Source organism: Megascapheus bottae, chromosome 22 (genome assembly GCF_031878675.1).
Source record: "Megascapheus bottae isolate mThoBot1 chromosome 22, mThoBot2.hap1, whole genome shotgun sequence".
Classification (NCBI taxonomy): Eukaryota; Metazoa; Chordata; class Mammalia; order Rodentia; family Geomyidae; genus Megascapheus; species Megascapheus bottae.
The window spans coordinates 35,049,279-35,121,367 of record NC_143530.1 but is presented as its reverse complement, the minus strand read 5'-3'; the positions used below and the strand labels follow the sequence as shown (position 1 = coordinate 35,121,367).

At 41.9% G+C, this 72,089-nt stretch overlaps 1 protein-coding gene across 1 annotated transcript; it reads left to right on the top strand.

Moving 5' to 3' along the window:
* The first annotated feature begins 26,375 nt into the window (after positions 1-26,375).
* Positions 26,376-51,640, top strand: Mcur1 (mitochondrial calcium uniporter regulator 1). The gene is made up of 9 exons (XM_090356502.1): positions 26,376-26,778; positions 38,299-38,418; positions 41,614-41,717; positions 43,004-43,105; positions 44,141-44,182; positions 45,469-45,540; positions 47,867-47,920; positions 49,394-49,508; positions 51,041-51,640. Exons 1-9 carry the CDS (start codon positions 26,391-26,393, stop codon positions 51,094-51,096), a joined length of 1,053 nt encoding a protein of 350 aa, XP_090212628.1. The 5' UTR covers positions 26,376-26,390; the 3' UTR covers positions 51,097-51,640.
* The last annotated feature ends 20,449 nt before the right edge of the window (positions 51,641-72,089 follow it).

Here is a 72,089-nt window from a genome sequence, read left to right as displayed (position 1 = left end):
GACCAGGAGCTTACTCAGTTTCCATTCCTACCAGCTCCATCCCATTTCCATGCTAACTAACTCTTCCATTCTAATGCCTTCCGAGGATTCCAGTGATGGTCACTGGAGTTTTCTCAAATTCCATTGCCTTGATATCTTTTTTTTAAAATTATGTAGGTATCTCATTATAGTCTTCAAGAATCTGGAGCATTTATAACGTGTAATGCATATGGCCTTCATCAGACATGCTAGCTGAAGAAACACATATCCCCGCTGTCCTAAACAAAGAGTCCCTTTAAACTAACCAAGCATTTTAAACTGGATTTGGGGCTTTAGTCAACGTAGTTTATTTCTATTTCCTCAATAGTCAAATGTGATTCATAATATACAATTCATATTGTATATGAATCACATACAAATTACAATGCATAGCGAATGAGATTGTGTGTACGTAGTTGGCATAGTTCTTGACAAATAGCCAGCACAGAACAAATATATGTGTGTATATATACACATACAACTAATGCCTGCTTTAAATTGTGCAGGTTGACACTCCAAACTACAGAGGGCTTGTCATGGTCAGCAGAAATCAAGGTGTGGGTTGGCCGAGGGTTCAGTCTGCTGGGAGGTCAGATGGGGCTGTGTTTTTGGAATGCTCAGAGGCGAAGATCAAGGTCTAAGAGTGCTGGGGAATCCAGAGGAGGAAGGCCTGAGCTTAGGGCCTGCTCTGCCCTGTCCTCCTTTGGGTATGTGAGAATTCTTCTCTTATGACTCTGAAAAACAAAGAAGAAAGTCCTTCAGACATGAAGAAATAAGCTGCAACTCGGACAAAGAAATGAATCATTCCCAGAGAGGTGATTTATTCTCTTTTAGGTCTTCTGCTTGCCAGAGTTTGACAACAGATCCACTATAGGCACTGGCTGGAACGTCGGGAGATTTAGCAGACTGGTCACTTACTGCCATCTATAGGTAGCACCTTAAAAGTGACCTAAGGAGGAAAAGATTTCAGTATGTTTGTTATGGCATATTTCAGTGTAGTGGTGTAAAAAGCATCAGAAAAGCCTTTTGATTTAGTTGCTGTTCCTGAAATGACCAGACACATCAGAAGGAAAATTTAGGTTATCTAGCAACTCTGCAATAAATACCACACATCTGCCGAAGAAGAGTGATTTTAGATTAGGCTACTGACTTGGAAAAATAGATTCTGATCTGCGTAGACAACCACAACTTTTTTTGCTGCCTTTAAATGGCAGAAAGAAAATTAAAGATCAAATAAAGCTAAATGATCTTTAATAGCAAAATATGTCATAATTTTACCCAAAATTAAGTTCATCAAACCTATAAGAGCAGATAAAAGCCACTTTTCAGAATCACCAAGAAATGGAAGTCTTTACAGTAAATTATTATGTGTCTCTGTCTGTGTCTGAGTGTTTATGTGTTTCAGGGCTTGAACTCAAGGTTTTGCATTCTGTCAGCTTACCTGTGGCTGGAGCTCTGCCACTTGTACCATACCACCAGTCTAGCATTTTGTTAGTTAACTTGAGATTGAGTCTTGTGGGGTCCTCCTACATAGCTAGCTACAAGCATGAGCCACCAGTGCCTGGCTCTTCATAATTATTTTTAATAATGCTTATGTCCCACTGATGTACTCCTACATACAGAGACCAGAGAGTGGATTATAATGACACTAGCTCATTTGTGTCCTGAATTATTTATGCCAACCTTGCAAAGAAAAATAAAGCATTTGTCAATACTTCCTCCAAGCACACACTTAAAAGGATTAGAAAAGTAATTTTCTGATTCATCACACACACACAGACACACAGACACAGACACACACACACACAGACACACACACACACACACACACACACACATTGTTTTGCCTTCTCTGGTCTGTTACTTTTATATAAATTTGAAGTCCAAAGTCAGTTGATAGAAAAAGAGAATGGGAATGAAAAGTTTATATAGAAAGATGCTCTCTATATATAATTCTTAAGGCAATTGTTAAGGTTTGTGCCTCTCTCTCTTTCCCTCCTTCCCTCCCTCCCTCCCTTCCTCCCTCCTTTTCTCTGTGTGTGTGTGTGTGTGTGTGTGTGTGTGTGTGTGTGTGTGTGTGTGTGTGTTCGTTCTGAAGCTAGAACACAGGGCCTGGGCACTATCCCTGAGCCTTGTTGCCCAAGGCTAGAACTATACCACTTGAGCCACAGCTCAAATCAGAAGCTTAAATTAAATGTTTTTGTGATACTTAATTGGAGATGAGAGTCATAAAAGTCTTACAGACTTTCCTAACCAAGCAAACTTTGAACAAGCGTCCTCAGATCTCAGTCTCTTTAGTAGCTAGGGTGGCAGGCATGAGCCACCAGTGTCCAACTTGTTATCCCTATCTCTTAACTAGATAGATCTTAGAAAGTAAAAATCGCATTTTATTCAAAAAATCTCTCCTAGAGTTTGAAATCTTGGCCATAAATATTTGTAGACATTTAACCAATAAAATGTTATTTGGTGCTGAGTATTATTAGATTGCTGTTTTAGATGCTTTCTGTAGGTATTACTATAGGATAAAGAAAAAATGGGGAGGAAGGAAGAGAGGAAAGGAAGGAAGGGAGGGTAGGAGAGAAGAAGGGAAGAAGAGAAGGAGAAAGGGAAAGAGGGAGGGAGTAGAAACAAGAAAAGGAAAGAAGGAAGAGATGAAGGCAAGTTGACTTCAGTGTCCTTTCATTTCTGACATGCCATTTCTGACACATGCGTAATTTCTGACACATATGTCGTTTCTGACACATGAGTACTTTCTGACATGCATTCCATTTCTGACATGTGTGTCATTTTGTCATGTGTGACATTCTGTCATGTACATCAATTCTGACATGAGTATCATTTTGGCAGGAATATCATTTTTGCCATTTCTGAAATGTAGAACATTTCTGACACATGTCATTTCTGGCATTTATGTCATTTCTGACACATGTGTCATTTGACATGCGCAGGTGTCATTTTTACCGTGTGTGTCATTCTCTGACATGTGTGTGATTTCTGACATGTGTCCTAACACTGCCAAATTTCAGGCAGGAGAAATGGTGGATAAGCTCAGAGTAGATTTGGTTAACATATATGCCATGGTGTCGGCTTGCAATGCTAAGAAGATACAATGCAGAAATGCCGAATTTTTCCCAGATGTGAGGTAATTCAAGTGATGAGCTGGGTAACAGCATCACAATTGAAAGAGCTGAAAACATTTTCTCATCTGTTTTATATAAAATGGATCCCTGGTTCTTGGAATCATTCTTGGCACATAATATTCAGTAAGGAGCTATTGAATGAATATCCCAGACCTTCTGCTTGAGGAATTGTCTCACCTACTTGTGAAAATGAGGCTTGCAGAGAGATGGAAGCACCCCCTCCAAAAGTCCCTTAGAAGAACATTTTGAATTACAAGAGGCACCCAAATGTTTGATTTCCAAGATTCCGTGGTTAGCCATTAAATCAGACAACACAGTACTGCCTGGATCTCAGACAGAGCCTCTTGAGGCTAACAAGTGTGTGAACGCAGCTTGTTCACCTGCCTTGCCCACAGAGCCTTCCCTGTCCATCTTCTGCCTGTTGTTACTGATGGGCTCCAAGATAATCACTGAATTACATAACCATCCAATGAGATTGTTCTTCCATCTGTTAGGGGCCATGGAAGCCCCCATGCTATGAATTTCAATTTAAAGAGCTTTATACCCCATCTGGAGCAAGAGGATTCATTCCTATATAAGAGGAAAAGATCATTGTGATTGTAACCTGCTTTTAATGGAAATGACTCAATTCAAGTTTAAAAATGTAAGTGGTGCTTAAATATTGTATGTTTCAGCACACTGAGAATCATCTTGCCAGCAATTATTTTCAAAGCCACATTTTCACAGCAGTAAAGGCTCATTTGACATAAACCATCAATACAGGAACTCTCATTACGACAGTGTTTGTAACAGGGAGAAAGTTGGAACTAACTCAAATGTCCATCAAAGGAAATGGGATACTGAAATTGTGTTATGCACATAGTATGCGGCCATTATAAAGATGAAATGGAGGTACATGTGCCAGTGTGACAAGATGTCACTAAATGAAAGAGCAATCAATGAGAGAGCAAGATGTGAAATGTTGCGAATGTTTTAATACTGTCAATGACTGCAATAAATGTCAGCGTATGTATATCAGAAATTTGGAAGAATATACGGCCAACAATAAAACAGTAATTACGCTAGGAAATAGCACGATGGGGTAATTTTGCTCTTAACTTTATGCATCTGTATTGTGTAAAGTGTTTACAATGATTGCGTATTACTTCTGTAATTTAAAAAGTGCTTGTCTTACTCCATTTTACTATAAATGAGCATGATAAATTTAAATAAAATAAATAAACTGAACATTTGACTATGATCCTTTTGGAGAATAACCATGTATTGCCAGCATGACAACTTTCTATGTTCTGTAGTCTAATAATCTATTTTTTTATTTTTGGTTCATAAAACTACTTGTCACATCTCTATTATAACAAAGAGAAATTGAGATCAGCTTAAGATTAAGTTGTTGTCAATTAAATATTATGTCATCACTTAATATTGTGTTAAGAAAGTTGCTGGCTGACTACAGTGAAATAAGTAAATAAAAACTTAAGTCCATAAAAAAAAAAAAGAAAATTGCAGCTGGGCTTGGTAGCTCACACCTGTAATCCTAGCTACCTTTGGACTTTCTCAAGGCTAGCACTCTACCACTTGAGCCACAGCACCACTTTCAGCTTTTCCTGTGTATGCTGTACAGAGGAATTGAATCTAGAGCTTCGTGCATGCTAGGCAAGCATTCTACTACTGGGCCATGCTGCTGGCCCTCTTTTTTTTATGGGTCATGGTGCTTGAACTCAGCCTGGGCACTGTCCCTGAGCTCTTCAGCTCAAGGCTACCACCCTACCCTTGAGCCAAACCCTACTTCCCGTTTTCTGGGGGTTAATTTGAGATAAGAGTCTCAGGTCCTTTTGTGCTGGGCTGGCTTTGAACTGTGATCTTCAGATCTCAGTCTCCTGAATAGCTAGGTCTTTTTTTTTTAAGAAAAGGTTATGGGGGGCTTCATGGCTCACACCTGTAATCCTATCTACTCAGGAGGCTGAGTGTAGTAGTGATCCCTTTTGGCCACACCCCTGCTAGCATCTGTTATTGTTAGTTTTCTTGATAAAAGCCATTCTAACTCGGGTGAGGAAGAATCTCAGTGTTGTTTTGATTTGCATTTCTTTTATAACCAGACAGGTTGAACATTTCCTCATGTGTCTATTGGCCATTCTTATTTTTTCTTCTGAGAAATCTTTCTTTAAGTCTTTAGCCCATTTATTAATTGTCTACTGACCCTTTGAGGACTTATTTTGGGGGAGACTTAATTTTTTGAGCTCTTAAGTAAATTTTAGATGTAAGGTCCCTGTCGAATACATAGCTAGTAAAGATTTTCTCCCCTTTTGTGGGCTTTCTATTTATCTTGTTAGCTATGTCCTTTGTCATGCAGAAACTCTTCAGTTTCATGCGATCCCATTTATCTAATCTTTCTTTGATTTGTTGTGATTCTGTACTTTTACTTTGGAAGTTTTGACCCATGCCTAGGAGCCCAAGTGTTTCCTCAATCCCTTACTGCGAAATTTTCATGGTATCTGATATTACATTGAGGTCTTTCATAGAGCTTCTCTATGACCCAGAAATTCCACTCCTGGGCATTTATCCAATAGGGAAAAAAAAAAAAAAAAACAACCATGCGCCACACCAAAGCTACCAATACAACCATGTCACCATGTCACTGAAGAATTACCATAACTAAGATATGGAGTCATCATACCTGTCAACAACCCCATAGTGGACTCATGGATCAAGAAAATGTACACACACACACACACACACACACACACACACCATGGAATTCTACTCTTCCATCGGAAAAAATGATACTGTACCAATGGAAGACTTGAAAAAAATTATATTAAGTGAAGTAAGCCAGAACCAAAGAAAATGCATGGTTTCCCTCCGGTGTGGTAACTAGAATGTGCCTAAAAATCTACAGGTAACCATAATGGATGTTTAAAAAAATATATACTTGGACATGATAAATTGGGAGTCCAAAGGAGGATATTTTTAGGAGCAGATCACAAAGGCTCAATTGCAATTTGCATATTATCATATAAAATAATACTTTGGGGCCGGAAATTTGGCCTAGTAGTAGAGTGCTTGCCTAGCATGCACGAAGACCCGGGTTCGATTCCTCGGTACCACATAGTTAGAAAAAACCAGAGTGGTGCTGAGGCTCAAGTGGTAGAGTTCTAGCCTTGAGAAAAATCCAAGGATAGTGCTCAGGCCCTGAGCTTAAGCCCAGGACTGGCAAAAATAATAATAATAATAATAATAATAATAATAATAATACTTACTAGAACTAACCCCAAGAAATGAAAAAAAAAGGATTTTGTTGTGTATTGTAGCTGGTTTTTGTTATCCTTTCCTCTTGTCTTGTTTGTTAGTTTATTTGTCTTTGTGAGATTAATGGGGGCCACAGAAAGGGTAAGACAAAGAATAAAGAAATACTGCAGCATATAGAGATTCCCTTCTTGAATACTTGTTTGTTAAATACATCATTTGAAATATGATGTAAAAATCAATGTTAATAAATTCTTTAATAAAAAAATACTGCAGTGATACTCACCAGACACTATGTTGAAAATGAACTAACAAGTTGTGGGTAAGGACTCCAGGGAAAAGGTGGAGGGGAAGAAAGAAGGGGTTACACTGTTCCAAAAGAAATAAACTCGGGGCCGGGAGTTTGGCCTAGTGGAAGCGTGCTTGCCTAGCATGCACGAAGACCCGGGTTCGATTCCTCGGTACCACATACATAGAAAAAAGCTGGAAATGGTGCTGAAGCTCAAGTGGTAGAGCTCTAGCCTTGAGAAAGTCCAAGGACAGTGCTCAGGCCCTGAGCTCAAGCCCAGGACTGGAAAAATAAAAAATAAAAAAAAAGAAATGAACTCAAGCTGGGCACCCGTGGTTCAAGCTACTCAGGAGGCTGACATCTGAAGATCACAGTTCAAAGCCAGCTGGGGCAGAAAAGTCCATGAGACTCTTATATCCAATTAACCACCAAAAACTAGAAGTGGAGCTGCGGCTCAAAGTGCTAGCCTTAAGCAAAAGATCTCAGGAACAGCAGCCAGGCTCTGAATTCAAGCCTCATGACTAAATTGGACACTGGTTGCTCACACCTCTAATCCTAGCTACTTAGAAGGCTGAGATCTGAGGACTGCAGTGCAAAGCCAGCCCAGGCAGGAAAGACCATGAAACTTTTTTTTTTGCCAGTCCTGGGCTTGAGCTCAGGGCCTGAGCCCTGTCCTTGGACTTTCTCAAGGCTGGAGCTCTACCACTTGGGCCTCAGCACCACTTCCAGCTTTTTTGTATGTATGTGGTATCAAGGAATTGAACCAGGGTCTTCATGCATGCTAGGCAAGCACTCTACCACTAGGCCAAACTCCCAACCCTTGACCATGAAACTTTTATCTCCAATTAATAACAGAAAAACCAGAAATGGCACTGTGGCATTGGTAGAATGCTACCATAGAGCAAAGGAGCTCAGGGACAATGCCCCCCCACACCGGAAAGGAAGAAAGAAAGAGAGGGGGGGAGGAAGGGAAGGAGAGAAGGAGGGGGGGAGGAAGGGAGGGAGAGAGGGATGGAGGAAGGGAAGGAGAGAAGGAGGGGGGAGGAAGGGAGGGAGAGAGGGAGGGAGGAAGGAAGGAAGGAAGGAAGGAAGGAAGGAAGGAAGGAAGGAAGGAAGGGAAAGAAGGAAGGAAGGAAGAGGAAAAAATAAGAGATTAAGAGTACATTTTAGTTTACTTCAACAAAGTATAAATTTTGTTTATAGGATTCCATGCCTGTAATCTTAGCACTGAAGAGGTTGAGGCAAGAGGATAGCGACAGTGAGACCCTGTCAAAAAGAAAAGAAGTGGGGAGAAAGAAAGTAAGGGAGGGAGGGGAGGAAGGAAAAGAGAGAGGAGGGAGGGAGAAAGAAAATAAAAGGCTCTAGAATGAAACATAAAATGAAAAACCTAAATCTCTATTTATAGGAATAAATAATTATCTGCTCAAACTATACAGTCTTAGCAAATTAAATGAACAAACTAGTACTACATGTATCAATGTGCAAAACTAAAAGCATGCTATTAAATGAAATAAGCAACTTGCAGAAAATAGAAAAAGTGATATATATATATATATACACACATACACACATACATACACTCAAGTATGTGTAAATAGAATCTAGGTATGTGCAAAAAAAAAAATAGAAAAGGACAAAGATGCTTGAGACATAAATTACAAATTCCGGAAAGCAACTACCTCTGGAAAACGGAGTTAGGAAAAGACATCAGAAAAATAGCAGTGGTCTTCAACTGACTTTTTAATGCTATTTCTGAAATTACTTTAAACACCTGATATTTTTTAGGGTTTTTTTTTAATGCGTATGAATTTGTATTACAAGAATGCTTTCACCTGCCGGGCACAGTGGCTCATGCCTGTAATCCTTGCTACTCAGGAGGCTGAGATCTGAGGATCACGGTTCAAAGCCAGCCTGGGTACTCAAGACCCTGAGACTCTTATCTCCAATTAACCACTAGAAAACTGGAAGTGGTGCTGTGGCTCAAGGGGGAGGGCGGTAGCCTTGAGCTAAAAAAGCTCAGGGACAGCACCCAAAAACAGAGTGCAGCCTCACTACCAAAAAATAAAGAATGCTTTCACATGGGATGCGGAGTCAGGCTCTGTGCCCTGACACCAAACCTAATCCACTGGCTTTCAAGTCTCATTCTTCATCCCACCAAGACTCCATCCCGCCGCATTATATTCCATGACACACTATATTCTACGCTCCAGCTGCTCTAAGCGGTCCAATATATCTTACAGTTTCCTTCCTCCCACTCTGGTGTCTTGCTGGGCTGAAAGGTCCTCCCCGGGCTTCTCTTTGACAACCTCCTCTCCTCTGTCACCACCTGTGACACTTCTGTGACACCTGGGAGTAGTATTTATGGCCCCTCCACAGTACTCCTTTCACATAGTCTTAGGCTACTGGCAACTTATAAGTCATATGGCAATTAGCAATGTATACATCCATCCATCCTCACAAAAAGATCGAAAATCAATTCTTCAAGCCAGAGGTCTGAAAGACAAATTCTGCTCACTGCCAGGCTGTGAAAAGTCCATAATCTAAAAATGATTTTTACATTTTCAAATGAAAATAAATAATACTTAGGGCATATTGAACATTATGAGAAATTCAGACTTCAAAATCCATAATGTGTTGCTATGTTATTACAACACAATGGTTATTCATCTAGTTGCCCTTATGTTTCTACCAGGAATCAGTTTCAGAACCCCATCAAGTTTGGTGGAAGGCTGTGAACTGACAGCCTACAGACAGATACGGAAGCTTACCAAGAACTAGTTGTCATTAGCTCTGCTGCCCAACAGTGGCAAAACGGGACAAATTGACAGTGATCGCATGACCCACAAAGCCTAAATATTTTTCTTCTGGCTCTTTACAGAAAAAATATATATATATATACATATATATATGTATATATATATATAAACAGCATCCTAAAAGTTAGAAACTTTTGTCGTATTGATGTTTAGTCCTAGAATTGGTTCAGTGCCTGACATAGGCTGAGTACATGTTTAATGAATGAATAATAAGTTGTTCAATATAATGCTGACTTACTTAATGAAGAAAATGTCTTGCTTTCCAGGACCATGTGTTTTGGAGTACATGACCCTTGGTAATTCCTGGATTTTCACACTAACTTACTTCAGTAAGTATACTTTGGCTAATATTACATCTGGCACAGTCTGTCAACGGAAATTTGATTCATAATTTAAATGAGTTCAAGGCCATTCAAATTCCTGGCACAGTTAGCAAATGCATCATCACACAACAATTGGCAGCCGTGTAAGAACATAAGGATCCCCCAGAGGGTAACAGGGGCAGGCAGCCAGATGCCAGAGGAGCTAGAATCTTCTATCACTACCTGAACAGGTTTTTCATGGCTACTCAAACAACAATGGATCCAGTGCCCATCTAGAAATATGGTAAGGACTTAATTTCATTCTTTCAAATTTACTAATCTGCATTCTTCACATCCTTTTCAGGAAAACCTAATTAAATTATCCTGAACACACTGAGCTCTTCTCCCGTTTGCCATACAAGGACCAGTTGGAAATAATCTTTCCAGTCTCAAAAGAGTTGCCAAAGAACATGAGAGGTCAAACCCAAGACCTAAAAATTTTACCCACAGAAGTCCATGTGGGCAGTGGTGTCTTCTTTTGATACATAAATCCATAACCAACAAACTCAGCAGCCCACAAGAAAGGGAGCCTGTGGTTAAAACAGGTTCCAGATATTTTTAGCAATATAATGATTCCAAAAATGAACTCAAAGAAATAGAAAACAGGTGTGGAAAATGGGTCACAGCAGTTGGACATCATCTGATAGTCTTCATTCTGAACACTAGAAAGACTACCACGGATGGTGAGTATCATCCTGCTGACTGGTAATATTTACTACCTCTTTCTTTACAAAGGGTGCTTCTGTGAATCTAACTTCTTCAATCAGACTTTGAGGTGGTCAAGCATACTTAAGAGACATCAGAACCTAATGCAGGCAGGCACAATAAATAGCCAATGTCCTGAAAATTGCAGGTCAGGAAAAGGTCCTTTGTAAACAGATGCTAAGACACAGTGGTGTGAAATCAGTTATTTGAGAATGCTCTAAGAAAATACCCTAGAAAAACAATGAAAGAGGCAAGAAATAGGATTCTTGCTACCCACTCCTTGTCCTTTAAAGAGGCCTGGAACTAGCATGATTGTCCAATATGGAGAAAAGCATGTAGTTGACTGAATTCTTAAAAACAAACAAACAAACAAACAAAAATAAACAAATCAGGCACTGGCAGCTCACACCTATAATCCTAGCTACTCAGGAGGCTGAGATCTGCACATCATGATTCAAAACCAGCCTGGGCAGGAAAGCTTATGAGATCTTTATCTCCAATTAATCACCAGAAAGACCAGAGGTGATGCTGTGGCTCAAAGTGGTAGAGCACTAGCCTTGAACCAAAGAGCTCAGGGACAGCACCCAGGCCCTGAGTTCAAATCCCATGACTAAAAAAAAAAAATCAGATATGGAAACCTAAAGTATACCCAACTACCTCAAAATGTGATTGTATTTGGAGATGGGGTCTTTAAATAGGCAAGTAAATAAGGACTTACTGGAGCAGGCCGTCTAATTCATGGTGTCTGATGTCCTCAAAGGAAGAAGGCATCAGGGATGTATCCCCAGACAAAAAGCATGTGACGTCCCAGCAAAGACAGCCTTGCAAATCAAAAAGAAAGCCTTGGAAGAAACCAACCATTTCAGTTCCTTCATTTCTAGCCCCAATTCTGCCGCTTAAACCAGGCAATCAATAATGCTTTCTCTGGGAAGCCCTAGCAAACTAACACAGAAAGCCAGGATTCTGTCTGTCAAAATAGGTCCCTCACTCCTTTCGTCACACCAACAGCCTGTTTCATTCATCCACAAAAAAACAACAACAATACTGACATTTCTGAATAGCCCCAAAGGGCTATTATGAGGTCGGAATTCACTTTATGAGTAGCTGATTCGCAATAGTGTGGCAAAGGGGAGAATTGTCTGTGAAACTCACTTGAGCATGGATGGTGCTATTCCCAAAGAAAGGGGTAACTCTCCGAGAAACCATTGCCCCACTGGCTGTTGTTACTATTTCCAAACCTCGCTAGTCATATAGAGGCATCTAAAAGACCTGTCATGCCATGGAGATGTGGGCACCTTGAGGAAATAACAATTTACTTTTCTCTCTTTGGGCACAGAACCTCTTATAGCTTTATATATGCTGCTAGAGGAAACAGTAGGCCTAGGCATAAACTTTTCCTTTAAGATTTCCAACTGGTTCTGAAGTTTGAGGCCCACAGCAGGTCCCAGTTTTCAACTGTACAATATTCTTATAAAATGGAGTCTGGAGCTCAATTCTTTGTCTCCTTCACAGCTCAACTGCCTGTATCCAGAGTTGGATGAGAACTGGCTCAATTATGAAGTAAATTAGCTTAGCTTTTAGCTAGGGGAAGAAATATGGCCATGTTTTTGGCACCTCTTAATTGGAGATAAATGCTAACGTGTTGGACAAACTCCAAAGAGCAATTAAGATGAGAAAAGAACTAGCAAAATTCTAAAGCTAGTGAGGATTATTTCCAAAAGCCAGGAACACTATGCTCTGTTAGGGTGGAGAGAGAACTGAAGAGTCCAATAGAGTGCTTACAAATGCCAAGAAGAAGTTTCTAGAAGAGAGGCTTGTCTTCATGTACAAAGTATAAACTTCTTGTTTTAAGAGGCTAAATTTTGAAGTTACAATAGAGGAAAAAGTTCAGAGCACTAGTGGATAATTTATATGGCTAGAAGCACAATTGTTGCAGCAAGGAGACTATTTGTACAAGATGATGTGAAACTGTGCTTTTGAGAAAGCTATGATTATATCAAACATTATGTACATAAAGAAGAGGAGGCTGGAGTGAAAGATTGGAGCATTTTTCTTAAAAAGACCAAAAGGGAGGAATAGAACAAAAATCAAAAGGAAGAGGGCCTTGGTTAGAGTTTTATAGAGCTAACTAAAGGAGAAACAGCCAGAGCGTGGTCATAAGTGGCAGAAGTCACAAGGGGACTAGGAGAGCCCTGTCTGTACAATGATGAGAACAGAGGAGCCAGGGAACACCAAAAAGGACACGCCACCATGTACCACAGTAAAGACTCCACTACACACTTCTGCACATTCACCCCACATGCCCACTCACACATACAAGCTCACAGGCTCACACACATGAATACACATCCCACAAACTCACTCAGTCATACGTGTACTCGCACATGCGTGCACACATAGGTACATAGGCTCATATACGCACTTGTGCTCATATATTCAGACCCACATGTGTACCCCCTCACAGCTCAGCAAGAAGCACAGGAAGAATTTGGGGAAGTTGCCAGAAACCCCATTAGCTGCACAGCAGGAGCCTCAGCATCATTGTCCACGATTTTTCATAAATGCCACAAATATTTGAGCAAGAAGCCAAGGAAGGAACTGTTGCTATGCAAACTCCCCACCTGATGATTAACAACATGGAGAGTCTTTAATAGATAATGTAGAATAGCATTGTTCTTTAATCACTGTACATGTGTCTGTAAACTTGGGGTTCTTTTATGCTAGGAATAACACTCTTATTCCTCAGAAGAACTTACTGAGGGAGTATTTTTCACAAGATTCTCTGCACTCTTGGAGCTTTCATTCTACTAAGATGGGGAAGAGGAAGGAGATAAGCCAGTGGATAAGAAAATATACTGCAGGTCAAATAGCAGGATGTTCTGTGAGAAAAAATGAAGTTAAGAGAGGAATCCTAAGTAGTTGAGCAGAAGCCACCAGCACCCAGCAAGGTTTGGTTTTAAGGAGGGTATTAGGAATGAGGATGGTCCAGGTTAGAGAAAAGTAATGCTGCATGAATCACCCCAGACTGACAACTCTTCCTTCAGCAATGAAGAATATTGTGGTCCCTGACTTCTAAACCCTGAGGTTTAGCTGCAAGGGTAGCTTTTTGTGCCTCTCCAAGACCAAGGACATGCAAAACAGGACCTCGGATGGCCCCAGCCCAACAAAGCCCTGCACCACCAAAAGGAATCTAGCCCGACCGTATCATTCTATTCTTTGTTCATTAAAGTCAAAATTTTGCATTGTCTTTTTGATGCTTTGCAATTTTATTACCATGCTTCATTGTCAATGTCCACTTAACATTGTCAAAAAAATTGTCTTTCTAATGAATCAGATTTAACTTTACTGATGTTCTCTATTGTTTTGGGGTGGGTTTTTTTTGCTGTTGTGTCATTATTATTTGCTCTTTATTATTCCCTTCCTTAATCTTCAGCTTTCCCTTTCAAGGCTAAAATAAAGTTTCATGTATATTATTGCTTTTGCTTTGTCTTTTAAGTTTTGATAGGTAGTAATATCATTCTATTTGTAATATTTACAAATTTCTCTTTTAAGTCATATGAGTATTTAGAGCAGTGCTTCTTAGCATCTAAATAAGGAAATTTTAGCCTTTTTTGCTTGAAATCTAACTTAATTACACCACAGTCATAATATATAATCTTTGAAATTTGTTGAAATAGATTGTAGGTCTTATGAATAGGCAAAATTTGATGTGTACTGAGAAACATACCCAGATTATCCAGCTGTTGCGTAATATGTTATATTGTTATATTGTGTTTGTACTATTGTTGAAATCTTCCTTGTTCTTATTGACTTCTTGCTTTCTGATGATGGATAATTGAAAAGAGCTTGCTCAAAATATTTCACTATACGGGTGGATTTATCTACTTTCCTTACCAGTTCTGACAACTTTTCTCAATATACCTCACGGCTCCGTTATGAAGAATGAACATACACAATTTCTTCTTGGGAACATTAACACTTTATTGTTATGACAATTATGAGATGGCCTTCTTATACCTGGTCATGCTTTCTGTCCCCTGGTCTGGGTGTTTTAGTGTCAACACCACTACAATACAGTTGTCAAAACAAGAGTTTTGGGGCTAGGAATGTAGCTTAGTGGTAGAGCGCTTGTCTTGCATGCACAAAGCCTTGGGTTCCCACTGTGGCTGAAGTGGTAGAGCGTTAGCCTTGAGCAAAAGAAGCCCAGGAACACTGCCCAGTCCCCTTGTGTTCAAGCCTCAAGACTGGCAAAAAAAAAAAAAAGAGGCTCCAAACCCAACTCGGGTTCTATACATCAAATCCAGCTACTGGCTCAATGTATCAACTAAAAGAGCCAAGCAATGGCTAAAAGGAGAACAAGATGATCTCCTCTCGCACTCAACAGGGCTAAGACCCTGAAGACTTGATGGAGAGCAGAGAAGAGCAGTCCTCCATCCCTCCCTAACTCTAAGGAAGCCATCATCTTTCCCATCGCTCTGCTGGGTACCCAATAGCTGGGCCCTGCACTCAGCACAACCACAGTGCATCAGCCGCAGAAGGGACCCTTTCCAAGCCCCTCCAGTTCTGGAAATTCACGAAGTTTACCCTCTGGGTCGGATGGGAGGTGAAAGCCTCGGCCCAAGAAATCACACAGGCACACAGTTACATACAGCAAAAGGAGTTTATTGTTAGCACAGGCTGACAAGACCAATTGTCTCACGGGAGAGGGAGAAATGGCATGTGTCTTCTGTTCTGGGACATTTTTATACAGGCAGGGGGACTGGAGGATTGGGGGGCGGTGCAGGAAGTACTCTGTTTGCTAATGGAAGCACATAGCTCCAGTGGGTTTTTCTGATGGCAGCAGTTCTGCTGGTGTACCTGGGAACTAGAGATAGACACCTGTACTTTGGGGAATGGGATGGAGACTGTCAAGCCCCCAAATGGAAGTGGACATACTAATAGGAGGAACAAGTGAAAAACTCCCCTTGGGCACAGGTTAGGGACAGAGGTGTGGCTACTACTCCATTCTGAAAAAACTGAGCTCTATTGGAAAAAAGTCACCAGCTCCCCAGTTCCTTCTCTCTACCTGGCTTCTGCTAAAGTCCTCTGCCTCCCACCTCACCCTGCTCCACCTCACCCTGCTCCATGCTCATGCGCACGCTCGCATACACACATCTGGTCCAAGAAGGATGGATAACTCTTGTACTGTAGTAGTTTGCTAGAGCTGCCGCTTAAGTATATACCACAGACGGGGATTTAAACAACAGAAAGTATTTCTGTTCTCACAGATGGGAAGACCAGAAGTCTGAGATCAGGGTATATGGCAGAGTTAGCTTCCAAACTCTTTCCTTGGCTTGTAGATGGCCACCCAATGTGTGTTCTCACCCATCTCTCTCTCTCTCTCTCTCTCTCTCTCTCTCTCTCTCTCTCTCTCTCTCTCTCTCTCTCTCTCTCTCTCTCTCTCTCTCTCTCTCTCTCTCTCTCTCTCTCTCTCTCTCTCTCTCTCTCTCTCTCTCTCTCTCTCTCTCTCTCTCTCTCTCTCTCTCTCTCCCAACTGCTGCTAGTTATACTGGACTAGGGACTTGAACAGCCCCATTTTATCTCAAGTACCTTTTTAAATACCAGTTGTCCATATGGCTCCATTCTACAGCACTGGAGCTTGGAACTGCAGCCTGTAAATTAGTGGAGTAGGGGACAGCTCAGTGCATGATAGTCACCCTCGTGCCTGACCACTGTGATGGGGAAGGAGACAAAATGTGAAATAGGAAGAGAGGAGCTTTACAGTCTTAGAGTATTTAAAACCTGCCCCCAAGATTGCTGTGAAAGCCCATCTTAACTGCCCCCAGGTGGTGCCAGCCAGCACTTCTTTCTGATTGTTGGATACCGGTAAAAACAATATGTGAGGGGTTGAGGGGAAATGATAGAATAATTATGAATAATCTCCTGTTCCCCCCTCTTCTCCTTCTCTCTCTCTTCCTCCCTCTCTTTCCCTTGCATACAGGGAGAAACTCTTCTATCCTTGCAAAAAGAGAAAACCACCTGTACACAGACAGGGTGGTTCAAATCCTGGAATCACCATCACAGAAATAATGGAAAAAATGACCATCAGAGACTAATGCCAATGACTCACACCTATAATCCCAGCTATTCAGGAGGTTGAGAACTAAGGATTGCAGTTCAAGGCTGGTCTGGGCAGAAAAGTCCACAACACTCCATCTCCAAAATAATCAGTAAAAAGACAAGCTGAAAGCATGGCTTGAATGGTAGACTAGACTAGCAAGCATAGCCAAGCAAGTGTCATGCCTTAAGTTCAAGCTCTGGACAACACACCAAAAAAAAGATGAGAGCAGAAATGCTGGAGCTGGCTGAGCCTTGAGACATCACCCTCCAGGTTGGGTACTACGTAAGGCACTCTGCCAAACACTGAGAACTATAGATGGAGTTGGTCCAAGGATGCATTTCGCCAAAATACACTCCTAATAACTATAAGGGCAACTCCTCCCAAATCCTCACTCCTCACCTCCCCCTACCACACACACAAACACCCTTGTATCTTCCTCCTGTGTCTCTCCTCACCCCCTGTCTACTTCCTGCAAAAATTGCAGGCTCAATGGAAAAGCTGGATTCCGCTCTCCTTCATACTTATGACAGCACCATGGCAGAAGAGACGGTTTCTTGCTATCTTGACTGACTCTATTAAAGTACAATAAATGGCTGTGATGAGCCATTTCCTGTGATCCCAATTAACTTCTGAATAGCAGTGTATTTTCTGCCTCCATATATCTTGTGGCCCGTTTGCATAATCACTGCCAGGGGCTATGCTTTCCAAGTGACTGGAATCCTCACCTTCCCTTACCAGTTAAAAGAGAAGTGCTCCAAACTGTAAAAAAAAAAAAAAAAAAAAAAAAGGCCGGGAGTTTGGCCTAGTGCAGAGTGCTTGCCTAGCATGCACGAAGACCTGGGTTCGATTCCTCGGTACCACATACATAGAAAAAAAAGCCAGAAGTGGTGCTGAGGCTCAAGTGGTAGAGCTCTAGCCTTGAGAAAGTCCAAGGACAGTGCTCAGGCCCTGAGCTTAAGCCCAGGACTGGCAAAAAAAAAAAAAACACCTGCTGAAAATAGTAAGTATTGAGAGGATGTGGGGACATTCAGACACTGGGTCACTATCAATGGGACAGGGATAGCCCACATGGAAAAAAAGTATGGCAGTGATTCAGGAAAAACCTGGCACTGGTGACTTATGACTGTATGTAATCCTAGCTACTTAGGAGACTGAGAGCTGAGGATGACAGTTCAAACCCATCCTCGGCAAGGAAGTCCATGAGACATTTTTCTAATTAATCACTGGAAAGTCAGAAGGGGAGCTATGACTCAAGTAGAACATGGGTCTTGAGAAAAAAAAAAACAACCTAAGTTTAAGTTCTAGTATGAGGAGGAGGAGGAGGGGGAGAGGAAGAGGGGGAGAGAGAAGGGGAGTAAGGGAGAAGGGGAGAGGAGGGGGAGAGGGAGAGGGAGAAAGAAGTTAGTACCAATATCCAGCTCATTACCCTGGTGGCAAGAAAAGCCATCATCTTGTCTTAAGCACTTAATAGATATTCTCTACTAAACAACCCTAACTTTAGCCTTAACTTAGCCTAAGGTTAACCTTAACCTTAACCTTTGAGTAAACTTTTCTTCTCTTCACTAGTAGATAGATGTTAATGTTTTTGGTTCCCAGCATCTCCACCATTCACATGATGCTGAGTATGTTGTTTGTTCATAGGTAACAGGTATGAGGGCTTTAACTCAGGGCCTTATGCTCTTGCTTAGATTTTTATGCTTAAGGCTGATGCTCTACTACTTGAGCCTTAGCTCCACCTCCAACTTTTTGCTGTTTAATTGGAGGTAATCAATGATAACAATTTTATTGCTATTTTTAAAATATTAAGATGATATTCTGTCCAAGCTGGCTTTGAACCTTGATCCTCAAATGTCAGGTCCAGAGTAGCTAGGATTATAGGCATAAATCACAGTGTCAAGTGCTCCTGAATATTGTAAACTCATTGTAATCCACTCATTACTATGACACTTGTGGGATTTTTTTTTCTTTCACTTTCTACATATGGCTTCCTCAATTTCACAGAAAAGAAAATCTCTGTATTGTACTTCAGTAGTAGCTATTTACTAGATCTATATTTTGCTATTTCTTCCAAAGGCGAAGCTCAAATGAGGACTACTTAAGTTCCAAATGGGTATACAAAAGCAGTCATTCAGGATCCTTAGTTGGGGGTAATTTCTGTTAAGTTCAAAATCACCCATCAGATATGTTCAAGTTAAGAATCTGTATGTGAGACTAAAGCCCTCTGCTTGCTTATACAAACAGTACAGAAAATCACATTAAAAAATGTTAAAGTTGTATCAGTGTTATTCAGAAATACATTCCTATTCCAAAGCAGTTGGGAGTCAGGGGAATTAGCGTCTTCATTCCATCAAAGGATCAGAGTTAAGGAGTGAACTGGTTTTCTAGCACTGCCTTTGACAAAGAACCATGAACTGAATGGCTTAAATGAATTTCCTTGCAGTTTGAGAGCCTGGGAGTCTGAAATCAAGATGTCAAGAGAATTGGATTTTTTTTCTGGAGGCTGTGTAGGCAAATCCAATCCATACCCTTCTCCATGCATCTACCGTTAGTTACATATCCCTTTCCTGTTCCTCTACTTGTAGACGCATTACTCCAGGCTCTAGCTACCTCTTCCCGTGGTCTCCTTACTGGATCTGCCTTTATCTCTGTTTATCTTTCTTACAAAGAAACTAGTCCCTGATTAAGGTTAGCTCAATTCCAGTTTGGTCTCACTTTCATTTTATCTGCAACCTCCCTATTTCCAAATAAAGCCACCTGAGATTCCAGGAAGATGTCAATATCAGTAAGATGTTATTCAATGCAGATACTGATTGGGGAAATATTGATAAATCACATTTCATTACACACAAATAGAAGCTAGGTCTATGCCAGAGGTGGCAACACAAGTGTGATGTTTTTAGCCTGAAATATCTTCCCACAATCTGGGTCACTTCTACATGATTTCAAATAGAGTTAAATTTGGGCCCAAATCCATTGCATCTGATTCCCTTTAGTTCACCTGCTCAGAACCTGCTCCTCTCAGCCTGTTTAGTCAGGCAATATTTTTAGAATATGTAATTAACCACTACTTTTATAAACAGTCACTATTTCAGGTGCTAAGAGAGTTAGAAAAGGAACATAACCTCTGACCTCATGGAGTTTTTGTACTCTAAGATGAATTTAATTGGTTAGTTGTGTGTGTGTGTGTGTGTGTGTGTGTGTGTGTGTGTGTGTGTACAGTCAGTTTAATTTCTCTAAGTGTGGGAAGTTTTTCAGAGCACACTCATTTTCACTAATTCATCAGGAATATTCGCAGTTCTCAACATACAGACATCCTTATAATTATACTTTATTAGAGCAAAACGATTCCAACCATAAAGACACATGGGAGAAATCTGAGGAAAATGAGGTACTAGATTCAAGGATTTTCTCTCAAGACTTGGGGATGGGAGTATAGTTCAGTGGTAGAGCATGGATCCAATCCCCAGCACTACAAATAACATCAGAAACCATTATGTGGAATTTGCTTATTTCCTCCAGCAATGAATTGTGACCACTTCAAATTACACTGAAACCTTGGGACAGATAATATAGCTTTGATCAATATCCATTTCCCTACGTTTGCGTTGCATCTGCTGAAGCAGAGAAGCTAAATGCCTGACTTTCTAGTGCTCCTTTTAGCTGAGACTATGACCTGGGGCCTGTGTGAGTTGAGTAGACAACCCTAGGAGGCCACCTTCCTTGCTATAAAAGGCAAATCCTTCGTATAAAGAAGGCTTTGGCCCTCTGTCTTTCTGGTTTGTTCCAGCCTGGAATATGATTGTGAGAATCAAGAGTCCAAGTTGGAGGATGAAAACTACAGATCAAGCAAGACAAAAAGTCAGAAAATGGTGCCAGCAGTGTAACCTAGTGGTAGAGTGCTAGGCTAGCATGCATGAAGCCCTGGGTTCAATTCCTTGGTACCACACACTCAGAAAATGCGGGAAGTGGTGCTGTGGCTGAAGTGGAAGAATGCTAGTCTTGAGCAAAAAGTGTCCAAGGACAGTTCCCAGGCCCTGAGTTCAAGTCCCAGGAATGGCAAAAAAAAAAAAGTCAGAAAAGGCAGGAGTCAGGAGTTATAGAACAACTTTGAGCACTGAAACAGCCCAGAATTGTCACCTTCCAGTTGTGTTATGTCAGATTAAACTGCTAGCTCTTGGAGCTACCACTGATCAGGTTTGCTGTTATTTGTAATTAAAAGAATACATTACCTTATGGAGGTACACATCTCTTGTTACCTAAAACTCCTTGAATTCAACATTAATTATAATATTAATAAGCAAAGTTGAACACATACTGGAGGCCATGCACAGGAGCACCATTTAGCAATTCCTGAACTCATGCTAAATCCCATCTTGGAGGTGGATGGTATTTTTCTGACTGAGCACTCCTTAGAAATGGGACAAGTCAATGTCCCAGGAAAACAAGGCTATGGCCATGGGTCCATGCAGATGCCCACTTCAAGGCTTACCACTATTGTTCTACAAATGAAGCCAGCCACATGTGCTTCATTTTTGGAAGGCAGATATTTCACACCTAAAGCCCTCTGTTAGCTGATGCTGCATATACCAGAGCTTGCCTAATACCAAGATTTATTCCACCTGTCCACAAACAACATTAACCATAACAACTGAGATGTTCCCAGAAACTTAAGGAAGTCTATCTTCTGGAAAACACCAAAATGACCCTATGTACCCTTGAAAAGCAAGGCAATAAGGAAATAGTAAAGCAAAATGAAGTCTCAAGAAATGTTGGCGCTGTCTGCAGTAGACACAAGAAGAGAGAAACCATAGGAGGACCTTATAAAGAGTGAGGCACTCCCTCTACTGGAGACAGTTTGGATTGCAGGGAGAACCAGCCGTGATCATCTGAATTCCTTTCCTTATTCTGTATCCTCTAAAACTTCAAAAACTTCTATTAATCAAAACAGCCTTGTGCTAGCACATTTTTTGGAGAGAGACTAGAAAGGATAAGTGTTTTCCATAAATCCATACTCAGGAAGTAATAGCAAAATTAGCAGAATTCTCAGGGCGAAGATGACAATTTTCAAGCAGTTAGAGCATATGCTTTATGGGTTAATTCTGTATTTTCCTAAATACAGTCAAGCCTCTGTAGCCTCTGCTTAAGGATTCAACCTTATATGGAAAATATTTTGTGTGGGGAGGAAATTACACCTGTAGTGAATGCGTTGAGATCTTTTTTTTCCTTGCCATTAACCTCCAAACATTAGACTATAAACATTTACATAGCACTTATGCATCCTAGGTAAAATAGCTCTTACGTGAATGAGTTAAAGTCTTTGAGAGGATGGTGTAAGTTACATGAAAATATTGTGCCATTTTATATATAAGGCTTGAGCATTCATGGGTATTGGTATTGAAACCTGAGCTTTAGGACTTGGTGCCTGCTGTCCATGTGTCAGGTCTAGCCACCTATCCCTATATGACAAATAAAGAGAGGGTGATGGTAAAGAGCAGAGAAAGGAGTTGAATTAGCATGGCACAGGCAGTGGCAGGAAGAGGCAAGGTAAGCACTTCAGTTCATCTTCAGGGGCCAGACATAAGCTTTAGGTTTAAACAGGCAAAGAACAAGAGGCACAAAAGAGAAGTATGCATTTGCATTTCACCAATCCTGGTGAAAGTATGACCCAACTGATCATTATATGGAGGGAGGGGCGGTGATGTCCAGCGAAGCTGCTATTGCTGCCTTTACTTGAGGAAAGCAATTTTTGTCAGGATAACAAATCATTCTTGCCCAGCAGGTGGTATCTCCTGAGGAAGAATTCTTCTATGTCCTTTGCTTGTGGGACAGTTTCTTCTGTCTCTCTTACAAACACGCTAGGTGTCGGTCCTATTTTTTCTGGATGCCAAGGAGACTGCAAAATGACTTCAGAGAGAACGGCTTACAGCAAAGACAAATACAAAATGGAAACAGGGAAGCTAAGTTTGTTCCTGCTCTGAAGTTATTCTATGCACAGCAGTTAAAAAGTCAACACTTTTCAGCAAAAGCAGTTTCGAAACACTTGTTACAGTATCCTCAGGGGTGTTCCTTGAGACAATCCTCACGAATAATATGGGACAAAGTACACTAAGCCTGTAGTAGTGTGGAAGGAGTAGAATCAAGAAGTAGTATCTAGGAAGAAGGACAAAGCCTCCTTACTTGACAGCGCAAAAGAGAGTAATAGTGGGAAGATAGGACACATAAAGCCACATGACATTCATTCAGTGGTTTATTAAAAATTCAATGATATTTTTACACCAACAATGTCCCAAAGAAATATGAGCACAGTACTGATTTCAAATTTTCCACTAGGAGTGTTTGTATAAGAATTTATTAACATTGATTTTTACATCATATTTCAAATAACATGTTTAACAAACAAGTGTTCAAGAAGGGAATCTCTATATACAATCACTGGCACTTAGTTCTCAGAACATAATCAAAATTAGGCTAAGGGTTTGTATATCATAGATACCTATTAATTTATGAAATAAAACATGTCGATAGTCATAGGTTTTTATGTCTATGTAGTTATGTTTATATTTCCAATACCATGTCCATAGCATTGGGTTTGCAAGTATTGAGTCATTGCTCTTGTACTGTTTGGATCTAATAGCCACATCTTAAGGATACCATGCACCTTTTGTTCCTTAGGTCTTGACTTGTCTCACTCAACATGATTCGCTCTAGATTCATCCACTTCCCTGCGAATGCCATTCTTTTATCTTGTCTGTTGGCTATGTAGAATTCCATTGTGTATATATACCACATTTTCTGTATCCATTCATCTGCAGTAGGGCATCTGGATTGTTTCCATCGCCTGGCTATTGTGAATAGAGCAGAGATGAACATAGCTGAGCAGGTGTCCTTATCATATCTTGGGTCATGATGTTCAGGATAGATGTCCAGAAGTGGTATGGCGGGATCGTAGGGAAGGTCCATTTTCAGTTCTTTAAGAAGCCTCCACACTGCTTTCCAGAGTGGCTGAACTTGCTTATAATCCCACCAGCAGTGCAGTAAGGTTCCTTTTTCTCCACAACCCAACCAGAATCTTTCATTGTCTGAGTTCAAAATCTTGGCCATTCTTGTTGGGGTAAGGTGATATCTTAGGGTTGTTTTTATTTGCATCTCCTTTATGACCATAGATGATGAACATTTTCTCATATGCTTTTCTGCCATTTTAATCTCTTCTTCTGATAAGTCTCTCTTTAGTTCCCTTGCCCATTTAGTGAATGGGGGACTAGTTTCTTGAGTTCCCTGTAGATACTGGATATTAAGCATTTGTCAGATGTATTATTGGTGAATATTTTTTCCCAGTTGGTTGGCTGTCTCTCTGCTTTTGCGACTATGCTTTTATCTGTGCAGAAACTTTTTATTTTTAGGTAGTCCCATTTATCAAGTCCCTCTCCAATCTGTTGTGACCCTGGGATTCTGTTCAGGAATCTTTTGCCTGTGCCTATGAGTTCCAGTGTCTTTCCTACTTTATCATGTAGCAGTTTCACAGTTTCTGGTCTGACGTTGAGGTCTTTGATCCACTTTGAGTTAATGCTTGAGCATGGCGAAAGGCTAGGATCAATTTTTAGTTTTCTGCATGTGGCTGCCCAGTTTTGCCAGCACCAATAATTGAATAGACTGTGTTTGTTCCACTATATATCTTTGGCTTCTTTGTCAAATACAAGTTGCCTATAGGTATGAGGTTGTATTTCTGGGTCTTCTATTCTGTTCCACTGATCTTCTGGTCTGTTTTTGTGCCAATACCAAGCGGTTTTTGTTATTATGGCTCTATAGTAGAGTTTGAAGTCTGGTATTATAATACCACCAGCATTGCTCTTTTTGCCTAGAATTGCTACTAGGAGCATTTTAAGAAGTAAAAGGAATACACAAAATCCTCTACCTCCTCCTCTTCCTTTGTAGTGGGGCTATGAACTCTGGGCCTGGACACTGTTCATGAGCATTTCAGCTCAAGGCTAGCACTCTACCACTTGAGCCACAGCAGTACTTCTGTTTTCTGGTGGCTAATTGGAGATAAGAGTCTCAAGTACTTTCATGCCCAGACTGCCAGGCTGGCCTTGAACTGTGATCCTCAGATCTCAGCCTCCTGAGTATCTAGGATTACAGACATGAGCCACTGGCACCCAGCTATGAGATTATCTTAAACGAATAAACTCCATTGTTTTTCATTTTAACTTGTGTCTAGCGTATAATGATGCATGAGAATTTGTCCTAAGGGAACTAAATCATGAGAAACAGGGAAGCCACCAGTTAAGAGGCCAAATTGTGAGTCTTCATGGGAGCAGCGGAACTGCTGATTGACTCCTGTCTCAAAGACCAGCAGCCCAGAATGCAGCTAGCACAAAACTTATATAGGCAAAAAAACACATAAGGTGTGAAAAATAAAGCCTAACAAAAGTGTTACATATAAGCAAAGAAAACCAAATGAGGACACTTAAACCCAATAGAAGTATTAAATAAAAGCAAACCTTCTAGGGAAACAACCAGGGAAGATCAAGGGCCAACTTTCTAGGGGAAGCCTAGACTCAGTCTCCTTACTAACTTTTTTTTTTACACTGTTTTGGAAATCTATCTAGCGAATCTCAATTTTGACCTCACAGGCATCTTTGAAGAGTTCAATAGCACTAAGACCTACCACTCTAAGGGTTTTTTTTTTTTAATCTGTTGAACAACTTTTTATGACAATATGGGTAAAATGTAGTACTATAAATCTGATGCCTGGCCTTTTTTTTTGTCAACTTTAGTAATAAAACTTTTTCTTCAGCAAGTGGAGCATGTGCTTGACACATGGTTCAATCCCCACCACCCAAGAAAAGGGAAAAAAAATTTAATTGTTTGGCGAATGTAATGTAACCCTTCTATTAATTACAATAAAAATATATGGAAAAATGTTTTTAGCAATTCTTTTTGCCATTATTTTCTGTTAGGTTTGTTTCTGGAAAAGCTTGTGCTTGATTCTCTTGTTCTTTCCTTCGGCATGGCCATTTAAGTACAAAACTCTACTGCTAAGGTTGCTAGCTTTTAAAAGGTAATGGATGAATGAATGAGTAGCTTGGAACTGACAGAGTAATCAAGGATTACAGAGGGATAAACTATCTTTATATATTTTTTATTTCATTTTATATTCATACCCCAAGTTTTAAATTCTCAGATTTGGGCTCCTAATATCTCGGGGTACTCTAATCTGATAACAAAAGCTCTGAAAGTTGAGCCATTAAATAAATGTACTATGAAAGCGCTGCTTCCAAACAAGGTGTAACAGAGCTACGTTTTTCCGGCCTGGTGTAGTTAATCAGTAAAACTCAAGGCAGTGTGATGACCAGAACTTTCCACCAGGACTCAGAAGGGCAGCAGAATCCTCAGTAGTTTTAAGGAAAGCAGAGTAAAGAATGTGCAAATGGAGATGGAACAGGTCTCAATTCAGTTCTCCAGTGCCAAGGCTTCCTTTCACACAGCCCCAGGAGCGCTCAGAGATTGGGGGCGTGGCTCGGTGGGTGGGTGGGGCCACCTTGGGGGCGGGGTTAACGTGGGACTCAGCACCGCCGCCCGCCCCGCCCGCGGCGCGCGCGCGCCCAGCAGGAAGGGGCGGGTCCAGGCTGCCACCCGGCGCGCTCCCGCCATCAATTCCCGGCCTGGGCCGCGCGCGGGCGGCCTGAGCGCGCGCCCGGGCCTGTGACCGGCTCGGGGATGGACAGCGGCTCGGTCACGGGCGAGAGGCCGAAGCTCTCGCTAGGCCGTCGTCGGCTTCCGTTCTTCCTGCCCTCCGGTGGTTGCGGAAGCCCGGGCGCCCGCGGAGCCGGGGTCCGGCGCGGTGTCTCCCCGCTCCCCGGCGGGCTGGGGGCGCTGCGGCCCCGCGCCCGGGCGGCCCGCGGCGGCGCGTCACGTGCGTCCCCGCTGCTCCTCCTCCTGCTCGTGCCGCGCCCGCGACCCGGGCCCGCCGTGACCCCGGCCGGGCGCGGAGGAGGCGGCGGCGGCGGCGGCGGCGCCTGGCGGTGTCCGCCGTCTTCGGCGGGCACGGTAGGCGCCCTTCACCTGGGCCCGGGCCCGGCAGCCGTCCTCGCTGGGTCCAGGAGAGGTGAGTGGCCGGGCGGGGGGAGGCGGCGGCGCGGGCGCGGGGCGGGACGGAGGCGGGGGTGGAGCCTCGCGGAGGAGGGGCCCGGGGGTCCTGAGGGCGCGTCCTCCGCGGTCACCCGCGGTCACCCGCGGTGGCTCGCGGGCCGGGCTTGGGCGGGCCGGGCGGTGGCGTGTCGCCGGGGATCAAGTCCTGGGGAAGCCTCAGCGTCGCTCTCGGACCGTCTGACTGCCTGCCTTTTTCCTTCATCCGCGGGGCACGAAGGCGTGTTCCCGCCTGGCGCCGTCCGCGTCCGTGCAGGGCGTCTGTAACCCCTGGATCTGCACGGGAGCCGAGGCGAGGGAGTAAACGTGTGTGTCTGTCTGTCTGTGAATCTTGTTTGGGCTAACCAGCAACCCTGACATAAGGATCGTTCTGAATAATTGGTAATGTCCGTCGCAATCAGTAACCAGATTTTCCTTTTCCTGTTTTTCTTAACAGAAGTGCTCAGTGATGGTTGCATCCAGGATTTTATAATACCATTCATTGGCTGAGGCAAAAGTAGAGTGTGAAAATGAGAGGCCTGCCAAACGCAGCTGGCAGAGTAATGAATGCTCTATGTCCTGTGAGAATTAGATGTTGGAAATGAATATAGTACATATTTTTTATTCCCCGGGGCTTCTGACAAGCTGTTAACTTCGAATTCGTTTCCCTGTACAATTTGAAATTGCGAGATCAAAAGAGAGTTTCTTTCTCATTGGTCAGGAAGCTGTTGTCTTAGCATGCATGGTTTCGTTCTTCAGTTGTAAGAAGAGTGTAGACACATAGAAGACTCACACCTGTATTCCTAGCTACTCTGGAAGCTGCTATAGGAGAGTCACATTTCAAAGCCAGTTGGGACAGAAAAGTCCAGAAGGTCTCTCACCACAAAACTGGAAGGAGAGCTGTGGCTCAAAGTGGTATGAGCAGAAAAAGCTTAGGGGAGGTGCTCAGCCCTGAGTTCAAGCCACACAGCTGACAGAGAGGGGGGAGACTGGAAGAAAGTAGGGGTGCCCTTTAGTCATCACCAAATCAGCACTTATTCTTTTGCCTTCAGCCTAACACTGAATTTAGTGTCTGGGGTATACTTGGTTTCTTCATCACTAAAGGCTAACTTTGGGTCTATTTTGTAATTGTAGGTTTTTAATACTGTTTAATATGTTGATATATGCTCCTGGAGAATTAGATTGCTTTTTCACATAACTCCATTTACTTGCTTCCCAATTATCAGTAGCCTTCAAAATACTGTTGTATCCTCCAGTGTTGATAAAAGACAAAATGACATTCCCTTCACCCAGCAGGAGTAGAGTGCCAGGTGGGGAGTGGCCAGCCCTTTTCCCTACTTTTCCAGATCCCTACTTTTCCAGAGGCTGTGTTTCTTTGAAATAGCTTGGTATTTATTTCTGATTCTTGTTGGTTTAGGAAAAAAAAAATAGTCCATCGTGTAAAAACCAGCTTTAGGTTTTGCTTAGAAAGTAATTGTGTAATTATTTTTGTTTTATGAGTGTGAATAGAAATGCGGAGGTAGTTTTAAATTATTTGAATGATTTTATTATTGGAAACAAGGAATCAGGGACTGAAATGACCTTTGACACTTGACAAGGCAAGAGTGACTCATGTTTTCAAGGTTCCTGACCCGTGGGGCAGTCCCACAGAGTTCCATTATGGGAGAAATGGCCTAGACAATCACTTGGGAAGTACTTTCAGTTGCTCACTCTGTTCTGTGCTGGGCAGGCCTTCTTACTTGTGGACTTTCTTCCTTGTAACTTTAGAAGCTATAACTTTGTCATTGATCTAACAAAGAGGTCTCAGTAGACAAGCCTATTTGTATGAAAAGAGAAGACGAGATGAAAAGGAAAAGGAATGAATCTCAAAATGACTTTCTAGACACTCCCATAATCCGGGACTTAGAAACTATTACAGTTTATTTGCAATAAAAGTAAAGTACTGTTGCATTGATGTATGTCATTCTGTCTGCTAGATGCTAAAGATAAAATATGAGTAACAGCCAACTGGAGGTGTGGCTCACCTGTCAGTAACAACACCACCAACAAAAGGCCTAGAGACTTCAGGTTCTGAATTAAAGCCTATCTCACACACATACACACACACACACACACACACACGCAAATTAAATGAGTAAAACTAGCTGCTTCTTGGACTAATAGATGATACAAACACAGAAATAAAGTAATGAGGGACTGGGAGTGTAGCCTAGTGATGAGTGCTCACCTAGCATGCCTGAAGCCCTAAGTTTGATTCCTCAATACCATGTACACAGAAAAAGCCAGAAGTAGTACTGTAGCTCAAGTGATAGAGCTCTAGGTTTGAGCAAAAACGTGTCCAAGGACAGTGCCCAGGCCCTGGCAAAAAAAAAAAACAAAAAGAACCAGGCACGGTAGCTCACGCCTGTAATCCTAGCTACTCAGAAAGCTGAGATCTGAGGATCACAGTTCAAAGCCAGCCTGGGCACCAAAGAATGTGACTCTTATCTCCAATTAACCACTAGAAAACAGGAAGTAGTGCTTAAGGGTTAGGGCAGTAGCCTTGAGCTGAAGAGCTCAGGAATAGCGCCCAGACCCAGAGTTCAATCCCTATGACAGACAAAAAAGAAAAAGAAAATAATGAGTGTTGTGATCCAGCTACTGGTACTGAGTTGAGGATACAGGAAAAGCTGCTCCCTTACCTTAGTGAAGGAAGCAGAATCATAACTTCTGATGCCGTGCCAGACTGGAACAAACGTGTGCCTAGTAAACTGGAACAAACATGTGCCTAGTAAACTACCTACACAAATTGCCTAGGGTGTCAGTAATGCTAAAAGTGTAAGTTGGAAATGGGGCGCAAAACCTAAGCAAAGCTTACCCCATGCAATGGTGGCTAGAAGGCTGAAGGATGCAAGTGGGCTACATCAGGAAGACAGGTGTGCCTGGGAAAGGAACCTGTGTGGTTAAATAGGCCAGTGGTTATTTGACGATAAGGGCCTGTTTTTAATCATAGAATACTGGTCATTGCAGTTTTATATTTTGTCAGCAAATGGAGTGAAGGGAAAGATCATCGCACCTCTTGCACTTACCTTGATGCTGACTGACCACATTGCTGTCCTCTCACCAAACTGGTAATGGTTTGGCAATGACTACCCTAGGCTGCAGAGAAGCATCAGATCTTAGGTGCCTTACAATGTCACCTGCGTGCCGAGGTTTTGTAAAGAGAATTTGGGAGTGAAGGATTGAGAGTGGTAGTTGATTAGCAGAAGTGTATTTCTAGTTATCACAAGGACTTGCTGAAGAAACTTTCAGTTTTCGAATTAACAGACTTCTCTTCTTTCTCTAATCTATCTTCTAGATTGGTGTTTTGTTTGTGACAGCCCTGAATCTTGAACTCAGGGCCCAATTGCTGTCCCTGAGTTCTCTTAATTAGAGCTAAGAGTCTCAGGGGCTTTTCTGACCCCGGATGGCTTCCAACCTTGATCCTCAGGTCCCACCCTCTTGAGTAGCTAGGATTAAAGGTGCAAGCCACTGGCACTTGGCAACAAAATAAGTTTTTAATTTTTTTAAACTTTTTTTTTCTAGTCCTAGGACTTGAACTCGGGACCTAGGCACTCTCCTTGGACACTTTTTGCTCAAGGCTAGCAGTCTGCCACTTGAGCTACAGTGCCATTTCTGAGTTTTCTATGTATGTGATGTGGAGGAATCCAACCCAGGGCTTTGTGCACGCTAGGCAAGCACTCTACCACTAGGTCATACTCCAGGCCCAAGTGTGTGTGTGTGTGTGTAATTTTTGTTATTATTAAGGTGTTCAACAGAGGGGTTACCATTTTGTAAGTCATATAATGAGTACATTTCTTTTTGGACAATGTCATCCCTTCCTTCATTTTTCCCCAGTTTCTCCATCCCATCCCTACCTATAAGTCGCATAATTCATTTCTTGCATAGTGCCTACTGAATACCATGACTTCATTTATTCCCCCTTCTCCCCTCCGTTTCTGCCCCACCTTTTGTCCTCCATCAAAACAAAATGAAATGCAACAATGACTTGGGGAACATTTCTGAGCACAAAGTTCAATTCCAAATTTCCATGTCACCCACACAAGCTACACCACACATTCATCTTAAAAAGAGTTCAGCCCTGAAGGAATGAGACACAAACTTACTGCTTTTTTGGACAGAGAGCTCGAATTAAATAGAACCTGCTACACCCCATAAAAGAAGCCACATTATTTTCTTCATTCTTCATACCCTATGTATATTTGAATAAAATTTAAAGATATGTCACAGATCACCCATCACCATTAAAATATTAAAACCGATCCTATGTCCCCAAATGTTGTTAAAAAATATGGCAGTATTTACAGACCCCATTAAATTAATGCATAAATAAAATCTGTACAGTCAATACAGTTTCTCAAAATACAAAGTCTCTGCAGGGACCTGGAGATGGCAGGCTGCAGCTTGCACTTCCTGCTTACCCTTTTCAAGTTTAATGGAGAGAAGAGGAAAAAAAATCAAGATCTGAAATAAATATGCGAATAAAGCTTCAGTACCTTAAAGGAACATGTTGTTTGAGTCTCCCCTTTAGAGAATCACAGCTTTCCAAGAAAAAAGACGAGACAAGTAAATGACATCATCCGCAGGCTGTATTTCTACAAATTTCCCCAAGCCAGAGCCCCCTCTGGAGACAGGTTTTTAATAGGTAGATTTTATTGGATTGGTTTTAATCTTGTTAAGTAATTATACAAAGAGGTTATATAATCAGGTTATGAGTACAATTCATTTTGATATTGGTTACCCCTTCTATCATCTCCCTATTTTCCCCCTTATTCTTACCCTCAAGTTTGATTTTTACATAATATACATTGAATATACTTACTGCATTTGCTCACCCTTCCTTTTGCCATGTGTGTGCCCCTCCCCATACTCTCCTCTCTAAACATGTTTCCACTTTCTGATACTCATTTGTGTATGCGTATGCCAGTCCCGGGACTTGAACTCAGGGCCTGGGCACTGTCTCTGAGCTTTTTTGTTCAAGGCTAGTGCTCTAACACTTGAGCCACAGCTCCAGTTCAGGCTTTTTGATTGTTAATTCGAAATAAGAGTCTGCAAGCCTTTTCTGCCCTGCTAGGCTTCAAACTAGGATCCTGAGCCACCTAAGTAGTTGGGATTACAGGTGTGAGCCATTGATAGCTACTCTACCCTGACTCCTGGTGTTCATATTGTTGAAAAGTTCATTCGTTGTTCATAGGAGTTAAACCATTGGGATTCCTCCCTGAAGTATGCCATCCTTCAGTTTGTGTATATATTCATAAAACTGTAATCATGTATGTTCACAGCTTAGATCTAGTTTCCACATATGAGAGAAAACACGCATTATTTGTGTCTCTGAGCAAGTCCATCCATTTCCCTATAAATTACATAATTTTTTTCTGATAGATGAGTAAAATTCTATTGTGTGTGTATGTGTGTGTTTGTATTAGATTTTCTTGATCTGCTCATCCATTATAGGGCATCTGGGCTATTTCTATAATTTGGCTATTGTGAACAACAGAGAACATATATTTACAAGTGTCGTTACCATATCCTGACTTGTAATATTCTGGATAGATGCCCAAGAATGGTATCACTGGATGGTTTTGCATTTAGTTTTTTAAGGAATCTCTAAACTACCTTCCAGAGTGGTTGCACTGGTTCATATTCCTACCAACAGTATAGTAGAGTTCCTACTTCCACCCCCTGTATCCCTGCCAGCATTTGTTGGCGTTCTTATTCTTGATGCTAGCCAATCTTACTAGGGTAAAATGGAATTTCAGTTCTCAGCATTGTTTTGATTTGCATTTCCTTTATGGTCAAGGATGCTATATGCATTTCCTCATGTGTTTATTGGCCATTCTTTTCTTTTTTCTTCCTTTGTCAGTCCTGGGGCTTCCATTCAGGGCCTAGGAACTGTCCTTGGACTTTCTCAAGGCTAGCATTCTACCACTTGAGCCACAGCACCATGTCTAGCCTTTTCTATATATGTGGTACGGAGGAATTGAACCTAGAGCTTCGTGCATGCTAGGCAAGCATTATACCGCTAGGCCACACTCCCAGCCTCTACTGGCCATTCTTACTTCTTCTAAAAAGTCTCTGTTTCAAACTCCCTTTCCCACTTATTAATTGGGTTATTAATTTGGGGAGTTAGTTTCTTGAGCTCCTTGTATATTCTGGATATTAGGCCCTTGTCAGATATATAACTGGAAAATATCTTCTCTCAGTCTGTAGACAGCCTTTTTAAGCTTAGTAACTATGTCCTTTGCCATGCAGAAACTCTTTGGTTTGACACAGTCCCATTCTTTGAGTCTCTCTCCAATTTGCTGAGCCCCTGGAACTCTAAACAAAAAGTTCCTGCCTAGGTCTGGGAGTGTAGCCTAGTGCTAGAGTGCTTGCCTAGCATGCACAAAGCCCTCCAGGTTCTATTCCTCAGTACCACATATACAGAAAAGGCCAGAAGTGGCCCCGTGGCTCAAATGGCAGAGTGCTAGCCTTGCAAAAAGTATCCAAGGACAGTGCCCAGACCCTGAGTTCAGGCCCCAGGACTGGCAAAAAAAAAAAAAAAAGTTACAGCCTATGCCAATAAATTATAATGCTTCTCCTACACCTTCTTATAGTAGTTTGAAGGTTTTAAGTCTAATATTGAGGTCTTTGATCCATTTTGAGTTGATATTAGTGCAAGGTGATGGGTCCAATTTCAATCTTCTATATATGGTTGTCCAACTTTCCCCAAACCATTTGTTGAAGAGACCGTCTTTTTTTTCCAGTAGATATTTTTGGTCCCTTTTCAAATATCAAATATGGGTTCATTTGTAAGTATTTAAATCCATTCCATTGGTCTTTAGGCTTAGTGCAGGTGTGTGTGTGCACCCATACCAATCCTAGGGCTTGAACTCGGGATCTGGGCACTGTTCCTGAGCTTTTGTATTCAAGGCTATCATTCAACTCTATTTCTAGCTTTTTTGATGGTTAATTGGAATGAGAGTCTCAGGGACTTTTCCTGCCCTGACTGGCTTCAAACAGTGATCCTCTGTGCCTCCTGAGTAGAATTACAAGCATGAGTCACTGGTACCCATTCAGACCTATTTTTATGCCAGTACCAACTGTTTTTATTATTATAGCTCTTTAGTAAAAAACAATTTTCCTTCTAAGGTCAAGAATAAGAGATTGCCTTTTTTTGTTCTTCTCTTCAGTTTGTGCTCAAAAGATCTAGCTAAAAACAGACAAGAAAATGAAATAAAAGTCACCCAGACTGAAAAGGAGACAAAATTATCACTGTTCTCAGATACCAAGATTTTTTTTAATAATGCAATGATCAATTTTATTTTCTATAAGCTACACAAATCCATATATTTTTTCTGGTAGGGAAGGATCCGTATCAGGCTTTAAATATTCAAGGCAATTGTTGTTCTACCATTGAGCTCTCTCTCTAGGCACATTTATTTTTTTAATTAAAAAATTTATTAACATTGATTTTTACATCATATTTCAAATGACATGTTTAACAAACAAGTATTCAAGAAGGGAATCTCTATATACAATCACTGGCACTTAGATTTTAGAACATAATTAAAATTAAGCTGAGGGTTTGTATGTTATAGATACATATTAATGTAATAAAACATTATGTCTATAGAGTCATAAATTTTTATGTCTATGTAGTTATGTTTATATTTCTAATACCATGTCCATAACATTGGGTACGCAAATATTGAGTCATCGCTCTTGTACTGTTTGGATCTAATAGCCACATATTAAGGATACCATGCACCTTTTGTTCCTTTGGTCTTGACTTATCTCACTCAACATGATTCACTCTAGCTTCATCCACTTTCCAGCAAATGCCATCATTTTATCTTGTCTGTTGGCTATATAGAATTCTATTGTGTACCACATTTTTTGTATCCATTCATCTGCAGTAGGGCATCTGGATTGTTTCCATCGCTTGGCTATTGTGAATAGTGCAGAGATAAACATAGCTGAGCAGGTGTCCTTATCATATCTTGGGTTATGATGCTCAGGACAGATGCCCAGAAGTGGTATGGCAGGATCATAGGGAAGGCCTATTTTCAGTTCTTTTTTTTTTTTAATTTTTTTTTATTGTAATTAGTAAAAGGGTTACATGATATTTGCCAGATAGAAGGTGCATTAATTCACATACATTGATACCCTTTCACATGTCTGGGTACCCATTTCCCTCCCCCCCGAAGAGATTTTTTTTTTTTTTTTTTTTTTTTTTTGCCAGTCCTGGGCTTGAGCTCAGGGCCTAAGCACTGTCCTTGGGTTTTCTCAAGGCTAGAGCTCTACCACTTGAGCCTCAGCACCACTCCGGCTTTTTTCTATGTATGTGGTACCAAGGAATCGAACCCAGGTCTTCATGCATGCTAGGCAATCACTTTAACCACTAGGCCAAACTCCCGGCCCCTTATTTTCAGTTCTTTAAGAAACCTCCACACTGTGTTCCAGAGTGGCTGAACTTGTTTACATTCCCAGCAGCAATGCAGTAGGGTTCCTTTTTCTCCGTAACTCTGCCAGCATCTCTCATTGTCTGAGTTCAGAATCTTGGCCATTCTAATTGGGGTAAGGTGGTATCTTAGGGTTGTTTTTATTTACATTTCCTTTTTGACCATGGATGATGTGTATTTTCTCATATGCTTTTCTGCCATTTTAACCTCTTTTTTGATAAGTCTGTCTTTAGTTCCCTTGCCCATTTTGTGATTGGTTTGTTGGATTGGGGGGCGGGGGGAGGGATTAGTTTCTTGAGTTCCCTGCAGATACTGGATATTAAGCATTTGTCTGATGTGTTATTGGTAAATAAGATACCAAGATTTTGAGCATAGAAAATGGTTAGGAATCCATTATTTTACAACTAAGAAACAAGTTCAGCAAGACACAAGATCAGTATGCAAAGTAAGTTACATATTTATACATTAGCTACACACAATCCAAAATCAAAATAATCTCATTTGTAGTTACATCAAAAAATAGAACATTTAGCAATAAATTTAACAAAAAAGTATAAAATATACATTCAGAAAAATACAGTATATTGTTGCTTTGTACCTAAATCAGTAGAAAGACCAGGTCCATTTCTCTAATTTATTAGTATTGTTAAGATGGCAGTAACATCATCATTCCAAAACAGATTTACAACTTTAACACAGTCCATCTCAAAATCTCAGCAGACTTTGACAGCATCAATCAAAAAAGAACAATCATGAAAAAGAATAAAGTGTAAATTTTACTTCCTAATATTAAAATTTAAAGCTACAAGTAATGAAGAAAGTGTGCCACTGGCAGAGGCCAGGCGTAGAGAGACCTGTGGGATCCAGAGGAGCGCCCAGAGAGATATATCAGACAATCCACTGATTTTCTACCAGAATGACCAGTAGAGGATGGTTCTGGGACAACTGGATATATATAGACAGAATAATATAAAAATTAACTCAAAATGGATCAAAGACTTGAATGAAGAAAACATGATGATGTAAATCTTCGTGTATTTGGATTTCAGTAGATTCTTACATGACATCCAAAGCCCAAGCAACAAAAGGAAAAACAGATAACATGTCGCTTTAAAACTAGCATGCTTCAAAAGACACTGTTTGCCTGGTGGTAGGGATGGGAGGAGGAATAGCCCACTAAATAAGAAAAGATATTTACAAATCATCATCTGTTAAAAGAATTCGTGTCTAGAATATATAGAGAGCTCTTTCAGAAAACCTAATTAAAATAGGCAAAAGACTTGAGTAGACATTTTCCCAAAGATATAAAAGTATTCAGTAAGAACAAAACAAAGCCCAGTACTGGTGGCTCACACTTGTAATCCTAGCTACTCAGAAGGTTGAGATCTTAGAATCTCAGTTCAAAGCCAGCTCGGGCTTGAAAGTCCATGAGACTCTTATCTCCATTTAACCACCAGAAAGCCAAAAGTGGCACTGTGGTTCAAGTGGTAGAGCAATAGCCTTAAACTGAAGAGCTCAGGGAGAGCGCCCCCAGGCCCAGAGTTCAAGCCCCATGACAAGAAAGAAAGAGAGATAGAGAGCGAGGGAGGGATGGATGAAGGGAAGGGGGAAGAATGAAAGAACAAGACAAGATGTCCAGCATCTTTAGCAGTCTGAGAAATGCAAATTAAAACCACAATGAAACACCATACTCAGTAGGATGATTACGAAACAGAAAATAGCAAGTTTTAATAAAGGACATTTCCTCTGCTGGGGTGGAAATGTAGAGTAGTACAGCCATTTGGGGGAATGCCCCCAGCAGTTCCTAGAACAGTGAAGTGTGGTCCCCATGTAATCCAGCAGTTCCTCACTTAGGTATGTACTCAACAGAATTGGAAACAGCCCATGTAATTCAAAATTTGTCCTAGCCATAAAAAGGAATTATCATTCATCAACACAAAGAACTGGCATTTTCTACAACATGGATGATACTTAACAATTTATGAAGTGAATAAAGCCAGCCCCAAGAGTTGTATATTGTATGATTCTATTCATACAAAATCTCTCTAGAGTGAGCAGACTGTAGAGACAGGAAATGGATTAGGGGTTATATATGTAGTAATAAGGAGAATGATGGCTGAAATAGTTTAATTTTGGGTGAACAAAGTATTAGAAAGTTAATTGTGGTGTCGATTGTGCAACTATTTAAGTATATTGAAAACAATTGAATGTTACACTTGAAATTAGTGACTTGTGGAGAGTATGAATTATATCTCAATTAAAACATTATTTAAATTATCTAAATGAACTCCAGGAAATGAACACAAAAGGGATTTTTGTTGTTGTTTTTGTTTTCTAAAAGGTGCAGGGCGTGGTGGCTCACACCAGTAATCCTAGCTACTCAGAAGGCTGAGATCTAAGGATCACAGTTCAAAGCTAGCTCAGGCACTACAAACCTGGAGACTCTTATCGCCACTTAACCATTAGAAAATGGGAAGTGGCCCTGCAGCTCAAGGGATAGAGTTGTAGTCTTGATCTGAAGAGCTCAGGGACAACACCCAGGCCCAGGAGTAGGGCAGTAGCCTTGAGCTGAAGAGCTCAGGGACAGCACACAGGCCCAGAGTTCAAGCCCCACGACCAACCGAAAAATAGAGAAAGGTTATTTGAAGGCCAGGGGTAGTGGCTCATGCCCACAATTCCAACGACTCAGCAGAAAGATTGTGATTCAAGGCCAACCACAGCAAAAAATTAGAAAAATTCCAGCTACTAAAGAGGCCAAAGGTAGGAAGATTGTGGTCTGATGCAAGCCCTGGACAGAAACAAAAAAGGGCTGGAAGTGTGGAAGTAGAGTCCTTGACTAGCAAGATTGAGATCCTGGGTCAAACTCCCATACCACCACCATGGACATAGAGAAACATACATATATAAATAGATACATAGAGTACACACTAGCTAGGCTTCCAGAGTATTAAAGAGTATCCCAGAATGCTTTCTTTAGCACTAAGTGTATTTTGAATTTCCCCTCCTTTCCCTTCCAGAGCTAAGCCTGTCTGCTGGATGCCTGCAACTGGAACACATGAGGAGAGATTTCACCTCTGCTGGGAATAGGAAGCTCTACTTTGATACTCATGCATTAGTATGCCTCCTGGAAGAAAATGGTAATGCTCTCTCTCCTTGGGGGCCTGGGATATCTCCTTTACTTCTTTCTTATTCTACTTGTTTACTTCCTCATATTTCTCTTTGACTTTTAGGTCTTAGAGCAGAGTTTTGATCAATCATCCTTCCCTTCTTTTCCCTTCTTTTTCCTTTTTCCTTTCATCTCAGACCTCAGCCTCCTAAATTAGCAAGGATTATAGGCCTGAGCTACCAGCCCAGCTTAATCTTCTTTTTTTCTTTTTTTTCTTTTCTTTGCCAGTCCTGGGCTTTGAGCTCAGGGCCTGAGCACTGTCCTTGGACTTTCTCAAGACTAGAGCTCTACCACTTGAGCCTCAGCACCACTTCCACCTTTGTTTCTATGTATGTGGCACTGAGGAATCAAACCTGGGTGGGTCTTCATGCATACTAGGCAATTACCACTAGTCCAAACTCCTGGTTAAGGACATTTTTGCTTCATGAATATAATGAAGACTTTGACACATTTTTCTCTTTGTCATAGTAAACTAAATTTATATAACAGAGCTTTAGAAGTAGAATGTGAGATAAAAATTTGGACACAAGTCAGCAAAACTCAAAAAATGATTCCTGAGACAACGCATCTGAAGCACAGAAGTGGCAGTTCTGTCACTGTGCATCCTGTGTGCTTTTCAAGCTTTTATGAGATGGAGATGTTGCTGAATAGCCATTACACCTCTCCATGCTCGCAGTATCGCTCTCTGCAACTGAAAGTGCATCTGGAACGGAAGGGCCTCTCATATTGAGACCCAGACACATTTATCACTTTGAAATTCTCATTCCCTCGCATGTTAAGAGGATTTCAAATGAACCTAGGTTATGCCTTTGAAACATAAATATATCTATTTTTACTCCATTGCATAGTTATTTACCCAGTTGTACTTGCTTGAATTTGAATAGCCTCCTTCACTCTGGGCAGATGTGCTTTTCTCCCTTAAGAAAGAGCACTCAGATGAGTCTCTGCCAGGATCCAATTCAGCCACTTCTACCTCCCTTCAAGTTCCTTAGCTGCAGAAGCCCTTTCCCCACTCTTGGTTCCTATTTGTTTCTTCTATACTCTGGTCCTATTGAGAATCCCAATCATTGAATTAATTAAATGCATCAGTGTACATAGTGTACTATCAAGTGCCATATCATAATTTAGCTAGCTTTTCTTGCTAAACTTGAACATTAGGCCTTTTTCACCGAAACCTCTCTGCCTCTCATCCTCCTTCCCTCTCCCCTTTTCCCCCTAGTCCTGGGGCTTGAAATCAGGGCCTGGTTTCTTATGTCAATTAACTACCAAATGATGGAAATGGAGCTGTGTCTCAAAGTGGTAGAGGCCTAGCTTTGAGCACAAAAACTCAGGAATGAGCTGAGCGCTGGTGGCTCATGCCTATAATCCTAGCTGCTCAGGAGGCTGAGATCTGAGGATCAAGGTTCAAAGGCAGCCCAGGCACAAAAGTCCATAAGACTCTTATCTCCAGTTAACCACTAGAAAACTGGAAATGGCGCTGTGGCTCCAGTGGTAGAACACTTGCCTTGAGTTGAGAGCTCAGGGACAATACCCAGGCCCAGAGTTCGAGCTCCACGACCAAAAAAAGAAAAGTTCAGGAATAGTACGTAGGCCCTGGGTTCAAGTCCCAGGACTGAAAGCATTTTATTTTAAAAAACTTAAGGCTGCACAGAAAACAGCTCTAAAAACTCAGCACTCCATAGCTACACTGTGATGACATTTTGGTGGACCACCCACTTCTGGGTATGCTCTAGTAGCAGATTAAGACTTTGGAATAAGGGCCGGGAGTTTGGCCTAGTGGTTAAAGTGTTTGCCTAGCATGCACAAAGACCCGGGTTCGATTCCTTGGTACCACATACATAGAAAAAAGCCAGAAGTGGTGCTGAGGCTCAAGTGGTAGAGCTCTAGCCTTGAGAAAGTCCAAGGACAGTGCTCAGGCCCTGAGCTCAAGCCCAGGGCTGGCAAAAAAAAAAAAAAAGACTTTGGAATAAGACACAGGAGAAGGGCCTAGTCTTTTCATCTGTGACTGCTTTTTTTGTAATCATAGTCCCATGCTTAATCTCATACACTAATGAAAGTCCTTATTAATAGAAGAAAAAAATAAGCAGTGTTGATATTTTTAAACTGTGATAGTGCTGGATGAACTGCTAAGTATTCAATTCATCTGTTGTTGAGTTTGAGCCTCTTACCCTTGTGTTATCTGTTAGGAAGCAAAGGCTAACTTCTCTTCTCAATGTTGGGTCCCCAGAATGTAACTGGAAAGAATAGGTGGACAAAAATGTAAAACTGGCTTGTCATTTAACATTAACTAAACTAATAACTAGATTTTCATTTTAAGCTTTATAGAGTAAATGATCTGATTTATGTGAATAAAATAATTGAGCTTTCTTATTTAGGACATTTTCATCTACTAACACACATATTAAAAGAACAAGCCAGGCATCAGTAGCTCATATCTGTAATCCTAGATGCTTAGAAGCTGAGATCTGATCATCATGGTTTGAAGCCAGCCCAGGCAGTCAAGTCTGTGAGACTCATTTAACCACCAAAAAGCTAAAAGTGAAACGATGGCTCAAGTGTTAGAGCACTTGTCTTGAGCAGAAAAGCTCAGGGACAGCACCTAGGCATTGAGTTCAAGCCTCATGAATGGAAAAAAAAACATTAAAGAAATTAGACTCTCCATCATATAAAATTCAGACGATACAGACAAATATAAAGAAAATAAGGGCTGAGATCTAGCTCAGTGTTAGAGCACTTGTCTGGCATACATAGGTCCCTGGGTTCAATCCCAACACTGCCAGGAGATTAAAAAAAATGAAAATAACTATCTTTAAGTTGCTGAACTAATAATTGTATCTGTAATCTTGAGTCTCTTTCTCCCTTGGCATTGAATTGTAGGCCCCTCCTATCATGTCAGCTATTCTCTGGTCACAATAGTTTCTGATAGCTGGGATAGAGGTTTAGAGATATCGGCCAGACCATCTTGTTTTTATATGGAAAACACTCAGATGTTTAATACTACTCAATGACAAATCCCAGTCTGTGACACAGTCTCCTTACCCTCCAGCGACACCTTGCCTTCCTTTTGCTTTTGACTCTAGTCCTTCACAGGAAAACGTTCACTTTTTTTTTCTGACAGCTACAATTCTTGTGGATCTTAATTGTTTTTATTTGTGTGCTTGCTTAGGATTTACTACTCAGCAAGCAGAAATCGTTGTGTCTGCATTGGTCAAGATCATGGATACCAACATGGATATCATCTACAAAGATATGGTCACCAAAATGCAGCAGGTTAGCTTCAAAATCTGAAAGCATTATATTACTTGTAATTAATGTCAGTGTAATTAGCTGAATAATATTCTCTTGAAAAGCATATAGGGAGCATGGCATGGTGGAACTTCATCTCAAAAAAAAAACCTAAGTGTTATTCACTTCTGTAATCCCAGGTAAGCAGGAAACAGGTAGGAAGTTCATGGTCCAAGACTGACTCCAGGTGAAAAGTGAAAAAACCTTACCTGAAAAGCAGAAAGAGGGCCGGGAGTTTGACCTAGTGATAGAGTGCTTGCCTAGCATGCACAAAGACCTGGGTTCAATTCCTTGGTACCACATATATAGAAAAAAGCCAGAAGTGGTGCTGAGGCTCAAGTGATAGAGCTCTAGCCTTGAGAAAGTCCAAGGACAGTGCTCAGACCCTGAGCTCAAACCCAGGACTGGCAAAAAAAAAAAAAGTTAAAAAAATTGGGGCCGGGAGTTTGGCCTAGTGGTAGAGTGCTTGCCTAGCATGCACAAAGACCCAGGTTCGATTCCTCGGTACCACATACGTAGAAAAAAAGCCGGAAATGGTGCTGAGGCTCAAGTGGTAGAGCTCTTGCCTTGAGAAAGTCCAAGGACAATGCTCAGGCCCTGAGCTCAAGCCCACGACTGGCACAAAAAAAAAAAAAAAGACAGAAAGAGCTTGAGGCAGGGCTCAAGTAGTAGAATGCTTGCCTACCAAGTGCAAGGCCCTGAGTTCAAACTCTAGATATCACCGCAAAAGAAATAAGAAACATATATAGTAAATTAATGTAGTTGAGGGGAAAACTAATTATAGTAGTATTAAAATATTTATTCTGAGCAAAATAGCTCATTTGGCTTAACTGTGGGAGAGAGAAGGAAAGGGAAACATTATCCAGAAGAGAAACGTATACATTACCTGAGTTGTGAAAAGGTAACCTCTCTTTACAGTACCTTAATAATAACAATAATACTTTAAAGAAAAACTTACTGTGGTTGATAGCTTACTGTACTTGAAAAATGATTATTTGGTTGAGACTACTTTAATAAATGCAGGTGTAGCCAGAATATGGTTACAGTGTCATATTCTTGAAGCCACTGGCCACCTTCTCCTTAAGTGTAGTTTACTTGGAATTGCTACTGCTATGTGTGTTCTGTCTTCTCATGTCAGAATGGAGGGTGGCCTTTCTAGGTCCCCCTCTTGGTCTACCTTCTTCTAACTTCTTACTAAGATGATGGCACATGAGGACCACACAGGAGGTGGATTTGGGCTAAACTCGAATATGTTTTTGTTCTTTTCCTAGGAAATCACTCTTCAGCAAATAATGTCCAAGATTGCCAATGTGAAAAAGGATATGATTATTTTGGAAAAGAGTGAGTTTTCAGCCCTCAGAGCAGAAAATGAGGTAAACTACAGAGCATTCATGAGATTTCCTTAAAGACATTGGGCTACATGTACATAAGAGCACACAAGTAAGTGTCCACCATAGAGAATTTATATGTACAGTTCAGGGCATATGAGTGCCAACGCCCAGAGGTCTGCTTGCATCCTTTCTAGTCCTTTCTCCCAAAGGAAGCCACCCATGACACTACTTTGAACTATTCTGGAGCTTTACTACTGCAAGTGAATGGAGTGCCTTGTAGCACTTTTCATTGTCTGGTCTAATACTCCTGTGCTGCAGCCTTCCCCTGGGATATGTGCTACAGTTGTTCCCAGTCTCAGCTTGTTATAGAAAGGTGGTGCTACAAAATATCCCTTTCTCTCTTTTTAGTACTCTCTTTGCATCTCATTCTTGTTTACAGCCTTATTTAGATTCCCAGGGGGAACTGCTTATTGAATGTTGAACTCTCAAAACCACCTTTGAAATCAACCATTTGAGGACAGTGTTAGTTGAAAGAAAAACTCAAGAAAATGTGAAAGAAAGCGGGTTCACCAAAGTGACAGTGAATCATTTTATGTAATCGCAAGATGAATTAAAAATAATCTTACAGTCTTTCTGTGCATTGTTTAGCTGTTGTTACTTTATGTTCTGAATATAGTTAGGTTTGTGGTAAGAGGAGGTGAAAATCTTAATGTTGTAATATTTGCTTATTTGCACAATTTTTATTTTTCCTCTTTCTAAATATATCTTTTTTTCTTTTTTTTTTTTTTTTTTTTTGGTGGATCATGGGGCTTGAACTTGGCCTGGGTGCTGTCATTGAGCTCTTCAGCTCAAGGCTATCACCCTACCCCTTGGGCTTGAGTATTGTCCCTGAGCTATGGACCTACCCTTGAGCCAAGCCCTACTTCCCATTTTCTTGAAGTTAATTAGAGATAAGAGTCTCAGATCCTTTTGTGCCGTGGCTGGCTTTGAACCTTGATCCTCAGATCTCAGCCTCCTGAGTAGCTAGGATTACAGGCCTAAATATCTTTGATTTACTTCTGTTTGTTTTGTTTTTAGAAAATAAAACTTGAGCTACACCAGCTAAAACAACAAGTAATGGTAAGATTCTCCTTGTCTGCAAGCTCATTTATAATAATATAAACTAATAAAATTTGTCAGAAATACATGTTCTTAAAAACTTAAATATGTGGAATGATTGTATAATATGCCTCAAAAGTACACACTGGGGGTGCAAAAGCCATGTACCAATATACTGCTTTCAACTCCAGTCACTGAGGCATTTCTGCTACTACTCTGTTAAAATCAGGATTTTAGTGCTTACCATCACTAGATGAGAAGTTCAGAAGCAGCCTTTCTGCAGAGGGTAAGAAAAATTTGTATAAAGTAGAGAGAAATCAAATGTGATAAACTTTGTGTAATAAAATTTTGTTTTAAAGTTAAAGTACACATTGGGACACAGCCAATAAGTAAATTACCAATGTCTATCCAAATTCATTAAGAAAACAGCATTCTAGTAAGAGTGATGTTCTTTTTTTCTCCTCCCCTTCTTCCCTTTAATCTTACTGTGTAATCCAATCTGGCCCCAAATCATGATTCTAAATGGTAGGATTATAGCTATGCACCACTGGTTAAATTAGTTTTAAAATTAATATCATTCAAAAGTAGCCAAATAGAGACTGCCTGTAGAGAATTGCATATGTTTCTTCAGTGTTTACCAGGCCAGCAGTTTTGTTTCGTTGTGTTTATTTGTGTGTGTATGTGTGTGCGCGTGTGTGTGTGTGTGTGCGCGCGTGTGTGTGTGCGCGCGTGCACATGCACGTGCACCAGTACTGGGGCTTGCTATCACTTATGCCACAGCTTCACTTCCAGCTTTTTTTTAGTAGTTAATTTGAGATAATAGTCTCCGACTTTCCCACCTGGAAAATCTCAAAGATATTTGAGCTTAGATCCTCAGATCATAGCCTCCTATGTTACTAGGCTTACAAGTGTGAGCACCCATGCCTGGCTTAATTTTTTTTTAAGTATAAAAGATATTGACATTATAAAAGATTTTGATGAGCTTTAAACAGATGATTTTATTTAACCCAGAATTTAATATTTGAGTGCATATCAGCTTTCCAAGTGGTCTCAGAAATTGCTTTATTCATAAAGCAATTCCTCAAGGGGGATTTTATGGCAAGCCTTGAGGTTGATAGCAATGCTACTCCATCTAGGCTAGGTTGACTTCAGTTGTAGTTTACCCTCTCCCCCCTGACATCATCAGGCCACAGCCCCATTTCCTTCCCTGGAATGGCTCCCTTAGAGAGAAGAAGCAAGTGGTCCCGGGCTTCTTGGACTTCTTACTCAGGATTTCTCCCTGTCTTTGTCATTTGCCCTCTGACCAGGATGAAGTGATCAAAGTCCGCACAGATACCAAGTTAGACTTCAACCTAGAAAAAAGCAGAGTGAAAGAATTGGTATGTGCCTTTATTAACAGTAGATTATGAGTTAATTTCTTCTCATGATTGAATGCTGGGTTGTAAGTATTGTTAAACATTTACACATCTATTGGTGTTAGACACAATTTAAAGGCCTTAATTCTGCTTGGAGTTAGGGTTTGAATTTGATGCCTTTAGAAGTAACACTAAAATTAAATTATTGGTTAGTTCAGGAAGGCCCCTTTCTTGTCATAATGAGAAACAGGCCATTTGGAGCAATTTTCACCAATACCAACTGGGTACACAATTAGGAAAGTGCTTGTACCTGTTCATTGTTGTGTTATTTCTCACAATTTACCTTCAAAGTGTGCCAGATGATAAGATGAAATTGAAGCTCAGACGAGTATGCAATTGTGTCGGGACTGCTGTGGACTTGAAGGGTTTACATTTAGCTTCATTATGTAGAATAATAATTGTGTCTATGTTACCTTACCCTCTTGGTAACCTGATGAAACTTTTCAGCCACGACGATTAGCCAGGTAGCATTTTGAACACCTGGTGACCATCCGTATATGTCTAATATATAAAAAGAGAAACCCCTAACTTTTTCCACAGGAAAGCATTATTGGTTTGATTTATGAAGATAATGATGTGCCCTTAGCTAACAAAGCCGGGCAGAAAATACATGCAGGAGACTGAGCAGTGATTTTCTATGGTTTGCCAGCCTAATTGGGAACATACTTGTGTAATCCCCTGTAGATTGCTTTGTAGTAACACATTGTGCAGCTTGGGGGAGGAGGAGGACTGGTGAAGAGGACTTCTGGTTAACAAATAATGTAAATTTAGATTAGTCCCAAAGGCATAATGGTGTTTAAGCACTTTCTGGCATTCACAAGGATCTGATGTGTTCTCACTATCTACTCCTGGGGGTGGGGGAGGGGAATGTAGTATCACATAGAAATTGCTTTGGGGTTCCAAGACCTAGAGCCACAGAGGTGTTACTTTAAATACCTTAGCAAGTGTCAAGATGTAGGCTTTATGGAAGGGTGGTGTTACTGCAAGGAGGGCTTAAAGATGTGTGAACATGCAGTTCCATGCTGCCCTCTGGTGGTAATCTCACTCGTGGTGCTCTACTGGTCTGAAACCTGCCTTATATAATGAAGTTCTTTGCTGTGTGCAGTCCTTAGTGTGGTGCTTAAAGGTTTGGGGGGTTACGTTTTTTTTTACTTCTAAACACTGTTCTTTTTGCAATCTATTTTCCTGGTAGTCAAAAGAGAACATTTTATAGCTAGAAAAGTTTTAGATGTCTCAGAGCATTAACTTTTCCCCTAAAACATTGATTAATTTGGGTCTTAAACTTTTTTCAGGTAGAGGTAGTGAATTTGTCCAAAGTACACTGTATGCATGTAAAGAAATATCACAAGGAGGAGGATGAGAGTTGTCTAGCCTGCATGAAGCCCTCAATTCAATTCCTTAGTTACCACATACACAGAAAAAGCCAGAAGTGGTACTGTGGCTCAAATGGTAGAACATCTGGAGAAAGCTCAAGGACAGTGCCCGGGCCCTAAGTTCAAGCCCCCAGGACTGGCAAAAAAAAGAAAAAAAATACCACAAGGAAATCCTCTCATACTACAAATGTATGCTAATTCAAAACTTTTACGTCTTTATCAAGTACTGGTTGTCATTTGTCCAGTTAAATCTAGATACTCACTTCTAAGGAGAGAAGTCTGATTTCGATTTTAGTGTCAACTATACTAAATCTTTTCACTGATGCTAAAAAACAGAGACAAAAATCCCTTATTTATCTTAGGGTTTTAGCAAAGATTATCCCCAAGTAAGTTTGAGAGGAGGAATGTTTTTATCGGAACTAGCATGTGATGGTTTCATGTATTCCTTGTATGTTATGTTGTGTTTTATAAACATACAATCTTTGTCACAGAACAGTAATTGTTGGAGCTCATTTTCCCCCTCTTCCTCTGAGCCTCAATAGTGACCTGTTTTTGCAAGTAGTTATGATGGCATCAAGTTGGTTCCCCACCATTTTCAACCCTCACAAAGCCAAAATCAAAATGTGTATGGCTCAGCATCCATCAAAGTGGTCTCAGGAAGTGCTGTTCAACACACAAAGAGATGAGAAAGCCATCAGAGAAGTGACAGGTGACAGAAAGAATTGTGCACACCAAAACCATGGGTAGAAGTACCAAGTAGAAGTAACAGATTGAAAGGTGTGGGGGAGGGGGCGGTGCACTAACCAGGGCAGTGTTCTGCTGGTACATGTTGTAGCAGGCACTGAGGATATGTAAGGCCCCAGAGAAAGCTGGGGAGCGTAGATCAGGGTCTCACCCATGTTTCTTGTTTGTTGCAGTATTCACTGAATGAAAAGAAGCTGCTGGAACTGAGAACAGAAATAGTGGAATTGGTAAGAAATGCTACTTGACTTTTCTTTGTCATTTCATTTGTCTTGCCATGTGAGGCGAACTGTTATTTGTGTGGTTATCTTACGGGCCTTCAGAATCTTGGGATGGTTTTTCACTGTGACAGAATAGACTCAACATAAAAATTACCCTCTTAATTGTTTTTATATGTAAAGTAAATGGCACTTATTTTGCAAAAATTGAAACTAACACTTAAAACCAAATCCTCATCCCCTCCTCCCACAGCCCCTACCCACCTCCATGCTACCTTTTTCCCCTATAAATTTTACTGTTATAGATAACTTTATTAAGTAGAATTATAGCAGACTTGCTTCAGTCAGCATGGTATCTTCAAGGTTTATCCATGTTGTTCCAAATGACAGACTTCATTTTTTTTAAGACTGAAATAGTATTACATTATGTGTACATCCCACATTCTGTTTCTTCATCTGTCAGTGGGCATGGTTGCATCCATCTTTGGCTGTTTGTTCTTTTGAATGTGTACCCAGAAGTTGAAGGTCATAGAATTTTTTGGTCTTACAATGTTACCTTAAGACTGGTTTAAATCTCAATGGTTATCAGTGAACAAGAAGTGGAAATTAATTACTGGCGTGTATTATTCCTATTCCATACTAATGTTACCTTGTGACTGAGGTTGTAGCTCAGTGGTAGAATGTGTTTAGCATGCACCAGGCAGGCACTGGGGTTTTGGTGCCAGAAAATATACACAAAGAAACAATGGTTCCTGTGTTCTCTGGCACCTGACAGTGAGGCCTCCACAAGGATGAGGTCCTGCAGCACTTTTCACTCACACCACTTCCTGATTGTGTGCCTGAATTGGTAACCACAGGAAACTACTTGCTTGTTTTAGGACTTTCAGTGCAGCATTCTCAATATTTTTATGCATTAGTATAACCTCTTTATAACAGTAGCCAAACTGCCCTTTGGGGGCTAATCAGCATAGCCTGTTTCAATGGATTATGTTTGGAGAAGGATGCAAATTGGCCCTTGGTAGACCAGCCATATATTAATAAAAATACTTGATATTTGAACTGTGGAAAAGAAGGCTTATAAAGACATGAATAGAAGTAGGATCGTAATGAGCACAAAGACCTTGCAGTGCTGGCTGCATCGCCTTCACTGTGGGTCCAGCAACGGATGGGAGCAACCCAGACTCCTAATGCTGCGGCACTTTGAAAGCAGTCTGTAGTTTTTACATACATGTTCACACTTGATTCTTTAAATAGCCCCTAGGAAGACAGGGCCAATGGTACTTTTTTTCCTTTTTCCCAAACAGAAAGATATGGAGACATGAGACTAAGGGTCTGGGCAGACGCAGCCAGGCGTGAGGATAATAAAACCAAGACTAAACTCCAGCCCCTAGTCTGATTCCAGACTGCTCTGTGACTGCACCTGCCGGAAAAGAACTTGATTGACAGCAGAAGGAGCTAATCCTCTGCACTTCTTTGTTTTAAAAGCATGCCCAGCAAGACCGCGCTTTGACCCAGACTGACAGGAAGATAGAAACTGAGGTTGCTGGCCTAAAAACCATGCTTGAGGCACACAAGCTTGATACTATCAAATATTTAGCAGGTAAGATTTAAGAATAAATCTATGACTGGTGGTGTCATCAATTTCTCTCATGTTTGAAAACCTCTTCAATTTGAAAGCATCTTAGATTTCCCAGAGTATCGTACTTTAATCCACATGTTTCCTTTCTTGGTAACACATTTCCTTTTTTGCCAATACTAGGCTTAAACTCAGGGCCTAGGCTCTATCCTTGGACACTTTTTGCTCAAGGTTAGCACTCTACCACTTCAGCCACAGCACCACTCCCAGTTTTTTCTTTGTATGTGATACCGAGGAATCAACCCAGGGCTTCATGCCTGCTAGGCCAGCACTCTACCACCAGGCTACTCTGTCCCTAAGTCTCTCTATGCTCAAGGCTAATATTCTACTACTTGAGCCACAGCACCATTCTCAGCTCTTTCTGAGATAAGAGTCTCATGGACTTTCCTGCCCAGGCTGGCTTTGAAGCACAGTCCTCAGATCTCAGCCTACTGAGTAACTAGGACTACAGGCATGAGCCACCATCAGCCGGCTAATAATTTTTAATTGTTTAGTTCATAATTAGTGAGATTCTGTCAGCAGATGATGGCTACATGAAATTTTAGAGGAATTCAATGCAGGAGACTTTCTTTTTTTTTTTTTGTCGTCAGTCTTGGGACTTGAACTCTGGGCCTGAGTCTTGTCCCTGAGCTCTTCCCCTTGAGCCACAACACTTCCGGTTTTCTGGTGGTTAATTGGAGATAAGAGTCTTATAGACTTTAATGCACAGGCTGGCTTTGAACTGTGATCCTCAGATCTCAGCCTCCTGAGTAGCTAGGATTACAGGCATGAGCAACCATGCCCGGCTCAATGCAGGAGACATTTTATGGATGTGTACCTATGGCCTTTCTGCTTCCTTTGGTGACACTCCTTTTACAAAATTATTTCAAGACTTTTTTTTTAAGCCAAAATAAGACATGAAAATTTAGTTAACCTTTATTTTAAAAGAAAAAAAAATTAACTTTTATTTCAAATCTGTTCTAGGGGATTTGTTTATGTGGTTTCTTTGTATGGTCTTCAACTCTGAAAACTCCTGGATTATAAGTGTGTACTACCATAACTGGCTTCCCAAATCAGATTTACCATTTTGGATTAATAAAATATTTTTAAGTTATAGTGAAATTTTGCTCTTTATATTAAAATGTATCTCCTGGCATAGTACACATACATATACTTTGTAACCACAGAATTTTTATGATTCTGCACTTGTACTGAATAGTTATTCTTGAATATTGTTCATTTCAATGTTTCAATGATTATTGAATGATTTCAAGGTATACAGTGTGGGCTTTTTAATAGGCAGGTGTTTCATGAAAAATGACTCATCAGTAGTAAGTAAACTGAGTTTCTAGTTTTTATTTATTTTCTTGATGTATAGGTGATGACTTCCTGTGTGTTCGTAATAGATGCTTTAAATCATCTTTTTCTTTGAAAGTGTAAAAAGCAGGGGGGAAGTCCAGTTCCTTCAAGTTACCATTCATACAACTAATAGTACTCTCAATTATTTCTTCCTACAGGGTCTGTATTTACATGCCTAACAGTAGCACTGGGATTTTATCGCTTGTGGATATAATAAAGCGTCAACTTAAAGAGGTTTCCATTGTTTGCCTTAAGAATACCAGGTTGTTGCCTGCTTTTTTCCTTGTTTCTAATTACAAACCCTGATTTTGACTTGCATATTATTTATTTTTATGCAACTTATGGGCATACAACCAAGATCAAGATTCCACAGTAATCCCTCACATCCCCTCGTGGACCATCCCCTGAAGATGCCACCCAGTGGAACCAGGGAACTTGGTCTAACCTGTGATGCAAGCCAGAGTAAATATTTCATGTAGTTCTCTACAGTTTACAATGTTTTGTCACATAGAAGATTTGGGATTTCCATGTCAAGAGCACCGTGGCTTTATGTGCTGAAAAAGCATTGAAATTGAACCCACAGCATCAGCTTCTGCTTGCTGAATAGCGTTCAAGCCATTCCCCTTGCCCACATGGCTTCCATTGTATTCAGTTGATAGTTCATAATGCTGTGTTAATGCACTTAAAGACTTTTTTTGTTCATTTCCATTGTCTTAGTATTGTTATGATTCCTTTGAACATGCCTTCCTGCTAGAAAATCTTGTTGCCTGCTGAAGTGTTGTGATTTAAACAGGGACTCTTTTAGCTCTTAGACTCTTGTTTGTCTTTGGAGACAAAAGGTCTTGCTTTGTGGCCCAGGTAACCTCAGACTCATCCTCCACCTCCCAAGTGCAGGGATTCTAAGCATGCGTTTGCCACACTCAGCTTCTCTTACCTCTTAGAATACTAGGTCTCCCTTTACCCTCATTTCCTCTTTTCCTTTCCCTCAATTCCGGAACTCCACTTGTGCCCATTACCTACTAAGAAAACTTTCTTAGCTTGGAACTCTGCTTAGGTCTACAAGAGAGGCACTCAGCCTTCCTTCTGATCTATGCAGAGTCCATATTTTTATGATGAAATCTACACATTAATGAATACACAGGACTTTGGCCCTTTTGGGTTGTAACATTCCAAATGAGAGCATTCGTGCCCAGCCCAATCCAGTTTTCTAGATTTACTGCTCCTCGCAATTTATTTATCCTCATACCTTCCCTGCGTATCTAAAACAAGCAGATCCTGGTTGTGACAGGTTGTTCTGATGTAATTGAAGTCAGCTTGCTGGAAGCAGGGACACTGTCAGGACCTGTGGCTGCCTGTCTCCAAGTTCTCACACAGTTCAGCCTGTGCCCACTTGAGAGTGCCATAGGAGGGTTCTGATGAGATTGTTAGGTGAACTTCCGCCCAGCCACTGGACTGACCACATTGCTTACAATAAGTATCCTTTTGTCCTTTGGATATAATTCCAAAGTTTTAGAGAGCATGGCTTGTTGTCATTTTAGGAGACATTATTACAAACTGAAAACTGAACTCTGTGTCAAAGGAATATCAAGTGCTTTCTGGGTTCAAGATAACAACTCAAGATGAATCTTAAAATCCCTTTTCAGGTAGACCAGAAATTGTATCAACCCACGTAATGGAGTATTTTATCTTCTTCTCTTTCTCCCCACCCTCACCAGTGAAAGAGTCCCCAGTCAAGACCACACATTTTACAGTCTTGGGTGTTGACAGCCTTCAGGAAAGGACCTTGGAGAGGCATCTTTGCTTAGTGCCTGGAACCCAGGCACTCACCTCCACGATAAATTCTTAACAAGTGCCAAACTCATTTCTGTTTCAAAACCTAACCTTTAAGGTGAAGTGCCCTTACTTCCTGACCACATACTTTAATATCTAAAATATTTTTAAATGTATTTTAAAATTACACACGTGCGAGACTTGGTTGCTGAAAGCGTTCCTGGCAGTGTTCCCGAGTGCAGGGAGCACCAGCAGCTTAGTCTCTGCATTTGATTTGTAGTATACCACAGCCTCTTTTTTTAACCTTAGAAACAGTGACCTGTGAGCTCCAGGAGGGCAAGCATATCTCGAGATTGGGAGTTTCATGCTGTAGTCTCTTCATTTACTCGAATTGTTTTCTGTGAAAAGCATTCAGCTAAAAGTATCAGTGCACCCTTCCCACAACTGGCTGAGACATGTAGGAACCCTATGAATATATGAAGACTAGACACGTGTGTCTATTGAAACTCCCTGTGCTGGTTAGAATTCAGATCACCTTAGGAAATGAAATGTTGAAAGTATGAAGTGGGAAGATGCCTGGCAGAACTTCCAGATAGCAACCTAAGTTGGGGGGTGGAGGGAGAGGCAGATGACCATATAGTTAACCACTAACCCCTCACCCAAGTTCCTAAAACAACATGAAACTGCCAGGGCCTGGGTTTCCTTTCCACGTACTAACACCCTTTCCAGGAGTTCCTTGGCTATGCTCTCCCCTCCTGCCCTTTACCATTCTTCAGGAGCCTAAACTCCAATGTCACTCCTTTCCTGCTCCCCTAAGAAGAAACACCTACTTGCATATGCAGGGTTTTTGTTTTGTGGAAGCAGCTTTGGTTTCTGCATTAGTTTATTCTCTCTCGGCTGGTATTCTGGCTGGATAGGGAACAAAACTAAAAATACCTGTGTGTTTCACACAAACACTCCAAGTATATATCTCAGTTGGGAAGTCAAAGCCTTGACCCAAACCAGAAGTCTTCCTGGAATCTGTCCCTGAATGCTAGGAAAACAAGAGTCTGAGTCACAGCAGGCATGTCTCAGCTCCTCCTCCATCGCCTGCTCTCTGCAGCTGCACTCTGATTTCCAAGCCCCTCCTTCCCACGCCCTTCCTGTGGTCCCTGTGTCCTCCCCAGCCTCCTTCAGGTGCTATGGGCCACTCTGCTGCATCCCTCCAGCATACCTTCCAGCCTGCTTAGAACCCTTGCCTATTACAACATTCACGGTGACCGGATTTATGGAGGCTTTTAAGCAAAAAAAAAAAAAACAAAAAAAAAACACATGTTAGCCAGAAGAAATTCATTCTTTAGATCTGTAAAAATTTGGAGAATAGCCTTTTATTGGAATCTTACATGGAAAGTGCCTTTCTACAGATTTGTAGCTACATTCCTTTGATAATAACACAAATCATTAAACCCTTTTCTTAAGCAAGTGTCCCATTATATTTTATTGCTCTGAGTAAATATTTTATTATATAATATAAAAATATTTAGTTTTGTGTGAAAGAGTCAAGTATGAAAAACTAAAATAACTTCTGCCAAGAAGTTGTTTTAAATGCCACCCAGTTGTAAAAATCACACTAGTTAAAATTGTAAATAAATCTGATTTCTAAAAAGTAGTATTTACATAGAAAATAAATTTTAAAGTGTATATTTGATTTATAAAATAAATTTTTATTCAACGGAATTCATCATGCTGTGTGAAGTATTTTGAACTTATTTGATCGATGAGGATGGAGGAGACATGGTGAGGGTAATACATACGTGTTTTGGAAATAGTTATATGGATTGGGAGGGCAAGTAATGGAAATCCGATCATGCTAGCCTGAGCAGGAAATTTCCTTGTTTTGAGGAGAGTACTTCCCAGTAACATGCTTACTAAGAGGAGTGGAAGAAACTTGGCAGCGAGCTTAACCTTGAGGACAGACCACCCACTAAGGAACAATGTTTACCCTGACCCGCAGGGACAACGGGACAACTGTAACCTCCAGAGCCCTTCCCAAAACAAGACTGTATTGTGCCCCCACTAAACACACCAGTGACCAGCATTGTTGAATAATATGCGTTATCAATCTTAAATTCTTTAAGCCTGAAGCTCATGCCTATACCTTGAAGATGGTTTGATATGCATAATTGCTCTCTTCACACAGCATGTCCCAGACTAATGACTTCCTTTCTCTATCCTTAAAAGAAAATTTCTTCTTTTGGCTTACATAACCAAAGTTTGGGAAGGGTATGACCCAAGAGGTATCAGAACCTACCTGTCTGCATCTCGTGTCTGGTGGGTATTGGCCTCACAGACCTTTTGCAAGCTGGGAGCTCATCTGTCTATAGGACTGCTCAGCACATGCCATCCAGTGACTTGAGAGGCCCCCTTTGAAAAAGTTCTCTAGCTGGGTGCCAGTAGCTGGCAACAAATCCTAACTACTCAGGAGGCTGAGATCTGGAATCACTATTTAAAGCCAATGAAGGCAGGTAAGTCTGTGAGACTCTTATCCAGTTAACCACCAGAAAACCAGAAGTGGCTCCAAGTGCTAGAGCACTAGCCTAGAGCACAAAGAGCTCAGAGACAGCACTCAAGGCCTACGTTCAAGCCCCATGACAGACCCAAAAAAAAAGCCATTTGAGGACAGTGCATTTGTGGTGTGGTGACAGTGAACAGAAGGGACTCTGGGGTAAGGCTGTGTCTCCTGGTTGCGTCTACCTTCCTGAAGGCCTGTTGGATAAATCCCCACCTCTAGAAAAGAGCTCTTCCTGAGCAGACCTCTCCAGGATGCTCTCCAATATGAGAAATGTCTGTTCTAGAGGCATGCAAAGAGGGAGGTGGGGCAATGAAATATAATGTCAGGTACATTTCTCTCCAGCCTTACCAAAGTTAGAGAAACTAGACTTGAGGGAGAGCAGTGATGTTTCTGAAAGGCAGTACCTTCTAGATCAGGTAAGTGAAGGCCCAGGTTATCTACAGACTCAACTCAGTTTCCAGGCCAAAAACCAATGCCATTGGATCAGATTTCACCCACATTGTTTTCTCACAGCCCCATTCCACACCTGCATAGGTGAATGAACTAAATAAAGCCTTTTGCCTTGGGCCTTTGATTTTTCCAAAAATAAATAAATACAGTTAATTGAAAGGGAGGCATTTTCTAGAAACATTGTTTTCTGTGGTTCTAAATTGACATTTTGCAACAGATCTCTACCATTCATAACACTCTCCCAGTCATTTCTCCACCTTCAAGCATGACAGGCTAATCACTAGCATTCGACTCAGAAATCCATGCGGTTTGTCACTGACATGCAGATTCACTATCTTGGGCCAACACTAAGGTATATATGTATTTGGAATGTGTATGTGTTAAGGCCCTCACTTTTCCCACCGGTTGAAACCCATGCTGTCTGAGGCTACTCAGCAGCACTCCTTATCAGTGGTGGGGAAGCTGAAGCTTTGCATCTGCTTAGTATTACAGTCTGGAAGCCATGCTCCTGAGTTCAGCTTAGCACATCCTTGTTTCTATTCATGTTACTGGGGGTTCATCAAAGTGCAGCCTCCTCAGGCTCCACTTCCGCATTGTCCCAGGAGAAAGTTATAGCTGACAGATGGCAGGCGCCATGTCCTTCACAGTACCACAGTCAGGCTCTTCTCAGCATTTTTTTCTTTTACTGTTTGAGTCTGTGCAGTGTGTGATTTGCGGGGCACTTGACAGCATTGGGAGTGGGAGCTGAAATAGACTTCCAGCAACTCTTTGCCCAGACTAACTCCATTATGAGGAATTGACCTCATGACCTCCACCAGCCCCACCCCCTAAACATCACATTCAGGATGTCCAGAGCACCTTGGCTGCTCACATTTCTGAGATGATGATGATGATGATGATGATGATGGAGATGGAGATAGTGGCAGAGCAGGGATTGAGCCACTGAATCCCAGGCATGGCTCATCTCCACCACACTCCTGCAAGAAAACCACTTGACAGATGAGGACCCCAACGACAAAAGAAAGCGAAGTAACTTGCCCCACAGAGCTCCAGGTTGCAGACTCGAAGCCAAGCATTCTGACGCCGAGGAAGAGATACCCCACATACTGACCACCCGGAGGCGGCTCTCAGACAGCACCAGGGGAAAGTGAAATGCAGCTCCGGACTTGTCCAGCTGCAGCCGGCACAGTGGGGCGAGGGAACTGAGGGGGTAGGAGGCTGCGGGGGGGGGGGGGGGGAGGGGGGAGGGGCAGGACTGGCCAACCAGGGAGGGCGGTGCACGGCGAGAAGGGGCGGAGCCGGGCGAAGCGGGCAGGGGCGGGGAGATGCGGGAAGGGGCGTGGCTATGCAGGAAGGGGCGGGGCCGGTGGCTGTCCGTCAGCAGGTGGAGGCTCTGATTGACAAAGCGGTGCGTGTGGTGGCCACCGAGGGCTCCTTCTCTGGAGCGAGTCCGCGAGCGGCTAGAAGGGGGCGCCACCAGGGCTTCTGCTTCATCAGGAAGGCCAAGGTTGACCACCCAGCGAGAAGCCGGTCGGGGAGGAGTCCTGGGGAGGGGCTTCCCCCCCCCCCAGCCTCCCTGACCCGGGCCTAGGCCCCGCCGCCGGGACTCGGAGCCCCGTGGCCTGTCCTGGACTGGGACGCCGGCTGCTGCCTGGGGAGGGCGGGGAGCCCCAGGCCCGGTGTGGGAGGAGACTGGCACCCCTCTGGGCCTTAGCTGTGTGGAAGGGCGTAGCCACAGGTGATCCCGACTTCCTTTCCAGCCCAGCCCTGCTGCCCTGCAGCTGTAGTCCAGGATCAGAACATTGTCCTCATCCCCCACCATCCCCGTCCTCTAATCCCCCACCACCTCCAGACTCGCCAGGGTCACACGGAAGCCCCTAGAAACACGCCTGGCACATCATCCAACATAACCCAGGTGAGCTAACGGTCCTTCCCGACGCCCACAAGCTCCAGGGGTGCCAAGAGCCTCTGTCCAAATGCATGTCCTCTTGGAAAGCTTCTAGAGCTTTCTTCCCCGTGTCCCTCCAAGACCCCACCGACTGTGTCCTTGTGGAGAGGGTGATCTCCAGAGCCAGGATGCCTTGCTTAAATCCTGTGTGACCACCGAATTTCCCATCAATAAAATAGAAGCCTTTAGGACACCACTGCTTCTGCAGTGGTGGAATCTTGGCTAACTCAAGAGGCAAAATTTGGGAGGACAGTGGTTCAAGATCCGATATGGAAATACGTATTGGCGAGACCAAATCACAAACAGCATATGTGGCACATGTATGTAATCCCAGCTAGGCGGGCCCAACGTGGGCAACAATTCGAGATGGTATCTGAAAAAAAATAACTAAATAAAGCAAAAAGGGCTAGAGGCCTGGCCAAATTGGGGATAAAGCAAAAGACCCTGACTTTAAAAAAAAAAAAAAAACAGATGGGGCCAGGAATTTGGCCTAGTGGTAGAGTGCTTTCCTAGCATGCACGAAGACCTGGGTTCGAATCCTCCGTACCACATATATAGGGGGGGAAGCTGGAAGTGGTGCTGTGGCTCAAGTGATAGAGCTCTAGCCTTGAGAAAGCCCAAGGACATTGCTCAGCCCCTGAGTTCAAGCCGAGAGAGAAAGAGAGAGAGAGAGAGAGAGAGAGAGAGAGAGAGAGAGAGAGAGAGAGAGAGAGAGAGAGAGAGAGAGAGAGAGGAAAAGAAAAGAAAATAGTTCGATCCTTATTGATATAGTTCAATCCTTATTGATATCCCCAGGATCTACATTCAGGACCTGCTGGATTACCAGAAATGACGTGCCCAAATCCTTCCTGTATAATGGCTTAGTGTTTGCCTAGACCTTAACCACATGCTCCTGTGAGCTCTAATTCCTCTCTAGGTCACCTACATTACTGTAATGCTATCTATGTGCACCATTATTATATTGTGTTGCCTAAAATAACGACAGGCAAAAAATCTGTACATATTCAGTATGCACTCTTATTTAATGCCCAAATTGGGACTTGAACTCAGAGCCTGTATGCTGTTCCTTAGGCTATTTCTCTCAAGGTTGGCTGGTGCTCTACCATTTGAGCCACAATCCCACTTCTGGATTTTTGCAGGCGAATTGGAAATAAAAGTTTTACAGACTTTCCTGCGTGGACAGGCTTTGAACAATGAACCTTAGATCTCGGCTTTTTGAAGTAGCTAGGATTACAGGAGCGAGCCACAGGCATCCAGCTCACTTTTTTTTTAGTATATTTTCCATCCTCAATTGGTTAAATCTACAGATGTAGGACCCATGGATATCAAGATTATTTGGGGGTATACACATAAGTCCTCAAACATGAGACTAATTTAGCACATGGTTAGTGTGTTTTGCAAGAACCCTGCATGGGCCTTGTACTTGACCTGTGAAGGTTGGTTTTGCTTGGTTTCATTTGTAGTTGTTTTTGAGACAGGGTCTCACTCTGAAGCTTCAAACTCATTAGCTTACAGCAGCCTCCCCAGTGCTATGATCACAGGTGCACACTGCTATGCCAGCCTTAACCTCTTCTTCAATAGCCATATCCATACAGCATTGGGGGGCTGTCTTCCAACTGGAACACTTTCCAAAAGGATGCCCCATCCTGGGCAGAGCCTTCAAGAAATGCTTTGTCTTTCCCTTACCAATGTGGTTCTGATTAGCAGTCCTCATCAGAAATTCTCCCAGTGATAATCTGCCCTTGTTTTTACATTCTGAGCTGCGGTCTGAGAGAATCATTGCCTCTGGTTGGTTGGCCTTGTTTCTCTGAAGTCTTATGTTGTGTTTCTTTAGCTGAAGCCACACTTGGGACCTGGGATTTCCCTTCTCTGGGCTTCAGATTGCAGGTTAAAATTAGCCACTTAACTCTGAGGGGACACTGGAGGAGGCAGGAAAGTGGTGGGAGTGAAAGCAGACCTAACAATTGAGAGGCTGTATGAGCCTGTCCCCTTAAATATTTCCTCCTCTGGTTGGAGGAGGGGTGGCGGAAGCACAGGACCTGGGGATCCCCAGAGTTATTAAATGTTGACATGGTACAGTGGTGTGTGTCTGTTGGGTAAGATCTGCTATAGCTACCTTGTAGCTGCATTAATAATTGGCATCTTCCAGACTGTTCCTTTTGTGGTTATAAACCCTCTTTGGCGTGGTATGCTGTGGGTGGCTGCAGTTTATAGACGTACTTGGACCAATCAGCCTACGCCTCGAAGGAACACTGGCTTTCCACTCCTCTAGTGGAGGCTTGCAAAACAACATATTATGTCAGTCTGTTTGGGAGAAAGGAGAGGAAAAAGCATATCATTTAATTTTAGGATATGGAAGAATACGAGAGCACAGTGCCAACTTTAAACACAATTTAGTGGAATTATTTGTCATCTGTCATCCTTCCTCCTCTCCCTCCCTGGACCTCTTCTTCATTCTTTGCGTCCCCTTCTTCCTTAGGTGCCCACTGGCCAGGTGCTGGTGACTCATGCCTGTTATCCTAGCTACTCAGGAGACTGAGATCCGATGAAGGTTCAAAGCCAGCCTGTGCAGGAAAGTCCAGGAAACTGTTACCTCCAAGAAAGCCAGAAGTGAGGGGAGCTGTAGCTCAAGTGGTAGAGTGCTAGCCCTGAGTAAAATGAGCACACACACACACACACATACACACACTTCTGCTGTCAGGAGGAATGGCACAAACCTCACTGATTATGGTTATAGACTGAGGTTTTGGGTTTTGTTTTTTTTTTTTTTTTGCCAGTCCTTGCACTGTCCTTGGACTTTCTCAAGGCCAGAGCTCTACCACTTGAGCCTCAGCACCAGTTCTGGCTTTTTTCTATGTATGTGGTACCGAGGAATTGAATCCAGGTCTTTGTGCATGCTAGGCAGGCACTCTACCACTAGGCCAAACTCCCGGCCCTTGTTTTGTTTTTGACAATACAGATCTGGCTTCAAGTTCTAGCAATTAAACAAGGGGTGGTGGTTCACACTCGAAATCCCAGCCGCTAAGCAGAGATAAGGAGGACTAAAGTCTGAGGCCAGCTTTAAAGAAATATTATCAAAACCCTTTCTTAGGGGCCAGGAGTATGGCCTAGTGGTAGAGTGTTCTCCTAACATGCAGAAAGCTCTGGGTTTGATTCCTTGGTACCACATACACAGAAAAAGCTGGAAGTGGTGCTGTGGCTCAAGTGGCATAGTGCTAGCCTTGAGCAAATAGTGTCCAACGACAGTGTCCAGGCCCTGAGTTCAAGCCTCAGAACAAGAAAAAAAAAAAAAAAACTATCTTAGGGAGCTCAGGCCACCTAGCTACCCAGAAGACTGAGATCTGAGGATCGTGGTTCAAAGCACCATCCAGTTCAAGTCCCACAACTGACAAAAAAAAAAAAGGCCAGGCCTGGTGTTAGTGGAGATGGGAGATAGAAATTGAACCTGATGGGCCGGGAGTTTGGCCTAGTAGTAGAGTGCTTGCCTAGCATGCACGAAGACCCAGGTTCGATTCCTTGGTACCACATACATAGCAAAAAGCCGGAAGTGGTGCTGAGGCTCAAGTGGTAGAGCTCTAGCCTTGAGAAAGTCCAAGGACAGTGCTCAGGCCCTGAGCCCAAGCCCAGGACTGGTAAAAAAAAAAAAAATTGGACCTGATGTTAGTGGCTGTTGGTAAGTCTGTTTGGGAGAGCACATGAGGCTCCATCTCAACCAAGGGCTGGGACTATGCCAGTGTGCCTTCCTTGCAGCTATGGACTGGGCCCAGCCCCCTGCAATTATCAGTCTAGAACTGAGCTGTTGTTTTAAGTCAGTAAGTTTAGGGTTTTCAAAAGCCTGGTAATGAGCACATTTCTTCTTGGACAATGTCACCCGTTTCTTCATTTCCCCCGTTCCTCCTTCCTGGCCCACAAATTGCATAGTTCATTTTCCACATAGTTCTGCAGAGTACCATACCTCTATTTGTTCCTCCTTCCTCCATCCATTTCTGGACCTCCCTCAACCCGCATTTCCTTCATCTTCCCTCAAACAATAAAGGATTTTATTTATTTATTTATTGCCAATCTGGGGCTTTGAACTCAGGGCCTGGGCACTGTCCCTGAGCATCTTTTGCTCAAGGCTAGCACTCTGCCACTTGAGTCACTGGGCCACTTCCAGCTTTTTCTGTGCATGTGGTACCAAGGAATGGAACCCAGGGCTTCATACATGCTAGGCCAGCACTCTTCCACTAGGCCACACTTCTGGCCTACAATAAAGGATTAATGTACTATGTTATTTCTCTTCTCTTTTGTTGCTCTTTGGTTAATCTCATATTGTTACAGTATCTGACTTTGTTACCAAGCATACTGTATATATGTTTATTTATTCCTTTGAAATAGGAAAGGGAAGGGGGGAAAACAAGATGATGGGGGGAGAGAAATGGGACAAAAACATGAGAAGGGATATCAATGTGTGAGAAGTAATGCACCTTCTATCTGGCAAATATAACTGTAACCCCTCTATACATTACAATAAAAAGATTTTTTGAATTATATAAATATATATAGAGATATATATAGATATATAAACACAAGTCCTTGATAAACATCCATACAGGCATTGATTACATTGACCAGGAATAAGAACTACACTTTACTTCCCTAGATTCCTCTGTAGAATTTAGCTTACTCGCCGGGCACGGTGGCTCACGCCTGTAATCCTAGCTATTCAGGAGGCTGAGATCTGAGGATCATGATTCAAAGCCAGCCCAGGCACTGAAGACCATAAGGCTTATCTCCAGTTAACCACTAGAAAAGTGGAAGTGATGCTGTGGTTCAAAGAGTAGGGCAGTAGCCTTGAGCTGAAGAGCTCAAGGAACAACACCCAGGCCCAGAGTTCAAGTCCCATAACGCCCTCCCCCCAGCAAATACACACAAAGAATTTTTGAGCTTGAACTCAGGACTTTGTGGGGTTTTTTTTTGGGGGGGTGGGGTTTTTTTTTGTTTCTTTTGGGTTTTTGTTGTTTTTTTTTTCCACCAGTCCTGGGCCTTGGACTCAAGACCTGAGCACTGTCCTTGGGCTTTCTCAAGACTAGAGCTCTACCACTTGAGCCATAGCATCACTTCCAGTTTTTTTCTATGTATATGGTATAGGGGAATCTAACTTGGGTCTTTGTGCATGCTAGGCAAGAACAAGGCCAAACTCCCAGCCCATTTTGTTCTTAATGACAAATATACTTTACAAACATGAACAGTAGTGAACATCACTCCATTTAAGAATGGTCTCAGCTATAAATAAATCAACATCGACATAAAAAAAATCTATGATGGGATATATACTCTATAGACATAATGTTATGTAGATCGATATGTATCTAGGACATACAAACTCTCAGCTTATTTTAATTTTGTTCTTAAATTTATGTGTCAGTGATTGCCTACAGAGATCCCATTCTTGAATAAGTATTCAAGAATACTTATTCTTGAATAAGTTAAACTTGACATTTGAAGTATCATGTAAAGAGTCAATGTTAATAAAATCTTTTAATTAAAAAAAAAAAGATGGGGGGGGAGGGAAATGGCTACCAAGACATGTGAAAGGGTATCAATGTATGTGAATTAATGCACCTTCTATCTGGCAAATATCATGTAATCCTTTTACTAATTACAATAAAAAAATAAAAATAAAAAAAATAAAATAAAATAAAGAATGGTCTCAGAGTTGAAGGATTGTTCTAAACTTATTTCTGATGTACACACACACACACACACACACACACATAGTTCTGTCTTTGTTGGTGGGATGTTGTCTTTCTTTGCTTTAGTGTATTACAGTGAATTGGGTTTTCATTCAACTCCATGACAGAAAAACCTGAAGGGCTTTCCACTTATGTGTGGTAGGGGGTGGGGGAGGAGCAGGTGTAAGCTGTGGGAAACTGGGAATTCACAGGGGAAGGAACAAGGGGGCCTGAGAAAGGGTGGGGGTTGGTGTATTTCTGTGTGTTAACATAGCCTTGCAGCCCTGCCAGCTCTGATGTGTTTAGACTTGAGCTCCAAGGGGAAGGTTGCACAAAAGCAGGTCCCTGGAATCTGTGCTGCAGTCTGAGTAGGCTGGGGTGTTCTGAGCTATTCCTGTAAAAAAAAAAAAAAAAAGAAAAAGAAAAAGAAAAAGCTGTCTGGAACCATCTGAGAAGCCACTAACCACTGTGGTTAGCTGGAATATGCCTCTTATTCACTCTCTGTTGCATCATTTCCCCTCCATTTTATGCTTCAAAGAATCACTATGTGCACACATGTGTGTGTCCGTGTGTGTGTGTGTGTGTGTGTGTGTGTGTGTGTGTGTGTGTGTGTGTTCTGTAGTTATGTTGCCATGGAGTTATTTGGAAAAGGCATCTCATGAACCACTTGAGCTGAACATATCAAATGCAGTACGAAAATCAAAGCTCATTTATCCATAGACAGTGGAAGGATTCCTGAAAATAAAGGGATTTGCAGCAGTAGTTGCATCTGGGGAAGGGATATGAGGGGGTCAGTGATATGAGGGAGATGGACCCTTCATTATTATTACTATTATTAATCTTTTACCATAAGAATGTAATCATTTTGCACGTATGCACCAGTCCACGGAGCCTAGGCATTATGGCTAAGCATTTTTTTGCTCAAATCTAGCACTCTACCATTTGAGCTAAATTTCCATTTCTGGCTTTTTGGTAATCCATGAAAGCTAAGAGTCTCATGGACTTTCTTCCCCAGGATGGCTTCAACTCACAATCCTCATATCTCAGTCTCCTTAATAGCTAGGATGATGGGTCTGAGCGACCCACACCCAGATGTAGTACTTTTTAAGAAAAATGATAAGTGAGGTTAAAATGCCAGGTCTTCTCTTAGGAAATATTCCTTGATTCAAATATCCCTCTTGATTCCTGCACTCAACTTCCTAGGGGCAAAATTGAGGCTCTTTGAGGTCTCCTGAGTACACAGAAGGAACCTGAGCATGCAAAAGGAGCCTGGCTGGCTTCTCACATGCACACTACGACATGACTTTCACCCCCCTGCGCATTGGAAATAACAAAGTAGGTTGGGAAAAGATACCCTGTCTGTCAGACTCAATCCTGATCAGAACATGGTGTAGGTAAAAGGATAATCCATAAGTTATTTTAAATGCCTTTTTTTTCTGGCAGTAGTGCAGAGAAAATGCTGATTATGAATGCAGCAGCCCTCTGATTGCTGATAGCATGACACATGCATCAGTCCCCACCTCCCATACACCTGTGGTCACCTGCCAAGCCAACGTGAAACAGCTCACAGGTTGAACAAGGAAACTTCCTATCTCATCCCACAGAAGAATGCTAAATACATTCATGATGTGTTTGCACATGCTTTGATTCTCCAAGGGATGATGCCTCCGACTTCAGAGTTATGGTGACCTTATTTTGTGATAGTATCATAATTATTTATTTATTATTTTTCTGAGCCAAAGACCCAGAAATTACAAAGGAACATCCCCAACAAAAATTCTCCTTTCAAGACAGGCACTGGTAATGTCATCCTAATCCCAGCTGCTCAAGAGGATGAAATCTGAGGATTTCCTGAATAGGAAAGTCCATGAGATTCTCTCCAGTGAATCAGCAGAAAGCCCCAAGTGGAGCTGTGGCTCAAGTCAGAGTGCCATCCTTGAGGAAAAAAAAAAAAAAAAAACTAAGGCATAGCACCCAGGCCCTGAGTTCAAGTCCCAGTACTGGCATACACACACGCACACACACACACTCCCTTTTCATCTTTATTAATGCTGAGACTCCACTGAAATAAAGACTATAACACAGCCTCTCTCATTAACACTCCATGTCCTGAGAGTGCTCACGGGATTATACAACGGAGTTGCATTCATTGGAAACCATTAGGTAATTCAAGGAGGAAAGAGGAATTTATAAAAGAAAAACATTACCCATCATAAAAATAACTTGAGAATTATGCAATCAGGCAGCATTGGTTATTTGTGTTGAACTTGCTTTCAACACTCAATTAAATATACCACACCCTAACCTTGATTGCAATAGTCCCTATCTTTTGAATAGCAAAGTAATGGGAACTAGAAAAGCTTTCTGTGAATTTGGCAAGGTTTATGTAAATGCTTCCATAAAGCCTTTGTTGCTGTTAACCTGCTCATTGAAAGCTACCTTTGGGGGGCTGAAGATATAGCTCAGTGGTAGAGTACTTGGCAGACAGGTATGGGGCCTTGGGTTCTATCCCCACCCCTAAAGAGAAGAGTTAAAGACTATTGTTTGAAGGAGAAACTTCGCTTCTCCCGCACATGAAATAATGCCTGGGCCTAGTATATTTGACTGACAATATAATTTTGCTGTATTCATGACGCTGCTGTCTAAATATGTTTGGAATTATCACAGAATGTCATGTTGTACTGACAAATGCTTTCTTTTGCATATGGAGCTGTGTGGTCTCAAAATGTCCTCCTGAGAATGTTGTTTTGTCACACAACTGAAGACACTGTGTTGGCTGCATGCTGGACACTTTTCCTGCAGTCCACATCTGGTTTCACAGCTGTTCTGCTAGGTTGCCATCACGGATTCAGATTCACTGGGGAAGAGGCTCTTACATAGAGAAGCCAGGACTCCCCTGCAGCTAAGTGACATAGCTGGCATTTATACCAAGGCCATTTGGTCCCAGTGTAAATCTCCTCCCAGGAGCCCTCTTCCATGGGGAGGTTGAGATGTGTGAACCTTGCATTCAGGGAGTTTAGTGGGGCATGGGAAAGAATGGAGAGTTTGGCTGGGAAGTATTCTAAGAACTGGCTCTCCAGTTCAACTGGAGCCTGAGCGGTAAGATGGCCTAATAGTAAGTAGGTAAGGCCTTTGGCTTTAGGGGTTGGATTGCAATCTCTAGAAAACAGAGCAAGAGACCTCAAAATAGACCTTAGTCACATAGAACATAATGGAAGCTGTGAAGACAGTGACCGAATCAAAGAAGTCAGGGCTGGAGATGTAGGTTAGTGAATTAGTGCTAGGTCCTGGACTCCATTCTTACACTGAGAAAAATAAATCCATGGAATCAAAGGGGCCAAGGAAAGTCTTCAGAGTGGAACCTTTAGATATCCATGAATCAGTGATAAGAATCAAATGTAAGCGGCCGGGAGTTTGGCCTAGTGGTTAAAGTGCTTGCTTAGCATGCATGAAGACCCGGGTTCAATTCCTCGGTACCACATACACAGAAAAAAGCCGGAAGTGGTGCTGAGGCTCAAGTGGTAGAGCTCAAGCCTTGAGAAAGTCCAAGGACAGCGCTCAGGCCCTGAGCTCAAGCCCAGAACTGGCAAAAAAAAAAAAAAAAAAAAAAAAAGAATCAAATGTAATAAGGATACTGGGTCTAAGTGGTTCCTGGCTACGTGGTGGTTAATAGGGAATTGGGTTCAACTGGCACCATCTTGTCTTCATAGTAGAGGCAGGTAATGGGTGTGCCTGAATTCCTAGAGGTAAGAGTGGGAACTTGGACCATAGGTTACTGGACCTGTCAGTCCTGTGCTTCTAGCTCCTGGGACTCTTGAATTTCCTATGACCTTGCCCCCTGCCCCTGGACCAGCTCAGGTGCCATTACACCATGCCTCCTGCTTTGTGTTTCTTGGCTCTCTTCCAGTCACCATGGCATCTCACTTCAGCTCTCCATTGGAATCGATCTGGTTTATTTTTCTGCTCTTTCTTTCCCTCTTCTGCCCTCATGGTTCAATTTTCTAACACTGATAAGTGAATTCAAGGGGCTGCAGGTCTTTGTGACAAAACTCCACCTGCAGCCAGCCACCAGCATTCCAATAAAGGCTCCCCATTTAGCATCTCAAAATGTGGCTTCTCTGTTTCTTGTGACTGAGTGCTCACACAACAAAGTCAAAACAAAACAGGCAAGCCTCTACCATTATGAGTAAAGAAAACAAGTAAAGATATTGGAAGGATCCAATAGGGAAACAGCTGTGTGATGGAGTCAGTGGGGCTGTAAAGGTAGTGATCATAAGATTATCAGGAAAGACCACAGCCCCTGGGATATTTGAACAAGACTGGAAGGAAAAGAGAGACTGAGCTTTTTTTTTTTTTTTTTTTTGCCAGTCCTGGGGCTTGAACTCAGGGCCTGAGCACAATCCGTGGGCTTTCCTCAAGGCTAGCGCTCTGCCACTTGAGCCACAGCACCACTTCCAGCTTTTCTATGTATGTGGTACTGAGGAATTGAACCTGGGTCTTCCTGCATGCTAGGTAAGCACTCTACCACCAGGCCAAACTCCTGGCCCGAGACTGAGCGTTTGAATATGTAAAAACACTTCTGCATGTGGAGGAGGACAGCATTGGGAAGAGCCCTGAGTAGCTGGCTGCAGCTGGTGGCTCACGCCTGTAATCCTAGCTACTCAGGAAGCTAAGATCTAAGGATGGAAGTTCAAAGCCAGCCCAGGCAGAAAAGTCCCTGGGAGACTATCTCCAATTAACCACTTGAAAACTAAAAGTAGTGTTGTGGCTCAAAGTGATAGAGTGCTAGCCTTGAGTGGAAAAGCTCAGGGATAGCTCTTAGGCCCTAAGTTCAAGCCCCATGACTGACAAAAAAAAAAAAAGAGTCCTGAGCAAAGAATGCTGGGAGTGTTGGAGGAATAGCAGAGATTAGGCTCTTGGGCTGGGCTCCCTGGAGCAAGCACCTGAGATTCAGTCCACACACATAGGACTTACTAGGGAGTGCTCTAGGGAAGCCTGGGCCAAGGAAGACACACTTGGCTTTTCTGTTCAAGCCTAATGTTCCACCACTTGAGTTCACCTCCACGACTGGGTTTTTGCTACTTAATTGGACATAAGAATCTCTTAGACTTTTTCCAACGACAGTGCTCAGGCCCTGAACTCAAGCCCACACTGGCAAAAAAAAAAAAGAAAGAAAGAAAGAAAGAAAGAAAGAAAGAAAGAAAGAAAGAAAGAAAGAAAGAAAGAAAGAAAAAAAGAAAGAAAGAATCTCTTAGACTTTTCTACCCTGACTGACTTCAAACTGGGACTCTCCTGAGTAGCTAGCATGACAGGCTTGAGCTACCTGTGATTAGTGCCATGGAAGGTTTGGAGAGAGCAAGAGTAAGCTCTAACTTGTGTAGTACTGTGATCATTGAGGCAGCCATGTGGAATAGATGATGCCCAGACAAGGAGAGATCTGTTAGTGCTGGCAGTCCTAAGAGGTTATTGAATATATTGATATATTTTGGAGGTAATATGGTAGTCCAGGTGAATTGGCAGTGGAAGTGCAAGAAAAAGAAAAGCAAGGTCAACTCCAATTATCCCTTGGGCTAGCTAGAAGGATGTATTCACCATTATTGATCCACAGAAGCAGTGTGTATTAGCTTCCTATTGCTGCTCAAACAAATGTCTAGAAACATAGTACTGAGCTTAAATGTATGTTTTCCTGGTTCTAGAGATTTAATACCTAAGGTTAAGTTGTTGACAGGAATGTACCCTTACTTAGGGCTTCCAGGAAAAAACCTGTTTCCTTGTTTTGTCCAGTTGCCTTCATTCCTTGGCATGTGGACAAAGAATGAGAATGCAACTCCTTTTTCTCTCTCTGACTTAGATTCTATTGGCTCCATCTTTAAAAAGACACTTGAGGTCCGGGAGTTTGGCCTAGTGGTAGAGTGCTTGTCTAGCATGCACAAAGACCCGGGTTCAATTCCTCAGTACCACATACAGAGGGGGGAAAAAAAAAGACACCTGAACACCTGAAGCTGGGTGTGGTGGCTCACGCCTGTAATCCTAGCTACTCAGGAGGCTGAGATCTTAGGATCATGGTGAAAAGAGAGCCCAGGCACTTAAAAAAAAAGTCCATGAGACTCTTATCTACAATTAAACACCAGAAAACCAGAAGTGGTGCTGTGGCTCAAGGGGTAGGGTGGCAGCGTTGAGCTGAAGAGCTCAGGGACAACACCCAGGCCCAGAGTTCAAGTCCCATGACCAACAACAACAACAACAACAACAACAACAACAAAAAGACACTTGAGCCTGGTGCTGTGGCTCAAGCCTAAAGTACTAGATACATAGGAAGTTGAAATCTGAGGGTCGAGGTTTAAAGCCAGCCCAGGCTAATTCAGTGACACTTGATGGCTCATTCCCATAATCCCAGCTACTCAGGAGGCTGAGATCTGAGGATCATGATCCAAAGCCAGCACAGTCAGGAAAGTCCATGAGACTCTTATCTCAAGTTAGCACAAGAAAAAACAGAAGTGATATTATGGCTCAAAGTGGTCAAACTTGGGCTGGGAGTTTGGCCTAGTGGTAGAGTGCATGCCTCGCATGCATGAAGACCCGGGTTCGATTCCTTGGTACCACATACTTAGAAAAAAGCCAGAAGTGGTGCTGAGGCTCAAGTGGTAGAGCTCTAGCCTTGAGAAAGTCCAAGGACAGTGCTCAGGCCCTGAGCTCAAGCCCAGGACTGGCAAAAAAAAAAAAAAAAAAAAGTGGTAAAGCTTTAGCCTTGAGTGAAAAAGCTCAGAGACATTGCCCAGGCCCTGAGTTCAAGCCCCATGACTGACAAAAAAAAAAAAGCAGCAGTACTCACTAGATACTATGCTGAAAATGAGCTATACAACTTTTAGACAGGAATGAGAGGGGAAAACTGGGAATGGGTAGCATTGTCCAAAAAAAAAAATGTACTTATGTCACTGTAACCACTGTACATCATCTTATAATAAAAAGTTTAAAATTAAATTGAAAAATGATACTAGGGATTACACTGAGGCTGATGTCATTCTAAGGATTTTTTTAAACATCTAAAGATGTTTAACTTAATCATATATTTTATCACTCAAAGCCACATATCACATATTCACAGGTTCTGGGGATAATGCTACTCAGCCATCTTTGGGAGACAATAATTCACACACTGGGAAAGGAGCCAGTTTTGTGTGGTGGAAGAAGAGTTCAAATATGAACATATTAATCTGAGATGCCCAAGTAACTACCTCAAGTTAACAGTGGGATATATGTATCTGGAATTCAGAAGAGAAGTGGTTACTTGACTATGAATCTGGCAGTTTTCATGATATACGTAAAGCCATACAAACATTTCAAGAGGTGACAAATATCTGTATCAGTAAGGTGAGAAGTCTATGGCTTTAGTTCCAGAATATTCTGAAGGCTGGGGACTGGATAGATAAGGAGAATCAACTAAGACTAACAAGGATAGCATGAGAGATGTGGTTCAGAGGCCAAATGAGAAGATTGGCAGCAGAGAAAATGTGTATTTGGCTACTGGGAGGTGAAGTAAGATAAGGACCAAGATGAGCCCATTGAATTTGGCTGGTGAGCTTGACCAAGGGCAAGTTGGGAGATGAAAGCCTGATTGAAACAGAGTAAAGAAGCAACAAGAGGAAAGGAATCCGGAGAAATCACAATAGAGAACTTCTTGAAAAGTTCTTTTCTCTCTCTTTTTTTTTAATCAGAAAAAAAAAAAATGAGCAGAGATGGGGCAGTAGCTGGACTGAGTTTAAGAACAAGAGAAAGCCAGCAAGTTAGGATCTTCTTTAGGAAGCTTTGTTCCAGTCTGGGCTGTGCTGGACTGAATCTGTGGGTGAGTGCCACGGTTTGGATAAATGTTTCCTAAGGCTCATATGATAAAGGCTTGGTCTACAGACCATAGCATTACTGGAAGGTAGTGGAACCTTTAAAAGGTAGGGCTTTCTGGTCATTGGAGGCATCCCCTTGAAAGAGATACTGGGATCTCAGCCTCTTCTTTCTCTCCTTCCTAACCTAAGGTGAATGATTTTTGCTACATGCTGCTATCTCATACAAACCCCAAAGCAACCAGACCAACACTAAAAATCTCTCAAAATCCGAATCAGATGCCAGGGTGCCAGTGGCTCACACTTGAAAACCCGGTTTAGAAGCTGAGATATAAGGATTGCAGTTCAAAGCCATCCTGGGCAGGAAAGTCTGTGAGATTTCTGTCTCTAATTAACAATATAAAACAAACAAACAAAACTGAAACAGCTGTGGTTCAAGTGCTGGAGTGCCAGGCTTGAGTGAACAAAAGCTAAGAGACAGTGCTCTGGCCCTAAGTTCAAGTATACACACACACACACACACACACACACACACACACACCATAGAAAACCTTTTCTCTTTATAAGCTTACCATCTCAGATATTTGCTACAGTATGCGAATACTGACCAAGATAGATGAATACAGAGGGAGCCACCTGGAGGATAATTAATTCAGAATTACAGGATGAGGAAGTTTAGATATGATGATCACAGGAAGTGAAACAGTAATGCCCATGAGTTTACTTCTCTTCATCCAACCATCAGCTTCCTTGAGATGCTAAAAGTTAGATATGAAAGGATTTTTTTTTTGAAAATTTGATCTTTAACTATGTTGGACAGATTACTTAAAGGAAACAAGTAGAGGTTTTTCATGTGAAAAGTCTTCTCCAAATATAACTGTACTATGAGAATTTCCATGCATCAGTTTTTCCAAAAACAGGGAACACCTATAATTACAC

What these genes read in the sequence shown, in the direction of transcription:
- Mcur1 (XM_090356502.1), top strand. Translation starts at nt 26,391, where the DNA reads ATGGACAGCGGCTCGGTCACGGGCGAGAGGCCGAAGCTCTCGCTAGGC. An exon ending in CCTCGCTGGGTCCAGGAGAG is followed by an intron (nt 26,779 to 38,298) that starts GTGAGTGGCCGG and finishes TTTCCCTTCCAG; the next exon opens with AGCTAAGCCTGTCTGCTGGA. An exon ending in TGGTCACCAAAATGCAGCAG is followed by an intron (nt 41,718 to 43,003) that starts GTTAGCTTCAAA and finishes TTCTTTTCCTAG; the next exon opens with GAAATCACTCTTCAGCAAAT.